The sequence below is a fragment of the Carya illinoinensis genome, chromosome 4 (genome assembly GCF_018687715.1).
Source record: "Carya illinoinensis cultivar Pawnee chromosome 4, C.illinoinensisPawnee_v1, whole genome shotgun sequence".
In the NCBI taxonomy this organism is placed as follows: Eukaryota; Viridiplantae; Streptophyta; class Magnoliopsida; order Fagales; family Juglandaceae; genus Carya; species Carya illinoinensis.
The window spans coordinates 32131692-32193870 of record NC_056755.1 but is presented as its reverse complement, the minus strand read 5'-3'; the positions used below and the strand labels follow the sequence as shown (position 1 = coordinate 32193870).

Below are 62179 nucleotides of genomic sequence, written 5' to 3'. Positions count from 1 at the left end.
GTGGTAATGTTGAGCAACTTTGAATCCTAAAAAGCTGTTAAAATACATCGATCTCATAATCGATGCCGCATGCAATTGCACAATGGGTAGCATCTAACATTGTAACTGAAAGCAAACCTTTAATTAGGAGGAGTTCGGTCCAGTCTCGGGAGGTTTTGTGGACCGGACAAGACCTATTCAGTCCAGGATTTTCTCAGCCTAGACCGGACCGAACAACCTAAGGATCGGTCCAGTCCCATTCAGAATGGTCTAGTCCGTTCGGTCCACCCTGGACCTGCTTCTTCTTCTTCTTCTTCTTCTTCTTCTTCTTCTTCTTCTTTTTTCTTTTTTTTCTTCTTTTTTTTTTTAATCCTAGGGCATTTTGTTTAATACTTATGTAATTATATTGTGATATATTAAATTATTTATAATTTAATATCTATAAATATAGTACACTATTATATATATTAATATATATGTATTAGTAATACGCTAGTACTATTAGTTTATTAGTATATAGTAAATTAGTAATAGTTATTAACTTATTTACTATAACTAATAATATACTAGTACTAATACTATAACTAATAACTATATGTAATATACTACTATTAACTATATTAAATAATAGTAATACTCTTATTACTAATATTCTATGTAGTTTATAGTTATAGTGATTTAATATTAACATATTACATATTAAGTTAACTATACTAATACTATTATAAATTTATACATATATGATATATTATAATTTATACTATAACTCTTATAATATGTTAATATATTAATATATACTAGTACTATATATTATAATTAATAGTTATACATTAAAGAATGTAATAATACATTCATACTAAATATATATAGTTATAGACTTATAATGATTTAATTATTATGAAATCATGATTAGTATAATTATATAATAGTATTAGTATTAGACTATTAGTAATTTAGTATAGCTATACTATATTAGTAATATTAGTTTTGTTGAATCAATCAGTCAGTATAACTATATTCTACATTATTCGTATTAATATAAATATTAGTATTAGTTATAACTATATAGCCTATATTAGAATTGGGAGTCTTAGACTATATAATAGACTAATAGTATTAGTACAACTATATGAGTATACTGTATAGTTATATATTAGTATTAATTATAGTGATTAGTATAACTATATAATAGTATTAATAGTAGACTATTAATATAGCTATATATTAGTATTAGTTATACTGTTATAGTGATTTAGTATATTATAATCTCTATATTATAATTTATACTATAACTCTTATAATATATTAATATATTAACATATACTAGTATTATATATTATAGTTATATATTAAAGAATATAATAATACATTCATACTAAATATATATAGTTATACTTATAGTAATTTAGTTATTAACTTATTATGATTAGTCTAACTATATAAATTATAGTGTAGTGATAATTATATTGATTAAATATAAGTATAGTGATAATTAAATTATATTAATTATAGTGATTAGTATAACTAAATAAATTATATAATAGTATATTAGTATCAATAGTAGACTATTAGTATAGCTATATATTAGTATTAGTTATAGTAATTTAGTATAACTATATTAGTATAAGTATAACTACAATCTATATTAGACTATTAATTTTTTTTTTTTGATACCATATATAATTATATAATTAATTATATACAACAATTATATAAATAATATATATAAATAATAATTTTTTTTAATTTCCTTTCGGTCTAGTTCAGGGTGAAAAATCTTTGGACTAAGACCAGATTGAAAACACTCAGTCCTATAAAATCTAGACTGAGACTGACCGAACTCAACCCCGAGTCGGTCTTGTCAGTTTATCCGATCCTGACGGGCCGATTCTCACCCCTACCCTTAATCAAAACTCAACTATGCTTACGAGATTTTCACAATAAAAAAGACCCACCATCATTTGCATAATTAGTACATTGTAGTAAGATTCTTATTACTAATGACTAGTTATTTTCTTGAAGAAAAAAAATGGACAGAAGTACATGTGGTTATGACCAAATTTTCCTATTTTTAAAGAGAATTTCCATCATTGATTGATGTGACATAAAATAATTTCTAGTTAAGAGAAAAGTAACAAATAGTTTTACAATCATTAGTATCAAGATAGGGGACAATAAAAAGATGATAGCTAAAGAGATGATAAATAGTAATTTTTATTTTCTTTAATGTGATGTTCTACTAAATTTACAACTAAATCCACATTTAAAAAAATGTAAAATAACTTGTGATTGTCTAGATTTGGTAATTTACTATATAAATTTTTGACAACTCATTTATTTGGATATCATACCGACAGGCATTAAATTGTGAACCTTTATGTACCAAACCTGCCATGATTATAGGAGGTACAACAACTGCTCTATATAAATATTAAAAGTAGGAAACTAAAATATGCAGAATTGACATGCTTACATGAGAGGGAGTGAGAAAAGGTATAAAATTATTCTACCAGCATTCTTCAACCAAAACAACATGACATTGTAGCTCATGTGGTGGCGAATATCAAAACCTTGGCTATTTACGGATTCCCTAGCCAAGAGGATGAGACAGTATAGGTAGAAGTTATCCACAAAGAAATATCAAGCAATAGTAAGCTTTTGCAGGCCAAGTTCATTTGAAAAGTGCACTACCTAGATTGGTAGTCAAGTGTGGTGCCGATAAGGTAGAGAAATTGGAAATTGAGAATGTCTGTAGACTTTATTAACCTTGACAAGGCATGCCTAAAAGATAACTTCCTTGACTTGATAGTAGACTACATTGTCAGACATAAGCTCAAAAGTTTCAAGGACATTTCTATTGGATATAATCAAACTAAGCTAAATAAAGATTGACCTAGAAAAGACTAAGTTCATAAATAATAGAGGGTTGTATAGCTACTATGTCATGCTGCTTTGGTTTAAGAATCTCTAGACAACCTACTAAATTGGTAAAAAAAAATGTTCAATAGGTAGATAGGGGCACGACGTTGAAGTGTATGTGGATGATCTACTAGTGAAGACAAAATAAAGGTTTCACCACTTAAGAATTTGTGAATGGCGTTCAAAGTCCTCCATGAATATGGGATGAAGCCAACTGATTGAGCTGAGATATTGCATATTTTTAGCTATTTAAAACCAATGTATTTTAAATTCTTCATGACATTATTATTGGTTTTAGATGGAAAAATGGTTAATAAGCATAAATATGAGTTGTGATTTTTAATAGATTAATATCATGTTTATGCTTAATTTTACAACCATGATGTAATTGGGCAATATTTCCTCACATATATAACATATTTGTGATAATCTATTTTTTTTATTATTTTAATTTATGTTTGAATGTTATTTTTATCTACTTATTTTCAGCTTGAATAAAAGAGACAGAAGGAAGAAAGAGACGTGTAAAAGAGTTTCCAGATTTCTTTGGGGATGAATGTGAAAAGAAGTTGATGTGGGGGCTGGAATTAGTTGAAGCAGGGAGTATAGACGTGTAGGAGCTGTGCTTGATTGAGGCATATGTATATATATATATAATGCTGGACGACAAAGAGATAGAAAAGGAGTGGAGTCAACCGGTGGGTGCAAGATTGGAGCAATTAAATAATTCCATTGGACGACACATTGAGAGAAGCACATGGGGAGAGAAGTGGGGGACACGGAAAGAAGGAAAAGAGAGGGAGAGTAATGAGTGGAAGTGTGTTAGCTGAGGAGAGGAATTTACGTGGGCCCTCATTGGAATAATTTGGTAGAGCTTGAAGCATGTGGTTCAGACAGCAGCCACTCAAACATGCAACCAGCTGGACAAAGACACCCACAACACCTCACTCGGACTGAACTCACACCACATCACACATCAAGAAAAAACACCAAGCAGCCATTCAGATCTTGTCCCTAACATGGACAAGCAAACAAACACATGCATGACAGGAAGAGACACGCTGTACAGCAGCAATAAACCTGCAGCACAGAAAGCACTCGGACAGAAAGATTCACACCAGCTCACATGCAGATGCAGCAGCTTTCGGACAGCTTCCAAAGTGCAGCAACCTGGACAGAAAACATACAAAAACAGAAGCACATGACACCATGCAACAACATCATTCGGACATGCAGCAGACAGCAGCTTTGACAAGCACATGCAGTGCAGAAAACATTAAAACATAACCTGCAGCAGAAGATCACCACGGATATAAAAGGAAGGTTTTTATTCAACAAAGAGGGGAGTCGGGCAGTAGCTTAGTTTAGGGGCTGAAATCTTTTCTTTTCTCTTTCATTCGGGTAGCTTAGCTTGAAGTTTCTTATCTTTCTTATTTCTTTCAGACTTTGAAGAGTTGTTCTCGAGCAGCAAGTTTCAGTTTTTGTTTTCTTAACTTATTTTCTGTTTAGTTTCAGTTTTTGTTTTCTTAATTTATTTTCTGTAATCTCAGTTTCTTTGAGTTCCTCTAGGGAATAATTTCTTTGAGTGTTTATTTTATTTCGAGTTGAATTTCAATTTGGTGTGTATTTTATTTGAAAGTTCAATTTATTTTAGGGTTCATTTTATTTGGAGAGTTCATTTTATTTGAGAAATCATTTTATCTGGAAGTTCAGATCTTTGGATTGGAGAACGCAGTCTCGATTTCCAAACATCAAGTTTATTCCTTACAATTCCTGTTTTTTATTTAATTTCAGTTTAATGTCTTTTATTTTTCCTTTCACCTTTAATTTCTGTCTATTTAAATTACTGTCATTTATTTCTCTTTGCACCTTTAATTCCTCTATTTAAATCAATGTCATTTATTTTTCTTTCTCCTTTAAATTTCAGTCTATTAATTTCAGCAATTTTAATTTACTTTCTTGCATTTTAATTCCTTACATTTCATCGCTGCACTTAAATCCAACAAACATGAATCTGGTTCACGACCAGTAAATTTTGATTTTCATTGCACTTTTCCATCCATTGTACATATCATCCTCTTATTTTCTCTTTGTGAAGTTTTTCACATTTTTTTTCAACAAGTTTAATTTTAAGCAACTTTCCCTGTGGATTCGATCCTGTAAGATACTACAACGCCTGTATACTTGCAGGTAAAACTGCACTAGATTTTTGATTCATTAATTTGAGTCAAAGTTTAGTCGCAACACCAACCCATTATCCAACAATTTCCTTTGTCTCATAGTCTCAAAGTGGGGAATAAAGGCCAACTTGGAAAAGACCAATGCCATTCTAGAGATGGAGAGCCCACAAACACTCAACGGTTTATAAGCTTGTCAAGCGGATTGACGCACTCAACAGATTCATCTCCCGAGCCACTAATAAGTGTTTCTCATTCTTCAAAAAGTTGTGAAAGATGCAGATCTAGGACAAAGAATATAAGGTTACCTTTGATAACTGAAAGGCTATCTCGCCAACCCTCCAATTACTTGTTAAACTCAAAATTGTGAGATCTTTTAATTGTGCCTATTAGTCCCACCCTATTGCGTCGGTGTAGTGTTGGTCAAAGAAGAGAGGATGGTTCAGAAGCACATATACTATATGTTGTTACAAGCTAGGGTCATGATTCAAGGAAGCACCCTACACGTGAGAGATGTTGACACAATTGTTGGACCAACCTTCAGTTGGGAAGAATGCTGCAATAATCATCCACTTGGAGATAGACTACAACCAATCAATAATTAACTACTTGGAGAACAACCAGTTACTAGAAAGCCATCTAGTTTACAATAGTCGGCAGTGTTATTTACAAAAGAAGCTTCACTATGCCACTAATGAGACTCATCTCCAAAGCCGAAGGGAAGTGTATTAGCCGAGATACATGGGAGGATATGGAGAACCATTTAGGAGCACATGCATTAGTTCAAAAAGTAAGGGGGGTGAGATACTATTGGCCAAATACCTAGAAAGATGCATAACCAATAATGAGAAGCTATTAATCTTGCTAGTGGTATGTCAACATTTCTAGAAATCCACTAGCGACAATAGCTCCTTGGCCGTTCTCACAATTGGGGGTGGAGATCATTGGGCCATTTCTCAAGAGAAATGAGGGGTTGAGTTCGAAATGATGACTATTAGCTACTTCACCAAGTGGTCTAAAGATGAGACATCAATGACCATAATGAGCACTAACGTCACCATATTTCTACGGAAGGAGGTAATATACCTACTAAGAGTTCCACATTCATTCATTACCAATAAAGGGAAGTAATTTGACAATGACGCATCCCATTCATGGTGTGATGAGCTAGATATCAAGAACTTCTATTTCTCTCCCAAACACCACTAGGTCAATAAGTAAGTCGAGACAACCAACAAGACTTTTATTCCAGATGATCAATAGGAGGTTGGGTAAATATAAGGGATAGTGGACCGCAAAACTATATGATGTACTATGAGCATAAAAAAAGACAATCCACACTTTGACTAAGGGGACTCTCTTCGCCCTTATGTTTGGTACTAAGATAGTCATACCAATGGAGATCAGTATGTAAAGCTTAAATGTGCACCACTATGAAATTGCGAGTACTACAATAAAAGAGTCGAACTCGATCCTTAAAGGTTGGTGACCAAAAGGCAAAACAACAAGAAGTTCTAACCAAGGTATGAAGGGACGTATACTGTAGTTGCCAGCAGCAAATTAAAAGCATGTAGGATATTAGAAATTATGGACAATGAGTCACTGCACCCTTGGAAAGCAAAACATCTAGGTGCAGTTTATGTATAAGCTGTTTAAATTCTGTCATCAATGAAAAAAGATCATCATGTTTCTATTTGAATATTGGTTCACTGTGTGTAGCTTGCGGCCATGTGGAGTGCCCATAGTGGTAAGACTTCTTGTGCTCTTTAACCTCAAAGCTCGACGATCCTACATCATTGTTTAGCTGTCTTCTTGAGCTTAAAACTCGGTGCAACTCATGGCCAAGTGAAATGTGAGCACTTCAACCTTAAAGCTCACATGACCTCCATCATCGCCCGAGAGGAATACCTATAATGGGGAAACTCCCTAAGCACTTCAACGTTGAAGCTTGTTGGGTCTGTGACTCTATATCAACACCTAGTTGTCTTTTTAAATTAAAAGTTTAGAGCATGCAACTTGTAATAAAGAAGAATGCCTATAATGCTAAGAATCCTTGAGTAGAGCAATGTCAAAGCTCAATGGGCTTGCATCATCACCTAGTTAACTTCTTGTGTCTAAAACTCAAAATAACTTGCAACAAGAAATTTTGTCAAGCCAAGAAAGTCCCACAGTCGTGAAATATGTAAGGGATTTCAAAGTCAAGATCTGAAAGCAACATGTAATTAAATTATACACATATAAGAACAATGAAGCTAATTAGAAAAAAGGCTACTTCATTAAATTTAGTGGGTTACAAAAAAAAAATGCAGCGCAACATCCACACCTCAAAGTACAAAAGAAAGAAAGGCAATACAAAAAAATAAGGAAAATGAGGGACGATTTGACAAGGCCAGTGATCATGAATTGCTCGAGAGATGAATCTCATCAGGAGGTTAAGTCAGAGAAAGTAGGCGATCATTGGATACATCAAGAATTCAATCTACTCAAATCTAATTAACTATCCCCATAAGATGAATAGTAAGTGCACTCAAAGAGGCAACATTCACATCAAGGTTTGCAACCACGTAGTCTCAGCACATGGCGAAGTTGAGGTTATAAACTATCAACCTAGTGTCATTGCAAATTCGTATGACATCTATCATTTGGGTGAGAAGATAATTAATGAGCACTTCAGATTTTTTGGTATTTGAATTCGGCCACAAGAATCTTTCCATTTTAGTCCTTGGGATTGTTCTGTAGCATCTCTATGCACTTGTTAGGGCTAAAGGCTACCTCTATCACCAGGCAAGAAGAAAGTTTTAGCATGGTTATACTCCCTCTCCTTGGCCCATAAGTTCTTGTTGCTTCTCCTTTAATTTGCGAGTCAAGATCAGGTTAAGTTCCTTTAGGATAGTTATAATGGACTAGAATTTAACCTCTTTCATGAGTAGAGCAGATATGGCATCCTCAACTTCTTTTCACGCTGCTTTCCCTTGCTAGCTAGCTTCCTCAGCTTTCTCTGCGCCTAAGTCAATATTCTTCCAAGGCATTAACTTGGCTCATCAGATGATCAGTGACATCCAATGTGACAGTCTTTCCTCTAGTAGTCTTTAATTGTACGACCTCGCCCTCGTGCCTGGTCAATGAACAATAGTTCTTATCGTAAACTACGCTATAGTTAGAGACTGAGAGTTGATAAATTTGTTATGCATGCAAGGTGTTTGACAGAAAGCAATAATGAAAATTTCTGTTTGTATTCATTGTATTATCTTGCATGAGTACTTTGCCGAGACTTTACAAACTTATATAGAGAAAAACCCAGACAAACTTTATTCTTAACACTCTGATCTTGTGCCATTTGTCCTACCAGATTGTGATTCTTTGTACTAGAACCTTCCTTTCGATGATGTTGTGCTTTACTGTGTTTTACTGAAGTGTCATTTGTATTACTGCATGTACTACTGCCATTGCATTCCTCCTTTTGTATTGTTGAATCATTTGTTCCTTTAACAAGAGTCATTTCGTGACTATGATACTCCAAGCCAAAGTGGGAACTTAGAATTTCGTTTATGGACCTTGGACTTGAGCGGATAGGCAAGGAAGTTGAACTTAGGCCCAAGAAAATCAAGGCAACCTATTAATTGGCCCAACTTTCCATTATTTTTTGAGGTATTAAGGAGTATGGTTTCACCAAAAAGATTGGCACCATCATCTTAGTTGGAATATCTAAGAATTCTCGGTGCGAAAAGAATTTTTGTGATTATATGGTGCCAACTGTCTCAATTCAGAGTTGACATGTGGAAGACCACTTTGCCACTTCATTTTGGGATCCCCTACCTTCCATGACCACGTGGATAAAATCCATTGGTTGTTTTAGCATATGGCTAAGTCATTCTAGATCCATTTGCATCATTTCACTTGACACATGACAAGAGAACTTTTCTCTAGGATACTTTTCAGATTTGTTCCCATGCTTAGTTATTAGAGATTAGATCTTATTATGAGCACAAGAAAGTTGGACAAACATCGAGAGGAAAAAGTACTAGGATTGCCCAAAAACCACAAGCAAAGCCTCACTTTTTTCAACTGTGCCATCCACCTCCACCAATGAGAATTTAATCTTTGGCCAATTTTTCTTTAATCATTATAGTTAGTCTATTAATAAGGATCTGGGTATTGAGTGTGTGGTTAGTAAAAAATTTAAGAGTTATAGGCCATAGCTGAAATCCACACTCCTTGTTTTAGCATTGTTGCAGCCCAGTCTCACCAATTGTAATCCAGCATTTGTGCTTTAGAGTCTTAATTAATATATGGTCAGAATATTTAATGAGGAGACAACATCATTTATTAAGAAAATTGTGAAAAAATTGCACATCATAATTAAGACACAATGACCTATGCTGAGCCACCTATAGGAGCCCTATGCATACACCTTGCTACCCAATAGGATTTCAGCATACAACATGCACAAGTCGGCTTGTACCCTTATAAGTCTTCTAAAAGTAGCCAGTCATGAGAGATTTGAGTTGGTACAATGAGCAATCAGCTGAAGCAAAGAAGAGAGAGTGTTGGGGGTATTTAAACCCATGCATTTTTTGTCATTCTCCACTATTTGTTGGAAAATCGAGAGCTACTTTGTGAGAAACCTTTGCCTCTCATTTTCTCTCTTCACGCACACACTCTAAGTTCCAGCCACTTATTTTTCTTTTTTGTAGAAATCCACCCTCCTCTGGTAAGAAATCAAGAGTTGTGATTTGGAGTAGAGTAGGCCAAGACTCAAGTGTGAGATTTTGGTGGGTAAAATTCTATTCTATAGGAATATTGTTCGGATGTGTATGAAAAAGATGGATTATTTGAGGGTGTTGACTTAAGATTTGGTCGTAAGTTAGTTGTTAGAACGTTATGTATATATATTATCAGTTGATAATGTTGGATTCTTTTGAGTTAAAGTTTATGTGTGTGTGTGTGTATTTTGTTTAAAGGATTAAGAGAAAACCATAAGAATACATATATGGTTAAATGTATATTTAGTTTCAAGTGCCATGATTCTTCCTTTAAGGGTTTTAGATTCTAAGTTTGTAAGCAATCTTTATGTTGGGAATATTATTAAATATGATGGTATTCAAAGCAATTTAAGGGTTTTTCCTCTTATGTTTTTGGTGTAATTTGAATGTGTGAAGATTCAGGTTGTGTTTTTAAGAATCGGTTTGAGGAAAAATAATTAATTAAATAGAAGCATTGGTTAAGAAGGTTCCATCATGACCAAGTAGGCCTAAGTACAAGTTAGATGTTTGTAATAAGAAGTATGTTTTAGGTCAAATGTATAGTTAGAAGATTTAATAGTTAATGAGTTAGCTTGTGCTTCTTTGTGTGTTATATGAAATAATTCTAACAATAAGAAACACTTTTTCAACCCGGCATCTTATTGTTAAACAAAAAGTTTTTAAATTAGCCTCTAATTTACTCTTCGATAATATATTTATACTTGTGTGTAAATGTTACATATGTTCTAATTATTTCAAGTTATGCTTACGATAAATGTTTTGATTATTTCAAGTTGTTCATATGTTATGCTCACTAAATATGTTCTAGTTCTTTCATTCTATTCATATGTCATGTCATCAGCCATATTCATGCAAAGAAGTGTATTATGCATTAAAACAAACTTTTTTTTACGAGTCCAATGCTAGGATGAGGAATTATCCTAGTGAAACTCTTCTATCCATTCTGGAGTGATTAAAGATGGAGTGCTATTCGTTGGATTAATGAAAAACAATCAACAACTTTGAATGGGATAGTAACGATCTTAGAGCAAAGCTAAGAGTATTCAAGTCGGTGGATGTGCGAGAGTATTTATGATGAAGGCGATTTGATCTGCTAGGGCATTCTTAAGACTCCAACAACATTACCCATAGCATGGTAATATACTAATGATACTAGTAGGTGCACATAGTTTATAGGGAACCATGAGGTATCCATATACAAGATCAAGAAAAGAATAAGCAAGAATAAGAAAAGTTTGTGAAAGAACAAGAAAAGAAGTCAAAAGTTTTATTCAAGTTATGTTATTACAAAGTTCTCATGATTTTTAAAGGAATCTGAATGGGAGAAAAATTTAGTTTCATGAATTGCACGCTCATATTCATACATACATGTTCATGTTTACTCTAATCATATTTATATTATCTCTATATATATTCGTGGTATAACTTATTGAGATTTCAAGAAATCTCACCATGGTAGTTCCAATATCATTCTCTATGGAATGGTAGAAGCTGTAACAGGTCTAGAAGAAGGTGAGAGATGGGGAAATGCAAGCCCTATCGGTTACCGATCTTTAAAGATATGCTTACCTTTGATGATCGACTTGAGTTGATCGACCTTTTTATTGAGATCATTCTGCAACTGATGGTTGAAATTAAGGAGATCTTAGACAATGATGAATGAAGTTTTTGACTATGTAGCATGAAACAATATGTTAGATTTTAGGGTTTTGATGATGGGTCAAGTTTGGGAACCGAACCTTGATGTATGGTTTTGTTAAAGACATGTCATTTTGGGATGAAATTGAAATTTTAAATTTGGTACATAATTATTGTTTAAGACCTTTATTTTTCTACTGCTATGTATTCATATTGTTAGAAAAATATTAGGTGCATTGTATGTTAATTGTCATGTATGAGAGGTACGTAACATAGTGTTGTACGTCTCGATGTTTCAATCACCATCAAATCACAAGCGGGTGTCGGGGGCATCATAGTGACTCTCACATGAGGTCTTCAATGAGGAGCATCATCGTCCTCTTGTACCAAATGTTGGTATGATCTCGTTCACCCGCTATGGAGACATCAACGTGAACCACAATTGTCTCCTTGTGCACATTTATGTGATGGATAATGGCAACAAAACCATTCCCACCATCCTTATTTGCCACCTTCTTCTCACACATAAAGACCATTTCCACAATGGTGTTTTATAGGTCCTCCCTTCCAAAATAGACATTAATGCCCTCAACATCTGCAACTTGTGCCTTTAGCAAGGATACCTCTTGGCTATCACACTGGGAAGAGACCCACGCAAAATAGTATCATGGAGTTCAAGTACTAAGAAGTTTGAAACTCACGAGGTGATATGTCCATCACCCAATGATGCCTAAGGTCAAGCGCCTTGCCCCAAATGATGTAGTAGCTTATTAGCATCTTCAAAGAATTGAGAACCAATTGTCCAAGTGCAAGGTGCAATTCGTTTAGGACCTCCTTACCATGCTAACAAAGGGAAACCCTAAGGCTTAGTTTGGATAACAAAAACCTCTCATCTCATTTCATTTCATTTCATCTTATCTTATCTTAATATCTAAACACCACAAACACAAACATTTTTCAATTTTAAATATTCCACTTTTTCATCTAATCATTACCTAATTATTACAACTTTCTTAAATTTCTAAACAAAATACAAAAAACAATTTAATTGTTTCAAATCTCAAAATAAAAATTATATTATAACATTATTTTAACTTTATAATATTTTTATTCAACTTTTTCTTTTTTTTCTTTTCCCAAAATTCAATTAAACAGCTCAACTCAAACAATTTTACTAGCTATTTACAAATTATTTTACTATTATTCACAAATCATCTTATTTCATCTCACAATATATACAAACAAAGCTTAAGTTACAAAAAAAGAATGTCCATATAAAGCCTAACCTCTTCATAGGCATCATTGTAGTCCACAATAACCTCTCATGAGATAGAGAACATGGAAGATAAGGAGCTGGTAATTTGATGCTTCTTGCAAAATCTCTTCTAAATCCCTTGTAAATAAAAGAAGTTGAGGTAGGGCTTGAGATAAGGGATGGGTTTGAAGCTGTTAATGGCCTTATTTCATTGGTTGAAGCTCCCTTCGTAGTTGTGGCATAATATGGTGCAATTTTACATTTAGCTATTCCATTCATAATATTTTTTCACATTGGATTATCTATCTATTAGTTAAAATAATAATAAAATATTATTAATTTAATAATATTATTATTTTTCTAATTTATTATTACTATTGACAAGAAAAATATTAATGTTCTACAATATGATTCTGGTCGTTCTTTACTTCTCAATTAACTGGGCTTGGTTGCATGGCTATTTGATGGAAGTCTCACTCTCACTCGCTTGTTTGTAACATGTTGGATGGCTAGATCTAGGGTTACCTCAAGGTAACACAAAGATTCAATTTGGTTTGATGGTGAAAATCAAGACTAAATCGGGTTAGCACTTAACTCTCTAAAGTTTTAAAGAGAAAATTCTCATTCGTTGAAAAAAAAAACATAATAATAATGAATAATAATGCAAGGGCCGAAACTTATATAATAGTCCTCTAGGGTTTTGGCCAACTAGATCTATATCTCAAACATCATTAACTCCTAAGTTTAAGGAAATAAAATCAAATGTCTAAAACAAAGGAAATAAACTAAATTGAAAATAAATATAACTTCTTAATTTAAAGGACATGGCCGGCCACCCTTATAGATGGCGCCCAAACCCCTAAATTTATGAGATTTGTCATTCAACCCTTAAAATCAAGGAATTGGCCACCACTTGAACCTCTTCTAACCAGTCTTGTCTTGGGTGCCCATCACCATATCACCCGAGTCATGCATGCACTCCAATGCAACCCTTATAGCCTTAGCACGCCTAGCCCTCCTAGTGGCATTATGAATGACTCTTTTTGCATCTCCGTCACTATTGTAAATCTACAATAATAGGTCATATAGTTGCGTTCACGATTATGCTTGTGGGGAGATACTTTTTGTTTGCTTCCCTTTCTGATAAGCTAAAAAAATTGATTTCAATATTAATTGCGCCAATCGGTAGCCAATTCCACATAAACAAAATTTCACAATTCAACAATTCACAATAGCATTCCACAAAATCGGCCCATCACCAAAAATTTCACAATTCACATCAGCATTCCACAATTCCACCAATGCAAATAGATCAACTAATGCAAAAATATCTACCACAAATAATCTGCAACAGATCAACCATATGTGTTTCACCATGGTCGGTAGCATGGTACTTGATACCAAGCTTTGACATCCCTGAATCCAAGATTCCATTCCTTGGAGACAAAGGGAATAAGTCACAGTGATTTAGAGCGTGGAGAATATGGGCAGCTGGTAATAGGGGCGAGGCACAGAATCTAGTTCCTACCTTTTACCATATGAGATGGTCGGTTTGCTAAGAAAGCTCTCTATTTAAAATATATATATTTAAAAAAAAAAAGATCTTGTGGATTAGACAATCCTGTAAAGGAGCGGCATGCAAACCTCCTCCTTTCCAGCTTCATAACCAATGGAAGACTCTTACCTTATCCCTGACATTGTTAATTTTTCCCTGACAATGATCGCTCCCACACTTGTAGTGCTCATGATTGGCCTATTCAACTATGTATCAATTGAAAGGCAAGGCGGCACAACCACAACCACAACTAAGGAAGGGGTTATGTCCAGTATTTCCTTCTTTTTTCCCTAACATGCTATGGTGCCCAAGGGTGGGTAGGAGCAGGTTGAATTTGTACAAATAGAGATGATAAAATAAAAAAAGAAAGAGTAACATTACTCTTTAAAAAAGTCAATATGTGGATATTATTTTTCAATCTTTTATAAAAATAATTAATAGCGAAACTGCTTATCCTAAGAATTTTTTTTAATTTCTCTTATTTCTAATTTTATCATTCTACTTATAGAGTTTTTTATTATTTTTTTAGCAATACTACGTATAGTCTCTATTTAGACAATTTCATCTTTAAGATTTTTTAAAAGTAAAAAAATATTCCTCTTAGAATAATATTTTTTTCTCATTTAATAAAAAGTTTGCACATCTGATAAATGCAAATATAATTTTTCCATTTTTTTTAACTAAGAACCCTTGATTAAACTTGTACCGTTAGTCTAAGGAAAACCGTAAATCATTTAAATTTTTTAAACTCAAAAATAAAAAGTTTAATAAAAGAAAGAGGAAAGATTGAAAAAGAAGATCTCAAAATAAAACTAAAAAGTAGAAAGAAACAAATTCTTTAAATGAATAAAAACAAAAAGCTATAGTTGCCTGTGCTAGGGTTGTGCATCCGGATCGAATTTTTTTCGGGTCCAGTGCAGAATCCGGAAATCCGAATGGATCCGGGCGGTTATCGCCCGGATTGAACCCGGGCGGATAAAATGATATAATGTAACCGCCCGGATACGGCTACGGATACGGATTCTAACCCGGTTATCCGTAAGTGGCTATGTTTTAAAATATTTCAACCGACAAGTTACGGATAGGTCTCTCGTTCACTGTGTGTTTTGAAAAGAAATTTACTCTCTTCTCTCTCGCTCACTCTCTCACTCGATCTGAACACTGAACCAAGAAAACCCTAGATCCCTCATCCCATCTCCCTCTCTCTCGCTGTCGCACTGAAACCTAACTCAAATTCTGAGTCAACGTCGTTGGCAGTTTCCATCACAAATAAACTCTCTGGTATGGCTCTTTCTCTCCCTCTCTCTCATTTTGAATATGCCTATGTGGTTTGGTTTTGTATAGGCCTTAGGATTTCGTTCATCCAGGACATATGCTCTTGTAATCAAGTCCATAATTTCGGTGGACTTGATAATTTCTCTACCCTAGAAGAAGTTCGTTTTTAAATGGTTGATAGAAATCTTGATGGCCATGTTTCCATTGGTTTTCACAGATCTGAGTTTTTTTGGGCTAGATTGTTTTGCACATATCTGGGTTTCTCTCAACTTTTTAATAGATTTGGGTTTTTTTGGCCAGCCTCTTTTCTTTGCTATTGCTTTCTTTTGGGGGGCTAACCATGTGTGAAGTTAATGGGTTTCTCTGAACTTTCTAATAGATCTGAGTTGTTTATGTTACGATTCTTTCTATTTTTGTACCTCGGCTTGGGAATTATTAGATGGGTTAATGGAGGAAAGCTCGAGGATGTGAAGGGCAAAAAGTATTTCTGCAATTATTACAGCCCCTGATTCTCTATCTTGTAACTAGGGTTTTGGATGTTTTGGATGTTTTGACAGCACCCTGATTCTCTATCTCATAAGCTCGCTATTTGTTTTGGATGTTTTGGATAATAGTTTTGTTCTTTTATTATGTCATGATTCAATTGGTTATAAATGTGTTATTGGTTTAGCTTGGTATTGTCCACTTGGGGGATGTCAACATGACAGGGGTCACCAAATCTCTGCATGAGATTTTGTTGTAAGAAACCCATGGGTAGGGCTGAGCAGAAATCCGAAAATCCGACTCCGGCTCCGGCTCCGCTCCAACTCCACTCCGACTTCAACGAATCGGAGTCGGAGTCGGAGGTGGAGGTGTCCCGACTCCGACTCCGCTCCGATCCGACTCCAACACACCGACTCCAACTCTGACTTGCCATCCGACTCCGACTCCGACTCTGACTCCGACTTCCACTCTAACTCCGACTCCGATATTGTGCATATTTTATAAAAATATGTGTTATCAATATATTAACATCTAATAAATAATAATGTATAAACATTATAATGAATAATATAAGTTAATATAGTTAGTATAAGTTCATTTACATTACTAATTTACTATAAGTTAATATAGTTATTAGTTACACTATAAGTTACTAATTACTATATCTTATATAGTTAATTTACATTACTAATTTACTATAAGTTATTATAAGTTAATATAGTTACTATATAAGTTATCATACCTAGTGCCTTAATTTACATTACTAATTTACTATAAGTTACTATATAAGTTACTATAAGTTACTATATAAGTTACTATAACTTATTTTATATTTTACATTACTAGTTTACTATAAATCAATATATAATATATAGTTATATATATACTATATATATTAAGGGCTTATATAGTATATAGTTACTATAATATGTATTTTTTATGCATTAATCATATATATTTATATGTTTTATATAACTATACCTTATATAGTTAATTGACATTACTAATTTACTATAAGTTACTATATAATAATATAGTTACTATATAAGTTACTATACCTTATTTAGTTAATTTACATTACTAATTTACTATAAGTTGCTATATAAGTTACTATAGCTTGTTTTATATTTTACAATTTACATTACTAGTTTACTATAAGTTAATATATAATATATAGTTATATTATATATAATTATAGATTATATATACTATATATATTAAGGGCTTATATAATATATAGTATATATAGTAACTTATATAGTATATATAATATATATAGTTATACTTATATAATATAATATATATAGTTATATATTAACTTACTAATTAACTATACTTATATAATATATAGTTATATTATATATAATAGTATAGTTAATATATATAGTATTAAAACAAAATTAATATTTGATTTAGAGTTAAAAAAAAGGGGGGGGGCTGAATATACCAAAACAGAGCCCAAACGGCATCGTTGGACTCTGTTTTGGTTGCCAAAACAAAGTAATTTTAGTAAAATGGCGCCGTTTAGGAGGTAAACGGCGCCGTTTACTTTGAAGAGTGGTCTGGCAGTTTATTCCCCCCCCCCCCCCCCCCCCCCGCGAATCCCCGAATCCCCGATACTGAAGTCTGGCTGTTTCGATAAGGACCTAGGGTTTATATTTAAACTCCACCACAGCCACTCAGCAGTCAGCCCTGAGCCCCCACGGAAGTTGAAACGGCGCAGCGGTAGCCCCAGCCTTCGACCCCCTCAGCCACCACGAAACGGCGTAGCCCTAGCCTTCGACGGCTTCTCCGGTATCTCCTCTCTCTCTCTAACAGAAATCGTTCGATTCGTTCTTGGGTTTGAAACTTTGAAATCTGTTTTAGTTGTTTTGAATCCTTGATTTCTCTTTTATGATTTCATCTGTTATGGTTTTGGACCTTTTGGTTGTTCATTTGATTTCTAGCCCTTTTTTTGAAGCTCTGTTTTCAGGTGCCCCAGTCGGGACTCGGGGCGACGACTCGGTAGCCCCCGTCGGCCGTCGCCCCGAGTCCCCACGCCTTCACAAATCTGGGTCATCGTACAGTGCCTACTGCCCTCCCATAGTCTCACCGACTTCATCCCAACTCCGCTCCAACAAGTCAGAATCAGAGCCGGAGCGGAGCATATAGCCTTCGGAGCTGGAGTCGGAGGTCGGACTCGGCCTCCGACAAAGTCGGAATCTGAGTCGAAGGACCTAGATACCTACTCCGGTTGCGTCGGTGCTCAGCCCTACCCATGGGATATGGGAACTGATGCGAAATCTTTTAATTCCTAACTGCTAACTGGTTACTACTTCTGAGATTTTTCAGAGATTTTTTTTTTGCAGTATTTTGATGTTACTTCTTCATCAAAATACTGTTTTCAACCTGTTTTGATCATTTGTTTTTGTTTGCTATGAGTGCCCTTCTTGATTATCTTCATCATTGCTCTCGGGTAGAGAATCAATTGCTGCTGCAGCAAGGTTGGCATGCTTTGTGGCTAGCTCCCTTGCTCTCTGTAGTCATATATATTTGCTAAACCAAAGTTTGCATAATATTTATTAAAGCTCTAAATTGCACAATATTTATTATAGCCGTGTGAGTATGTTAGCTGTGCTTTTTTCATTGCAGTTCTAAGTTTTCTTATGGCATGGCAGGTTTTCTGCATGGTCACAAGGATCAGTTCTAAGTTTAGTAAGGAGATTATTGTACCCTGCAACATTTATCTCCTACAACTTATGGTAGCTTGCTGGAGGTAAAAATGTGGCCTAGCCATCCATAATTCTCTCCTTTTAGTCTTTTGTTTCTTTCATTTCATTTTTTTCTTCAATTATTATTGTGATGTTTTACCAGACCGATGGGGTTTATTTTTTTGTTGCTTGCAAGCATCACATAGTTACAATAATGTTTTACCAGGCTGACTGGTCCGAGAGCAGATGGATTTAAATGAGTCTGATTCTCTTGTTCATTTCTTGACTTTTCTCTCTTTTTTTTATCCAAGCTCGTGTGTTGAGAAAAAAAGTACCCAACACTTGATATAGAGGAAATATTCACTAGAATGTTAAAATGATCCAGAAAATATTCAACAATGTTATTTATTTTGCATTGCTATGTAATAGTTTAATTAGTTGTGATGTATTATTATTTATTTTGTTTTATGTAATTTTATGTTTTGCATTGTGATGTAATAACAATATTATTTATTTTGTATTTTTAATTATTTTTTTCTTTAATTTATTTTTTTTAAAAATTCTTTTAAAAAGTGTTTAAATTATTTTTTAAAGAAATTTGGACAATTTAAGGATGATATTGGAATTTTTTTTTTGAAAAAAAAGCGCTATAAAACATTGTTTTAGGTTATAGTCTTGTTAAAAAAAAAAATTTATGTAAAAACCCGAATTCAATCCGGATTTAAGCCAAAAAAAAGAAGGAAAAAAAAAACTGGATATATCCGGATATCCAGATAGGATCCGGTTATCCACCCGAATTGGATTCGGATTAATCCGGACGGATAACCGCCCAATTTTTGAAATCCGGATCAGGATCCGGTTATGGCCGGATATCCGGATATCCGGATCCAGATGCACACCCTTAGCCTGTGCAGTCAACCCAGATTGCTTTGGGCAAACAAGACGTAACCTCTCCGGTGCACAATTTTAGCATCTCGACTGGATCTGCCACAACTGCACTATCTATGACATTATTTCAAACGTTAACATTGTCGGGATTGGATACATAAAATTAAAAATTTTATTTTATTTTAATTATTATTATAATTTTTTAAATTTTTATATAAAATATAATAAATAATTAATTTTTTTTAAATTTTAATAAAAAATTAATATTAAAAAATTATATTATAACAATATTTTATTTATTATTATTTAAAATATTTCATTTCATCTCATCTGTGTAACCAAACGGAATCTTAAAGTACTGAGCATTGCTCATTTGGTCCCTTAAACTACAATTATCCTTAAAATTAAGGAGTTAAGTTATTAAATAAACATTCTATCGAGTTATTTATTTTAAGGTATTGGTTTAATATATGAATAGTAACTCTCTATATTTACAGAATTATTATTCATCCCTAAATTAAATTTTATATATATTTGATAAAAAAAATAGTTAAATATATAGAAATTAAATAATAAAAATAATAATAAAGAAAGAATAGAAAATAATTAATTTAATAAAATAAAAAAAATGATAGAAAATTAGATATATGAGATTTTTTAAATATGAGTAAAATTTAAAAAAAATTATAAAAAATGTGATTTCTAATTAAAATTTTTAAAAAACTTATAAGAAACTGGTTGTGAATACTCTAATTCAGACATTATGACTCGATGAGCCACATTTTAAGCACCTTTTTCAGTTATTCATCTTTTTATTTTTTTTTTCAAATATTATTTTTTAACGATTCTCTTTTTATTATAAATGGAAATAATTTAACTCCCGATAAATCATTTCGATGGTATGTCATGATAAAATATTTTTATCTTTTTATTTAATAATTAAATAAAATATTTTTATATGAAATTGTGAGTTTTTTTTTTTTCAAAAACCCAAAGATGATTAAAAAATATACGAGTAAAAAGATTAAAAAAAGATTGTACCAATTGATAGATTATCTCTCGTAGTTGTAGTGCTTACTATTTTAAAATAAATAATATTATGTATAATTATTTTTGTGTATTTTTTATATATTTAATTAATATTATTAATTATATTAATTTTTTTAATATATAATTAATTATATTAATAAATTATATAAAAAAATATATAAAAATGAGTTAACGTGAAATTTTTGTTATAAAATATATTTTTAGCAACTTTTTCTGTCATATTTGTTCAAAATAATAAATTTTTGCAAGGAAAAAGATGGCATCAATGCAATCCCATCATAGTCGTTCAACTGATGGCGAACCGTACGGAAACGAAAGATATTTAATTCGGATAAACACGTGGGAAAAGAAGGGGAAAAAAACGATAAGGGAAGGTTTTTTTTTCAGAGCATTAACCAATCAAGTATTCGCACGTGGCAAACTCCGGATGACAGTTGTACACGTCAGCAAATTAAAATTTCACCATAGAAACGCAATTCCCTATCCTATTGAATATTGATCCGTTAGTGTTATCAAAGGAACAGGCTTTCAGACGCCCTCTCTGGACTCTGCTACCAGCTACCAACTCCATAACACCCATTTTCCTTTTTCTTCTGCCTCAACCGCACTGCAAAAACCAAAAAGCTTCTCAAATGTCGGGTTTGTGAAGAAGGAGGAGGAGGAAAACCTAACGAAAGTCAACAAGTTAAAGATGGAGTGCCTTGGGCTTGGAGGAGCTCGGAACCTTGCCGCAATGACGGTGACGTTTTTCCCCCTTCGGAGGTCTCCTGGAATTATGGTTTCGAGAAAGCAACATTCTTTTCGCCGTTTCCGTTTGTACCGACATTTCGTGCAAGTGAGGGCGGCGGCCCGCACCGGGAGCGAGAGTTGCGTGGCTGTGGATTTCGACGCCGACGAGGAAGATTATGTAAAGGCTGGTGGGTCTGAGGTTCTCTTTGTCCAAATGCAGCAGAACAAGCCCATGGAAATGCAGTCTAAACTCTCCGACAAGGTAGTTTATACGTTTGTTTTCGTTTCCGCGCGCTCGGAAAATGGGAAACTCTGTTGCGTTGGGGGATTTTTTATTGATAGATTAGACCGCTTTCTTTTCATGCATCATAGCTTAGCGTGCCAAGCCAAGTAATGCACTTGTCCTTTCTCATGTATTAGTGAAGTTCGATGAGTTTGGTTGTGCTGGACTGAAAGTTTCATGTGATGAAAGATTATAAGATCTTTGACCACTTCAGAATTGTTCAGGAAGTTCATATTGATGGAGTATATACATTGAATGCGAATACGGGTGGTAAATCCTGCATCGGATAGTAGTAGACTTTACATGAGAATTACTCCGTCATAGCTAACTTCCTTTTTTTTTATGAATTACATTTGTATTTTCCTGTTTTTATTTCTAAATGGATTAAATGTACGAAATGAATGTAGCAATATCTTGTATCTTTATGTCTTTCTGTGGAAACGTTGGAATTTCCCTCGTCAATTTATTACCATGAACTACTTATGCAGCTACCAGCTATATCAGTAGCGGAGAATGTACTGGATTTGGTGGTGATCGGTTGTGGTCCAGCTGGGCTTGCTCTGGCTGCGGAGTCAGCCAAGTTAGGGCTCAAAGTTGGACTTATTGGTCCAGATCTCCCTTTTACAAATAATTACGGCGTGTGGGAGGATGAATTTAAAGGTATCACTTTTTTATCTAACAAAGACGCATTTCAATGGGATTATTTGTACACTATTTCTTCTTCTTCTTATACTAGGGAACTGGTGTAATATGTTAAATGGATTCGATGATCCTTCTTCAGAGGATTTATTCCCACTTATATAGAACATATTTACATGGCTTGTGTACTGTAATTTTGAGCGGGAAGATCACCTAACTATGACCCCTTAGATTACGCCTGATATTCAGCAGCCCCATGTGCAGCCTGCCTCTATTTAGCGGCGCCGACTAGCCTACCTATATACAATCTAAAATACTACAGCTATATAGTATTACAAATATAATGTAGACTACTATTATACATTGACAGCCCCCCTCAAATTGATGCCCGTAGATCAACAAGCTTCAATTTGCTGCTTAGGAAGCAATGTCGATGACGAGTGAGAGCCTTGGTGAAGATATCTGCAATTTGTAGTTTAGTGGAAATATGTGGAAGAGTGATAACACGAGTTTCAAATGCTTCACGGATAGAATGACAATCGACTTCACTATGCTTTGTGCGCTCATGATAGACAGGATTGGCCGTTATCTGAATAGCACTCGTATTATCGGCATGTAGAGGTGTGGGATCGGTCTCAGAAAAATCGAGCTCAGCAAGCATACCCCAAGCCAAATAATTTCAGAACAAGCTAAAGACATCGCTCGGTATTCAGATTCTATAGATGATTTAGACACTCTGTCTTGCTTCTTACTCTTCCAAGAGATCAATGCATTACCTAAGAACACACACCAACCAGTGATGGAGCGACGTGTATCCGCACAACCAGCCCAATCAGCATCGCTATAAGCAGCAAGACGAGTAGAGTTGCTGGCCGGGAAGAATAAACCACGGGCAGAAGTGCCCTGAACATAGTGTATGATCCTACAGACAAGAGCCAAATGAAGATGACGAGGAGTCTGAAGAAACTGACTGACTTGCTGTACAGCAAAGGAAATGTCTGGTCTAATAATAGTGAGATAAACAAGGCTACCAACCAATTTTCGATATAAACTAGGATCAGCAAGTAAGTCACCCTCCTCTTTGAGAAGCTTGACATTTAATTCCATAGGAGTATCAACAGAAGTAGCCTCCTGTAGACCAACTGTAGCCACCAAGTCACTAGCATACTTATGTTGATTGAGTGAAATACTAGAAGAATTATGATGCACCTCAAGACCAAGAAAATATGTGAGAGATCCAAGATCTTTCATATGAAAGGACTCTAAGAGATGAGTCTTGAGCTGACCAAGTAAGACAGAATCGGAACTAGTGATCACAATATCATCAACATAAACCAAAAGAACAACAAGACCCATGTCTGATTTATGAAGAAACAATGAAGTATCATACTTGCTCTGCTTGAATGAAAATTGTAATAAAGTTGTGCGGAATTTATCAAACCAGGCCCTCGGTGCCTGTTTGAGACCATAAAGGAAGCGACGAAGCTTACACACTTGTGAAGTCGGAGAGGCGAACAATCCGGGGGGTGGCTTCATATAAATACACTCCTTAAGATCCCCATGAAGGAAAGCATTTTTAACATCCATCTGATATAGTGACCAATCACTGGAAGCAGCAAGAGCTAGAATCATACGAACAGTAGTCATCTTAGCCACCGGAGCAAAGGTCTCTTCATAATTGACACCATATTCTTGATTATTTCCAAGTGCAACAAGCCGAGCTTTGTAACTTTCCAAACTTCCATCAGATTGAACTTTGACTAAATAAACCCATTTGCAACCCAGAGGAACAATGGTGGGAGGACATGACTCAATGTCCCAGGTGTGATTGGCCTCTAAAGCGGCAATTTCTTCCTGCATAGCTTGTCACCAACAATCATGCTTGACAGCATGTGAGTAACATGTGGGAATATCAAAGTTGGATAATGTAGCAGTAAGAGCAGAAGCAAACCACCCATACCTATCCAGAGGTACTGACATTCGAGAAGAGCGACGTACCAAGTGCTCTGAAGATGTTGCAATTGACTAGTCCTGGAGCATGGTAGAATCAGATATCAGTTAAGCCGCCGGAAGAGACTGTGGGTGAGAGCATCTCATATATACGACACCCGGTTTAAAACGAGAGTTGACTGGATGAGGATCTGAGAATTGCTGTTCAAAAAAAGGAAGGACCACAGTAGAAGAAGAAGATATAGAGGACACAGGAAAGAAATGTTGATTTTAAAAAAAAACAACATTTTGAGAAATTCATGTACGATGTAAAGTAGGATCATAGCAAAGAAATCCCTTTTGACACACATTATATCCCAAGAATGCACATCTAACAGATTGAGCAGATAATTTATGTCGCTCATGAGGAGGTAAATGGACAAAGCATACACAACCAAAGATATGGAGATTATCATAATTAGGTTGTTTAGCAAACAAGCAGAAATAGGGAGACTCCATGTGTAAAACTTGGGAGGGTAAACGATTAATCAAGTGAGTGGCAGTTTTTAGAGCCTTGACCCAGAACTTTGATGGAACAGAGGATTCTAACAAGAGAGTACGTACCACGTCAAGAAGATGACGATTTTTGCGTTCGGCTACTCCATTTTGTTGGGGAGTAGTAGGACATGAACGTTGATGAATAATATCTCTAGAAGCCAAGAATGCCTGAAACTCAGTAGACAAATATTCACCACCAAAATCTGTGCGTAATGTCTTAATAGTTGCAGAGAATTGATTGTTAATGTACGCGAAAAACTTGGTGAAAGTACGAAAAACCTCAGATTTAGAGCGAAGAAAATAGACCCAAGTAAATCTGCTATAATCATCAATGAAAGTTACATAATATTTAAATTTTTCATGTGAACTAACCGGGAAAGGTCCCCAAACATCACTATGGATAAGATCAAAGCAGTGAGAAGCTTTACTAGCATGCAAAGGAAATGGAAGAGTTTTACTTTTACCAAGTTTACAAGAATCACACTGAAGAGATAAAGAAGAACGTTCTTCATTATCACGAAAATTTGAGTGCAATACATGAGATAAGATCTGAGCATTGGGATGACCTAAACAACGGTGCCACATCATACTCAGATCTGGAGCATTATGACAAGTAAAAGACTTTATAGACGAAATTGAAGAAAGTACTGGAACAGATAAAAATAGTGGAAATAAACGCCCCACTTTAGGTCCCTTCGCGATCGGCTCCCCCGTTACCTGGTCCTACACAACACAACCGTCACCGGAAAAATGAACAGCACAATTGTTATCAACTAATTAACCAATAGAAATAAGATTTGTGGAAAGTTGAGGAGCAAGAAACACATCAGTAAATTGAGAAGAGGCATCTCCGACAGCAACTATTGGCAAAGAACTACTATTGGCAGTCTGAATGGCAGATTGACCAGCATAGGGCTGAACATGACATAGAGCAGTAGGAGTATTCATCATGTGATTAGATGCACCCGAGTCTACAAACCAGAGTTTAGTTGTATGTTTACCTTGAAACCCTATTGCAGATAATGCTGAAATTAGCATCTGTTGCACCATTTCTGGTGTGCAGTAATTTGTTGCAGGAGGTGCAAGATCAGAGGAAGCACCTAAGGAAGAGCCATGTGCTATAGAAGTCTGAAATGCTTGAACCTGACGATTTTGAGGCCGTATACGACAGTCTTTGATAATATGACCCTTTTTCTTGCAATAAGAACAATGTTTCTTAGGACAATTAGCAGCAATATGCCAATATTCCTTGCAGTAAAAACACTGTAAGGTGCTAGAATGTACAGGCGGTCCTCATCGTTGAGAATAAGCCACAGGAATAAACCCTGAACTACCATGAGAGTGTTCCAGAGAAGCTTGAGTACTAAGTCTTTGTTCTTCACGAAGTAACTCACCAAAACAAACATCAAGAGAAGGAACGGGAGAGCGATTCAGCAGAGAAGAGCGAACAGATTCATACTCAGGGCGGAGTTTCATAAGAAACTGATCACGACGACGAGTTTCATGAAGGGTTTGAATGGTGGAAAGAGAGGTAACAGGAAGATCCACAATAACCAAATCAGAATATTCGTTCCAAAGAGTCAGAAAGGCCGAATAATAGTCTTGAATGGAACGACTGTCATGGGAAAACAAGGCAATCGTATGCTCTAACTGAAAACGATGAGCACCATTATCTTGATGATATACTTTTTTTAAATAAGTCCACATGAGTTGAGCGGTGCGATGAGGTCGAAAGTGAGTGACAATATGTGGCTCAACGGAGCTAAGAAGCCAAGACATAATCCGAGCATCAAGCATAGCCCAATCCTTGGATTTATCAGGATTAAGTGCACAATCAGTTCCATCAATATGATCCCAGAGATCTTTTCCCTTAAGAAAAAGTTAAACTGAAATGCCCACGTAGAATAATTGTTGTCCGTAAACTTGGTACAGACAGGTGCAGAATCCATAGAGAAAAAAAATTGAACCCGAGAGAAAAAAAATTGAACTCGGGAAAAAATAATAGAACAAAAATTATTAGACTGTACCGAGAGCAAAATAAAAGAGCCGAGAAATAATAGAAGAATCACACGCTGAGTCACGTGAAAATAAAAGAGCCGAAGTCAAACCACGGGAAATCAAGCCACGTGAAAGTGAGGTACCTCTCCTGTAACAGCACCGGAAATACCACCAGGAGCTGTTCCGACAGCTACCTTGGTTGCAGAGCACCGAGAGAAATGAGACCCAGCGCCGACACGCGAAACCGAGAGGAGAGGAAAAAAAATACACGGGCGACAACCAAATAATGGTGCCGAGAACCTGCCGAGCCTGCAGAACACGATGCCAACAAGATGATGGTTCTCGTGTGGTTTACCGAGAACCTACCGAGATGATGGTGCCGAGAGGGACAGATCAGTGTGCCGTGAACCACGAAGCCAACTCACAGAGTGCCGAAAGACATAGAATAGAACCGGGAAGAGAAGGAAAAAAAATAGACCGAAACTTTCTGAAGAGCTTGATTTCTGAAGAGGTTATGAAAAAATTCTAAAGAGCTTCAGTGGCAGCTCGGTGAGAATTTCTGTAAAAAAAAAAAATTCTGTAGGACCACAACACTAGAGATAGACCGAAACACAAAAAATTTCAAGAAAGCTCTGATACCATGTTAAATGGATTCGATGATCCTTCTTCAGAGGATTTATTCCCACTTATATAGAACATATTTACATGGCTTGTGTACTGTAATTTTGAGCGGGAAGATCACCTAACTATGACCCCTTAGATTACGCCTGATATTCAGCAGCACCATGTGCAGCCTGCCTCTATTTAGCGGCGTTGACTAGCCTACCTATATACAATCTAAAATACTACAGCTGTATAGTATTACAAATATAATGTAGACTACTGTTATACATTGACATAATATGGAGCTGACTTTGCCCTACAATCCTACGTCTACTTATGGCCAAATGTCTTGTCCACAAATGTTTTTCGTTAGTAGTGTGAATAGGAACACCAACTTTCTTTTACACATTTGCGCCGGAGCATACACCAGGGTGGCTGCTTTACTCTAAATGTTCTCTCAATTTCTTTTCCATATTAGTTACTCTCTCAAATTCATTTTATTTGTTGCTTCTTCAGCATAGGATGCAGATGTATTTCTCTTTTATTTCTAAATTAGCTTAATATATTTGATCATGCCTTTGCTGAACCAGTGAGCTATTTGTTCTTTTTTCGTTATCTATTTTCGAGGAATTTAAATTAGTCATCGTCATTTAGTCTAAAGCTAGGGAGCGAATTCACGTTACCGGTGAACTTTATAACAATGATGCAAATGCATCAAGCTCTGACAAAACTCCAAACCGTAGTTTCTTTGGCATCTAAGTTGAACCCACTTATTCTATTTTTCAGATCTTGGACTTGAAGGCTGTATCGAGCATGTTTGGCAGGATACCATCGTATATCTTGATGACCATGATCCAGTTCTTATTGGTCGTGCCTATGGACGTGTAAGTCGACATTTGCTCCATGAGGAGTTGTTAAGAAGGTAAGACAGGTCCTATTTTCTTGTCTCTATGATCTCTGTTATTAGTTATTCTTCTACTCATTGGTGGTTGTGGAAATGGTATTTTATAGATATATAATTTGTAATAATCTCTCCTAGGTGTGTCGAGTCAGGTGTTTCATATCTTAGTTCCAAAGTGGAAAGAATTGTTGAAGCTACTAATGGCCACAGTCTTGTAGCCTGTGAACACAATATTATTGTTCACTGCAGGTACAGTCTTACTTTCAAGCTCTCACTCTGGAGTAGATGAATATCTCTAATTTATCTATCACACCTTGTTTCAAACTTCTAACATGGTGTTATAGGCTTGCTACTGTTGCATCAGGAGCCGCTTCGGGAAAGTTGTTGCAGTATGAGGTGGGTGGTCCAAAGGTGTCTGTCCAAACGGCTTATGGTGTGGAGGTTGAGGTAGGAATTAGATTTTTCTGCATCTATCTGCTTGCTACAAATAGTTCCTCATATCCTTTATCTTGATTTTCTTAGCTCTGTTTTTCTCATCTCCTGCATTTCTTGAAAAAGTTGTTGAAAAACTATCATGGAATATCTGAAATGTTATAATATTTACATTGCTGGATGTTCTATTTGCTTGGTTACTTCCAGTATGGTGTTCACTGAGATAGATATTGTTGTATCATTATGATATAAAGAATCAACATCAATTCATTGTATCTTAAACTACGCCAACTGTAGGTATTTGTCTGCAAGCTGTGCAATTGTGTGAATACCCTTCTGTCAAAGAAGCAAGCATGTTCTACATCTATGTTTTCATGTTTACATGAAGTGGGGAAGGAAGAAAATCTGGAATATATGTGAATTGTTTCCATTTGCTGTATTCTGTGTTTTTCGTAATAGGACAATATGGCTGGTTTCTTGTTTTTGGTTGCCCTTACTCTTGTCAATTCTTACAATTTCAGGTGGAAAACAATCCATATGATCCCAGCCTGATGGTTTTCATGGACTACAGGGACTACATGAAACAAAAGGTTCCATGTTTAGAAGCAGAATATCCAACATTCTTATATGCCATGCCCATGTCACCAACAAGAGTATTCTTTGAGGTTTACTCGATGCTTGTTAGTTTTTTTTGGTCGATTACTTCTCAGAATTACGTGTAAATATTTAGGGAGTGAAATGCAGGAAACTTGTCTGGCTTCAAAAAACGCCATGCCTTTTGGTTTGTTGAAGGAAAAACTTTGGTCAAGGTTACAGACAATGGGGATCCAAATTACAAAAACTTATGAAGAGGTAACATTAGTTGGCCAAACAGTGATGCTCACAATTTTTATTAGAAGAATGGCCATCTATATATTTATATATATATTTCTTTCCTTGAAATAAAGATACATGTGTCAGTCCACAATATGGCATGAGCATGAAGCTCTGTACTGGCAATGTTCCTGTTGCATCTACTATCAACTCAGGCTTCCAAGATTTTGGGTTTTTTTACTACAATGGACCTTTTATGTAGGAATGGTCCTATATCCCAGTTGGTGGATCTTTACCAAATACAGAGCAGAAGAACCTTGCATTTGGTGCTGCTGCCAGCATGGTGCATCCAGCCACGGGTAAGGAAACACAGGTATTGGACAATGTCATTCTATTACCTTTTCAAATTAAATTTGCTTATATTTCTATCTATCTTTAATGCACAGGCTATTCAGTTGTGAGATCTTTGTCAGAAGCTCCAAATTATGCTTCTGTAATTGCTAAGATTTTGAAGCAGAGCCATTCCAAGGATGCTCTTACTAATGAACAGCTTAATGCCAATATCTCAATGCAAGGTATTTACATGGAGATTTTTTTTTTTTGGGGGGGTTGGGGGGGGGGGGGGGGGAGGGGGTGGTGGGGCAGATACTTATCTGAGTCATCATTATGTTATGTGCATATCACTTGCTATATTTTAAAGTAAAAATCATCCTTCCAGGAAAAACAACATCGATATTCCTTCATGGGTAGCATAGACGTGGCCACCTCTGCGTTTACCGATATAACATATTTGAAAACCTACTTTCAGCTCAATTCAATTACCTATCCGGATATTGTATAACATTTACCCCTCAAAATATGTTTGATACCATTATGGCGTCCAAATTATTTTGGGCCTTATTTCACCATACTTTCAGGGTTGTGGCAACAAGTTTTCTCTTTCTTGTTCACTGATAAAATAAATAAATTTCTCTTTCCTGCCTGTTTTAGCAACTATATATTTTGGCTCCTAACCCTTCAGTTGGGGCTTGGATAGGTTATTTATTGCATTATACCTTCTACATTTTAGTGTGATACCTATCATAAAAAAAATCTTAGTGAGATACCTCACAAGATTGGGGCATGACTAATCTCTCACATCCCTTGAAAAAGAACTTATTTTTATATGAGGTTCCGTGGCTGCGTGTATCATGCTTTTTTTGCTCAGAATTGCACTTCCGAAAAAGAAGCCCATCTCTCTCTCTCTCTCTCTCTCTCTCTCTCTCTCTCTCTCTCTCTCTCTCTCTCTCTCTCTCTCTCTCTCTCTCTCTGTGTGTGTGTATATATGTATATATATATATATGTTTCGGCTTCTCATGCTTTTGAAACTTGTGTCTGTTATATGAAGCTTATGAACTTGCACTCAATAATGGATGTTTTTTTATTCACACACACAAGGCAGCAAATGGGTTATCTACCAAGTAGTCAAAATCAAGTAATCAACAATTATTTACTGGATACTTGTAGTTGTATGATTTGATCTCATCCCATTTTATGCTTGGGTGGTATACTATCTTTTTTATAATTTTATGTTTTTTTGCGAGTATTAGCTGATATGCAGTATTTCAGGTGTATTATTGATTTTGGAAACATTGGCATGTAGTCATGAGCCTATTATTGTGGTTCTCATTTTCTTACCGGAAAATTCTGTGAGATTTTTTCCTGATCTAAAATTTACTCTTTATCTGTTAATTTTATTTCTGTTTCAGCATGGAACTCCCTCTGGCCACAAGAAAGAAAACGCCAGAGGGCATTCTTTCTCTTTGGACTAGCACTGATTCTTCAACTGGATATCGAGGGCATTAGGACATTCTTTCGTACTTTCTTTCGGTTACCCAGTTGGTATGATCATTTTTCTATCATTTATGTGGTAGATTTTTTTTGTCTATAATGATATTGGTTTCTCTCTTGATGTAATAATACTGACTAGCAATTCCCACAATGCACACTACATGTTGCATATGCATAGAACTCAACTTGACAAAATCTGTGACCCATGATATTGAGGTCCATCTATAAAGATCCTTTCCAAGGCTACAGAAAGGAGACAGAACTTCCTTCTTTCCACACTCTATTTCAGAGTTGTTACACATAATATAGTTTCGAAGGAGTACGGATGGCAAGGCAATAGACTGATTACTTTGAACATGAATTGATTCTTTGCGTTATGTGACTTCATAGAGGAACTTGAAGGGCTGTATTCATGTTATTGTGGACTAAAGGGTTGAGATGTGGAATGGATAAGCTTTGTTAGTGAGCTCTGACCAGCAATGCTTTGCTAGTGATGGAAAATCCATCATTTTCCATCAACTTCATTTTTTGAGACAAGCGGTAGTTTATCATGGTTATAGGAGCAAGTAGCCCTAGGTATGAACCATATCTTCATCTATACCTCCCATTTAAAAGTAATAAATATCACATGTTGGGTGCTACTCACCGAGGCAGTTTGGGCCAACATGTGAAGGAGGCTAATAGAATAAAGAATAATACACCGGATCCCATCAAAACTCCACAGTTAAGCATGCATGGGTGAGAATAGTATTAGGACTTGGGAAGTCCCAATGTTGAAACCACAAAAAATGTTGAAATTTTCATTAGTTTAAGCTTTTGGGCGAGTGGTAAAAGAGGTTGTATATGAAAATATAAGAAAATGTTGGCTACTGACTTAATGGGATATGAAATGGCAAATTGAGTCGGCGTATCTGAATGGTGAAAGTTACAATCAAAGACTGTTGTCAAAGATAAGCCAGTGAAGCTTGCTTCTTTTCTTTTTATTTTTTTCTCTCTTTAATCTAGGGTATGGAATAGTTGATGGTGTATTTTCCTTGCAGGATGTGGCAGGGATTTCTTGGCTCGACTCTCTCTTCAGCAGACCTCGTATTGTTTGCCTTCTATATGTTTGTGATAGCACCAAACGATTTGAGAAAGTGCCTTATTAGACATCTTCTTTCTGATCCCACAGGAGCAATCATGATAAGAACCTATCTTACAATATAGTATGTATCCTTGTGGTTTTCTCCCTTGCTAGATTCTATCAAAAGATATATTATTTAGACAAAACTAGGACCCCCAACCACTTTTTGACTATTGTTAGGTACTTGTATATACATATATATAGATGTGTGTCTATCCTATCTTATCTCCTGATCTAGTCTGGGCATGATGACATGGTTGTTTTGTTATTTTGCACCCAAATCTCAAGATGCGCATATAGACTTGGAATTTTTGGAAGCAGAATTCAGAAGGTCATACATTGATATATCTCTCCTTACATATGCCTCTCTCTCTCTCTCTCTCTCTCTCTCTCTCTCTCTCTCTCTCTCTCTCTGCGTGTGTGTGCTCGCACGCTCATCTAGCAATTTCAGGTATGTCCCACCACAGAAAAAATATATATGCAAATCGGCGCGTAGAACATGCTTTCCAATGTGCTTGATATGTCAGATTTAAACACTTTAAATTCACATTTTAAATTTTAAAAGTGACAGTCAATCACTCATGCCATGTTAAGTGGTGTATAATTAGGACTCCTTGCCACAACTCAAGAAATTCCATTTGCGAAATCAGTCAAAATTAAAGGATCTTACGTTAAATATAAGAAATTAAAAAAACTTATATGCACGATTCTTCTATATTTGGAGAGAGGCCACGAATAAAAAAGCAGCACTTGATGAAATGGAGAAACAAGAGGAATGAGGTTGTTAAGACTTATTTTGCAGGAATATGCTGGAAGGAGAGAAATAGTTATTTTCGGCCTCTGGTGATAGTTTGGGCTAGATCGGTGTCTCTTGAAATTTTTGATTGTGGTCCAAAACGGCTGTATGGTGTCTATACTTATGTATGACCATTAGTAAATAAAAAATAAATATAGTGAACATTAATGGAGAATGAGACGCGGAGATTTGCGTGGTTTGATACAAGACATACGTCTATGGATTGTTTGGAGGGTAAATTTACTATAAATGGTGTATTTTATAATCTCTCATAGCTTACTATACAAATGAAGCTTTCGTCTAAAAATTGAAGAAGCTTTCTCTCTCACCCACCTTCGAAGCCCTCAACTATCTGATCTCAAATTCCATTTTTTAAGCCACTGTCAATTCGTGGTGAGAAAATTGGTTTTATGTCACTTCGTTCCTTTTTCCTCCTTTCCTGCCTTTACTACACATCTATCATGTCCTCTCATGTTCCTCTCTTTCCCTCTAACATCTACTTTTTGTTGTTTCCTCGTCTCTTTTTACTTACTCACTTCCTACTACCTCTTGTGGTGGACTGGGCTTGGGATGCCATATAGGCTTAGGGATATTTCATCCCTTTCAAATGTGATCACATTGCGATGAGCAAAATGAGAGACTCAGGCTCCATTTGGCCGCATAATATATCTAAAATATTTTCATATATTTCATTTTCAAAAATCATTTAAATACGCAACACTTTTTAATTACAAATTTTCAACTTTTTTTATGTAATCATTTCCTAATCATTTCAATTTTTTCAAACTCCTAAGTAAAAAACAAAAAACAACACTAATGTTTCAAATTTCAAAATAAAAAAAAAAATATGAAAAAAATATATTCAAACAATTTTTTAACTTCATAATATTTTTATTCAATTTTTTCTCCATTCTTTCCCAAAACACAATAAAGTATCATAACTCAAATTATTTTACTATTATTGACAAATATATTTTAAAAAATTATAGTATCCAAACAGGTCCTCAAATATGAGTGATCAGTCTTGAAATTGTGTTACCCAAATGGAAAAGAAAAAAGAAAAAAGGACTTGGACAAGCTACATGCATGCAAACCATTATAATCTGTATATTTTAGCGTGTTGTATTAATATCTATCATATCATTTTTAGTTGGCAATTATTTATTTGTTATTGATCATCGATCGAATAACTCGTTGTAATACACGGCATGACTTCTTCTGTTTCCAAGATATATAACAAAGTGAATTCATGTAGTAATTGATAAGCTACACACCAGACTAGTAAATAACATAACTATAATATTGTAATTATATTTTCGTTATAGTAATACTAATTATATTATATAGTTTATAGTTATATTGTAATACGAAGTTGTCTGATGTATACCATATGTTAGGCACATATAGAAGTAGAATAATATATATATATATATATATATATAATTATGTTAAATTAATTTGTTCCTAACTTCTTATAAGATATAAAAAAGTATGTCACGCAAAGCCAAGTAAATAGTTATATTGTATAATATGCATATAGGGTACATGTATTATACACTAGAAATAATAAACTATATGGTAAAAGTATTATCGAATCTGGTGTTATGCAGGTATAGACTATAACTATAGGCCATAACTATATACCCTATTGTTATGCAAAACACATTCCAACGATTGCTAACAAATAAAGTAAGTACACGATCAAGCAAATGCAACACCCAATTTACTTGGTTCGACAATTTGCCTATATCTACAGGGCTGTAGAAATCTTATTATCTAAAAGAGATTACGATCACTCAATCTCAACTCACTTTCTCTAGGGCTTTTACTCTCTCACACAATATGTACTCACTTGACTATTGTTCTTTCTAAAAATATACTAAAAATCATACACAATAAATCAAATATTACATATTTATAATAAACGGCACTAAAAACCTTAACCTGACAAAAACTACGTCCTTTGTTATAGCAGCGTGTCAAGTCCGTCTTGAGCGAACAACCAATAATCATTGGCTCAAGCGGGGTGTTGAGCGTTACTCGAGCAAATACTAGGGTTTGTGTCTTGCTCAAGCCCACTATCATACGAGACTCGAGTGAACTCACGAGTCCCATGAGTTCACTCATCTCAAGCGAACTTACAGGTTGAGATTCGCTCAAGCGCTAGGTCGAGCGATAGTCAAGTAAATTCTTTGTTTCTCAATTTCTTGCTCACAAACCAGTCTCCACATGCAACCCAACAATCTACCACTTGGAGACTAGGTCTCCACATGTTAGCCACTATTTCTAGCCTAGCCTTATCATCTCTACATCTCACAACTCCTGTTTTCAAGCCAAAAAATGAACTGAAGTTCAACCCGACTTCAGTCTCCCATGTACATTGCCCTGAGTCAACTTATCCTCTGGACAATTCATAACTCCCATTGCACTAGGAGTATCCGGTCTCAAACTGATCTTAGCCACCTCAACCAATTTCTCCTGGCTTACATAAGGAACGTTAAAGCTAACTCCCTTTGGCTTCCTTATATGTTTCACACGATCAAGTTTGCCTTTTTGCACTCTTGTATTTTCCCTATGCATCACTGGAACCTGATGTTAAATACAAAAAGTTAGATCTCTTACCATGCACTAAGACCAGTACAACCTTAGTGATCTTCCAAACTCCTCCAAAGAACAATACTGCATAACCACTATCATCAAGTTGTCCCATAGAGATTAGGTTTTTCTTCAAATTTGGAACGTGACTGACTTGTAATAAAGTCCAGATGCCCCTGTTAGGAAGTGTGATGCGTATATCACCCACTCCTACTACATCCAGTGCCTCTCCACCAGCTGCGTACATCTTCTCAAAATCACCAACAACATAGTTTTGTATAATCTCTCGATATGGGGTGCTATGGAATGAAGCCCCTGAAACCCCAACACCCAATCATCAATTGGACTGTGCACTATAAGAGTTAGGGCACCATGTATTTCTTTAGCCACTACATTCACCGCATCATCCTCAATACTTATTGATTCTTGCAGTTTCTCTTAATGTGGCCCAGCTTGTGATAACTTTACCACGTGATCTGCTGCCCAAATCTTGCCTTGCTCTTCCCCCTGCTTTTGAAGTTTGACATGTCATGTCCTCTGCGCCAATTTTCAACATTCAGGGTCGATACGAAGCCCGAGAACTCACTCGAGTCTCTTCTACATACCTCTTCAACAAGGATCATGTCATTGTAATTCAGTTTCATCTTGCTAGCTGAACTACTCACAATCATCCCCATGGCCTCCCAACTATTTGGCAGCGATGCAAACAAAATCAATGTTCTGATCTCATCATCAAACTCAATCTCTACAAAATACAGTTAATTTGTAATCTTATTGAATTCATTCAAGTGTTTGGCTAGAGACATCTTCTAACATCCTTAGTTTGTGCAACTTCTTTATTAGGTGCACTTGACTGCTTTCCATACATACCTGACAAATCAACCATGAGATCTAACGTGGTTCTCTCCTTACTGACATTGCGTGCCACTGTTTTGGACAAGTTTAGCCAAACAATCCACAGAACCTGTCGATCTAACAAGTTCCACTCGGCATCATCCATGCTCTCTGGCTTCCTTCCCAATAGTGGAAGATGGAGCATCTTTCTATAGAGATAGTCCTCAATCAGCATCTTCCAATACCTAAAATCAATATTATCGAACTTCTCAATCCTAGATACTTTCACTTTGTCTCCACTCATTATTCTCCTTTAAATCCAACCCAGCTCTTAATACCAGTTGTGTGTGCAAAACACAAATCAAAGATGGCAAACAAATAAAGCAAGCACACAATCAAACAAACACAACACACAATTTACCTAGTTTGACAACTTGCCTACGTCTATAGAACTATAAAAATCTTATTAACCAGAGGAGATTACAATCACTCAATCTCAATTCACTCTCTAGGGCTTTTACTCTCTTACAAAATATGCACTCACTTGACTATTGGTCTCTCTAAAAATATGCTAAAAATTATACACAATAAGTTAATTATTACTATTTATAATAAATGGCGTTGGAAACCCTAACTTGGCAAAAAATACATCATTCGTTTGAGCGATGTGTCGAGCACACCTCGTGCTAACAACTAATGATCATTGGCTTAAATGAGGTGTCGAGCGTGGCTCGAGCAAACACTAGGGTTTGTGTCTCACTTGAGCCCACTTTTACGTGAGACTCTAGTGAACTCATGGGTTGACTTTCACTCAAGGCCACTGTCGAGCGTACTTCAAGCTAACTTACAGGTTGAGATTCGCTCGAATGCTAGGTTGAGTGACAGTCGAGTGAACTCTTTGTTTCTTGATTTCCTGCTCACAGACTAGTCTTCACATACAACCCAACACTTATAACCAATTCTATTTATAGTAGTGAAAATATCATCATAAATGAGATTAATAAAATCAATTGTTTCATTAGTTTTTACTAATAATTTTCGTACCTCTTGGGCAAAGTAACATGGAACTTTGTAAACCAATTTAATTTTATTTTAAGAAAAAGAAAAGGACAATGTTCTAATGTAAGAGGATAATTATTTTGGGATGAAATTTTTTTTAAAGTTTTCTTGAAGTGGTATGGGAAGGAAAGAGGATTTTGGGCCACAATGTTCCCACCAGAGTAAGAACCATCTTAAAAGTGTTTTAATCTCCTATAATTTGTCATAATGTCTTATACAATTTGGAGAGAGTTGCCCTCAAGTATCTATCACTCTTTTGAATCCCATATCTCGGCATAGACAAGTTGCATGTCAGCAGAGCAACCATGGCTTCTGCAGTGTTTACATCTGGCCTCATGGACTTGTTAGCCCGCAGCATCTCAATACTTACTTTCTATAGATCAGGGGCTGGAACTTCCCATTTCAAAACTGGAGTTGAAATAGTCTTGTTTGGTAAGAGTTGCTTTTATTTGGGATGGAAGACCATACTGCAAGGAGACCATACGTTAATGTATGATCCTGCAAGCTACTACTGCATGTACCATCATGTTCCATTTCTTCGTCATCCATGATAACAAAGAGGTCCTCTAGCAAACTCATAACAAAAGCTTGAGATAAAGAACACTTTTGAAGCCTTCTAGAGCACTGCCTCCATACATCTTTAGCATGTATGGTTGTGACAAGCAAATTGGACAATTAGCACATGACTCCACTATCTTCCTTTTAGAGATGTTCATCTTGGTAGGTAGAGTTTCCAACCAACCACACCATAGTAATAAATACATTTCCTGCATTAGAAATTTTGAGACTCCAAATTATGGACCAAGCCTCATTAATTAACCTCTATATCTATATTTATATATATATAGTTATAATAAGAGCATTCATTGAAAAAATTTATGGCCTAACTCATCTTATAAAACCAGTTCAACAAGAGAGGGTTGCTCATTCCTTATAAACATGTCCAAGGCCTTGGCGATAGGCAATGTGGGATAATTTCTCAACACTCTTCCTCACATGCAAATCAATATTTTTTATATTCCTTGTCACATGGTAAGTAATGCGGGCCCCTCCAAACGTATTGTGATAGGCTTTGATACCATAAATAAATTCATGAGCCTAGTTCATCTCATAAAACCGATCCAACAAGATATGGTAACTCATTATTTATAAATATGTTCAAGATTTTGTTCACGGGCAATGTGGGATAATTCCTCAACACTTACAATAGATATTGTAAAATACATCTAATTCTTAAATATATAAATTTTTGTTTAAAACCAAATCCAATGGATCACGTAAACTTCCTCTATTTTGCATTCATGAACAATAAACCTATTACATGTAGTGGATACTGTTTATCTTGTAAATAACTTTTTATTATTTGTATTTTATTTTCTTTTATATTACTTTTCATCGTTTAAGCAAATTCTTTTTATTGTTAATAATCTAAAACACCTCTATTTCATTCTCTTCCACAAAATATCTTAAAATTTTTTATAATATGATCCCATTTTTTTCATGTTTTGATTTTTTTTAAATTTTTATTTTGTGTATATGATGGAATTATATATCATTGTATATAAAAGTATATTCCAAATATCAAAAGATATAAGGATATTGTAAATTTATTGGTAGTTAGAGAAAATATTTGAAAAGAACAAAACAAATAAAAAATGACTATTTAAATGATGTAAAGAAAAAATAGATAAGCTGATATATAGAATACTGTAAAAGTCGCTATGTAAAATAGAAAAAGTGAATTTTAACAATGTATTTTAAAAGATAAGATAAATAAACTATTGTGAATGCTCTAACCACTTAACCATATTGTATCAATATTATTATATTATATTACCAAAGTATAAAATTTAAATTAAAAATAGAATTTCCAAAAATATTAAAAATTAGACTTATATTTTAAATTTATTTTTAAAAATAAAAGAGACTTCCACATTAATGTTATATATTATATTTTAAAGTTATACTAGAAGTCTAGATACAGTACTAAGATGTACAAAACCTGCATACTCCCTTTCAAGAAAAGTGGAACATATCATTAAAAAGTAGATTTTTTCTTATGAATTCAAAATTTGCCCACTTTTTCAACGGAAATATAGATGACTTATATATCTTAAAACTATATCTGATATTACTCCATATCATTAGGAATGAAATATAGATAGTTTTATTGGGCCTACATTAAGTTTAATGGGTCATTTTGGAATAGCCTACAAATTATTAAATTATTGATGTTAATATTCATGGGAAGCCCATTTGAGATTTAATGAGTAATTTTGACTAAGTCACACACCTAAAATAATTTATTATGATAGATTATTAAATGTTATTGGGCTTGATAATTAGGTTCAAGCCATTTAATATTTTATGGATGAAGTATAATCTATTTACTTGGTAATTGGCCCATAAGATGAATCCAAACCCATTAGGCCAATGCTGGTTTCTCTATAATTATAAACCATGCAGGTCTCCACTTTACACTAGAATTCATGCCCCAATAGAATTATCTCCCAATAGGGTTATAGCTCTATAAGTCTCTTCATGTTAAATTTCTTAAATCTACTCCATATATATATATATATGGATATACACACTAAGCTCCATGCACTATACGTGCATCACATTCTTCTTCAAGCCCTAATTTAGTTCCCTGGTTACCCTCAGCATATCGTAGCCTCCAAGTGACCTCACCCACACATAGTAGCCCTCCCCTTTCACAAAACACCTCCCTTCAACCCTTACAGCATGTCCATTAGCCCACCTACACGTCACTTCCTCTCCAACAAGCACAATAGCACGTTGCTGCTACCTCCTTCCCTCAAACCAACACATGCCCCAAGCTGTAAACCATCCACCCCCATGTGAAGTTTAGCAACCACAGCATTGCATGCTACTCACAAGTCCAACAACCAAGTATAGGACCACTACTAGAGCCCTGTTTTCCCTCTTGCAAGTAGACTAGCCCCAAGCATGCACTGCCCATGTCCCAGTTGTGTAGCCATCTCACTTTTGCACTCAGTACTAACTGGTAAAGTCCAACCAAGTTGTTGCAGAACCACTGAAAACCAACCCCTCTACTACAACAGATCTCCATTGTCTTCCTCCATGCATCAACCCCACACGGCAAGCCTTTATTTTTGCTCCTCAAAACAGAGCACTTGCTCCCTCACCATGACCCACAAAGTTGCTACCACCCTCCAAAGTTTCCCCTACACCAAACTAAAACCACCCAAAAGCAGACCTAGCACTTCCCAAGATCAACCTGTTAGCCTCCGTCGTTGCCTACCTCTCGGTAATCAGCTTCATCCCAAAAATATTGAATTAGTGCTATGAGGGGATGAAACTATAGGACAAGACTTAGCCCAGGGAGGCGAGGCAAAGGCCTAGATAGTTTATGTTATGCTCAATTTTATGATCTTTAGTTTAATAAGTTATTTTTATAAGCACATGAGAATTTATTGATTTTAAATAAGTATTTCCACAGACTCTCTTTTGGATTTTAAGTATTCAATAAAGACTGACTTGTTTATTTATGAAATCTTTTGTATCTGGCGCTTCGTTAAGAAGAAAAATATTTTTAAGTCAAGGTCAATAGTAGTTCTCCAAATAATTCTAAAATTGACTTTATTCTTAATTATAGAGAGTAGGGCATTACACCTTCGTATCGATATGTATTAAAATAATGATATAATACATGTCATTATTTATTAGGTAATATAAGATATAATTTAAAAGTATGTAAATCTTATATACTCTTTAAAAAAAAAATCCACCATTTTTCATATGATTATCATATTTATCCATTTTTTTCCTTAAGAATCTACCCAAAATCTGCACACCTACCAAACACATCAATCTACCATGTTTGCTTTCAACTCGGCTCTTGTTATGAAGTTTGCTTGGAACTTAATTAACGGAGCTTCCAATCTCTGGAAAGAAGGGATTTCAAAAATTTATCTCAGAACCAACTCATTCTTTGAGGCCATCTCCAAACCTTCATATTCTTTGTTCGAAAAAGCCTCCTCAAGCAAAAAGATTTCCTGAGAACTATTATTTGCTTTCAAATTAATAATGGGGCCAGCACAAACGTTTGAAATGATCCTTGGATCCCCTCCATAACTTCTGGCAAGCCTCTTCCTAATCCCTCATACGTTGGATATGAGCAAAACACCAAAGTGGCCGAGCTGACCCTTGAAAATCCGAGGAGATGGAATACACTCCTCCTGGGCACACTCTTCATGGAACATACATCCAGAGAAATCCAAAAAATTCCTTTGGAAATGTACAATTTCCATTCTTATCATGAAAAAATTAGATGGCTTCACCATTTCTCAAGATATTTCACTGTCAAATCAGCCTATGTTGAGTTGGTTAGTGAGGCCTTCCCTCCCACTCCCACTTTTAATTAGAAAGGCTTATGGAAAATTAAGCTGCAAGACCATCTTAAATTACTTCTTTGAAAAATTTGCCATAACCTCCTTCCTACCAAGGTTTTTATTGGTTCTGTCATTTCCCTTGAAGAAGAACTCATCAATGTCCTTTGTACAAAACTAAGCACGAAGATCTCACCCACCTTTTTCTCAAATGCCCATGATCTCGTATTCTGTGTAGGAATTCCAGTTAGCCTATAGACATCTCCCTATTTGCAAGTCAATATATCTCTAACTGGGTTAAAATCATCATCAACCCATCGGAAGTTAACATCCCAGAGGAAGATCATCATTCCTTCCAGATCTTTGCTAGCATTGCTATGGATAACCTTTGATTCAATAGGAACAAATTAGAGCACAAACAGTCTGTCCCCTCCCTAGGTCCTATATAGAGTCTGTTTAAAATTCTTTTCAATAGCACTCTAGAGCTTGGTCCTTAGAAAACAACCAGGTAGAAGAAAATGAAGATATGCATTCAGTGGGGTTTCACCTCATCTTCTTTAATGTTGCAATCAGGCAGCAGGGGAATATATTGGCAACAATATGTATGAAAGCCCGAACTTAGGAAAAGTATTAGTGGCATTAATGGGCATTAAAGATGCAGCTTTGCTAAACCTAGAAAGAATCATTCTGCTAGGAGATTCTAATGTAACCATCAAAGCTATCTCTCACTCCATTATCCAAGATTGAATCTTGAGCCCCATAGTTAGTGATATCAAATATATTTTAAATTTATTCTTGAAATGAAGAGGAAAATTTATTGATCTTAAAATCGATGCGTGCACAAAATTGTGCACTAGGCAGCAACAACATAAGCCTTTGACAATATTCCATTGATCAAACTTCCTCCATCTTTATTGTAATCTTACCATGGTAAAATTCATCTTTATCTGTATAAATTCGGATCTGAACTTTGTATCTTATTGTATTGGCTATATAAATATGAGTTTTGCTACGTACAAGCAGAATTACGTATTAATCTACATATCAATACTAATTTCTTTATATTTAAAATTTAAATTAATTTATTTTTAATAAAATTTACTTTTTAATTAATTATATTATATTAATATATATATTAATACATAATTATGTTTATAACTAAATTTTTCTTAACATAAAATATTTTCTGCCAAAGACAAAAAAGTCAATTTCCTTATTTATTGATTATCCACCTATCTCCTTCCATGCGCGAAATGTCGAAACAACCTTCTACAGTCAGTCAACGACCCCAACGGAAACATTCCCCAGTTTTGTAGAACAAAAGACTGCTACATTCCGCGTTGACAGAAAAATCGCGTTGACAGAAAAATCTATCTTCCGGCTTCCTAGCTTCAAAAGCCCCGAGCTCCACTCGCCGGTGGTTTTGATCAGGCGAAGATGACATCAGTGGCGGTTGCAGTGAACAGCAGCTCCGGCGGAGGTGGAGGCAGAGGAAGTCGACGCGCGGTTCGCTGGGCAGTGGAGAATCTCATGCTCAAGACCGATCATTTTGTCTTAGTCCATGTCATGCCCAGAATCGCTTCAATCCCGACTCCATGTACGTTCCTTTCTATCTGCTCCGTTTGTTTGATTTCGAGAAGTGGGGGGAAAAAACTGAATTCCTGGCGTCTTTATTTGGACCGCTTTATGTTCTAAGTTTCCAATTTTCTCTAATCTTCGACTCGTGGACACTCAAGCTGTCAAATCAGTTTTTCTCAGCTTGAGTGATTTCTGCGCTCGGCTACCTTTCCTGGGTTAATTTTTTATAAGGCTTTTGCTTGGCTGCTACAAATATGTGAGAACAGAACGATGTTGGGAGAGAAAAACAGAGTCTCCAACAGATATTGTTAGACCTCATTTAGCCAAATCAGTGGGTTGGGTTACAATAATATCATGCTGTCTATTTATTTTTTGTTGTTATTACACGATGTGTGATTTTACTCTTAAAACTCCAACAAACGGAAGCTAGATGTTCGTGTGTTATCGTGACAATTACCATTGATGGAATTATATCTGCGTGAGGTGAATTTTCGAAGATACTATTACGGACGATTTTGGCAATTGACTGAATTTCCCAACCAAAGAACGTAGTAAACAAGTAATCATGGGCCAACATTTGTTAGAAATTGGACATTGATTTTATAGCTGTTGAGTTGTGGGGTAGTGAGCTACAATGTCACGTTAGTCGGGCTGTTGTTTATTTATTTTAATTTTTTATAACAGCGGGAGAGCATATTCCTGTAGAAGAACTGGCTGAGAATGTGGTGGCAACATACGTGGAGGATGTGAAACTAGAGTTTGAAAAGGTGTTTTTTCCATATAAGGAACTATGCAAAACGAGAAAGGTGAGATTTTCTTCTTGCTCAAGCTAGGTTCTGCTCATGTTGAGGTTGTAGGGAAGTATGAATTTTATTGTGGTAACTTGTATAGATGGAAACCTTGCTTCTGGAGGATGATGATCCCGGGACTGCACTCCTTAGATATGTATCTGCAGCGGGAATTCAAAGTTTAGTTCTAGGATCTTGCTCTTCAAACTTTGTTATGAGGTATGTTATCATTCTTACTTTGAGTATCATCCTTTATTTTATTAAATGCTTATATGCTGTTAATCCATATGGTTAGAAAGATATCCATTTGTGATATGAAATCATCGAAACAGTGAGGTTATGACTAATTGGAACAACTTGTATCAACTTTATTGAGGACACCATGAAGGTCCAGCCTAAGACACCTGTACTACACTTGAGAAGACACTGATGTCTAAATGTCTTCTCATGTCTAAGGAAACTATGTTATTACAACCCATTTTTGTTGATATCTTATGTACAATCTGACGTTTTATCTCAGCTATTCTAGAACTTAGGCATTACTCTAGTATTTATGCTACTAAGCATTACTCTAGTATTCATGGGAACATAGCTGGAGGATTTTAATCATGGGAGTTTATTAAGTGTGTGCTTAGTAGAGCAAGTCTTGGCTACATGAAAAGATAATCTGATGACATCCCAGTCCTAAATATTTGGTAAGTATAATCTGATGAGGCCCTTCTTTGGCTGTATTTATGGTTAATTTGTGAAGCTCAAAACTGTAGTTCCTTAACTTTTCTTACAGTTTTACAGCTTGTTTTTGGGGGAGGGGTGTTTTGTTCGTACTCTGCATTTTTTATACTGCTTCTGAGATTTATTGCAATTTCTTTTAGGAAGCTAAAGGGACCCCGGGTACCAACAACTGTTCTGAGATGTGCAACTGGCAGTTGCAATATTTATATTGTATCTAGAGACAATATCCTCACAAAACCAGCTGATTCCTTATTCACTGTTGGTAAGTTGAGAGTGCATCATATTCATATATCAGGCAACAATTTGTCACTTCCTTAATTGTTTAATTATTCCTCTTACAGATAATAAAGAAGGTTCCAGTGACGTTACTAAACAACTATCTAGGCTTGATTTTCCCTCTGTAGAACCCAAGGTTTACAACAGCTTTGGAACATCATCAATGCTGCAGCTTAGTTACGTAAATTCTCAAGCATTCACAAATATGGATTCTTTTACAAATTCCAGTGTGAATCATGAAAGGAATCATCAAACATTTGAGGGTGACTTTGAAACGATTAAGCACTGCAATTCCTTTTCCTCTACAAAACCTGGGCAGGTAAAAATTTTTATGATGGTTATACAACTCTTCGATTTTTCTGTTGTTGTAGTATGCGAGTATAATATGAAGTACCTTTGTGCAGACAGGTATTCAGGCTGAAGTAGAACAACTGCAACTTGAAATTCAGAATACTGTTGCCATGTACAAACGGGCCTGTGAAGACTTGGTCCATTCTCAAAAAAAAGTAAGGGTTCATACTGCTGAGAAATAATATTATGGTGGATGTTTTATCATTAAGTGATGTTTCAAAGATCTGAAGGCATAAGATTTAAAAACTTAAATTAAACTTCTATTTATATCCAACCTTTCAGGGGAAAAAAATGATAAGAAATCAGTTTTTTAGGAGTTCTTTCAGTTTTGAACTAGGTTTGTGGTATATTTCAAGACAAAATTAACATATTTGCATCCAAAGTTTTTGTGTTATGTTGGCAAAATCACATGCTTATATCTAAACTATAAAAAGGATCTTGGAGAAGAATGTGTAATTTTGGTTGGCTAGGGAGAAAGAATGTGTTATATCTAAACTATCTAATATAACTCTGATATTTTGCCATTGGTTCTTCAATTTGCAGGTTGAGTTACTTTCCTCTGAATGCCTTGAAGAGGCTAGAAGAGTAAATGCTGCTCGAGATAGAGAAGAAACTCTGAGGAAAATTGCTGCTGAAGACAAAGCCAAGTATTTGGAAGCCATTAAGGAGGTTGAGGAGGCACGAAACTTACTTGCTAAAGAGGCTTATGAAAGGAAGATAGCTGAACTGAATGCCCTCAAGGAGTCCTTGGAGAAACAGAAAATTGTTGATGCACTATTCTCTGGTGACAAGAGGTACAGAAGGTATACTAGGGATGAAATAGAGACAGCAACAGAATTATTCTCAGAGAGTAATGTGATTGGTGAAGGTGGGTACGGGAAAGTTTACAAGTGCAGTCTTGATCACATTCCGGTAGCTGTTAAGGTTCTAAGTCATGATGCAATTGGCAAGAAAGAGGAGTTTCTGAAAGAGGTATTTTTCTTATTAGATCCTTTTCACTTTTCAGTTACAGTAATGTTTCTAAACTCAGTCGATCCCCCTGCTGTCTTCTACCAAATGTCCGTTGTTGAATTCTTGAATTTCTTTTAGAAATTCAGAAGTGTGACAATCATCTTTGTTTTAGTCCATGTCCATTATCCTCAATAATATCACGTGTATCAGTGAAAGCTACTAAATGTCCTTTGAACTCCCTTGAAGTCCATGTACTATGTTTGGTTGCAATAGGGTGGGAACTAATGGAAATGAAAGAGAGGAATGATATTTGCCCTCTAGAAGTTTGATTGTGGAGACAAAAGTTGGTGAGAGAGCAGATTGTGTTGTGGGCTTTGCAAGAGTTAAACATTGCAGCAGATTTTCTCTCTCTTTTTCCTTGCACTTGGGAGGAAACAAAATGGTGGCCAGGGAGGTAGAGGGGATCCCCTGATCTCCCTTCACTCCCTTCCCCACTCTCGTGTGCTTTTGGTAGGTTATTTCCCTCCCTTTTCAGCCTACCAACCTGCCCCCCCCCCCTCCCCCCCCCCCCCCAAAAAAAAAAAAACAGACATAACTGTAAAGCAGTTGGTTTTGCAGAAATGGGTTTGGTCTCCCTATGAACACTTGCAGGCAGACCTTCCTTTTGCAGGACTTTTTTTTTTCAGTTCTTCAAGCCCCTTATTTTTGACTTATTGTGCCAGCAATGGCACCACTCAAGCTGATTCTCAACTTACTACTTTGTAATAGAACTCTTCTTGAATTTGGTAACCTATGATTTTCTTATATTTTAAATGGCATCTTCCAATAAATCCTGATTGCGAATTACTTCAGTGCTGAATATCCTGAAGCCATGGTTTGTTGCTGCAAATATGATGCAAGTGTTTGCCTCTGTATTCTCCCAATCCTTTTTAGGTTGAAGTTTTAAGCCAGTTGCGCCATCCCAACGTGGTTTTGATGCTTGGAGCCTGTCCTGAGAATGCTTCCCTGGTCTATGAATACTTGGAAAATGGAAGCTTGGAGGAACATATTTTCCACCGAGATGGCCAAGCACCACTTCCTTGGTTTGTTCGATACCAGATAGTTTTTGAAATCGCTTGTGGACTTGCATTCTTACATAATTCAAAACCAGAGCCAATTGTTCACCGCGATCTAAAGCCAGGTAATATATTGCTAGACAGAAATTATGTGAGCAAAATTGGAGATGTTGGGCTTGCAAAGATGATTTCTGATGCTGTGCCTGACGACATTACGGAGTACAGAGACTCAATCCTTGCCGGTACACTCTGCTACATGGACCCAGAGTATCTGAGAACCGGCACGATCCGACCCAAATCAGATTTATATGCTTTTGCAGTCATAACCTTACAGTTGCTAACAGGTCGCAAACCAAATAGGCTTCTATCAACTGTTGAAAATGCCATGACAAAGGGCACCCTTCCTGACATCTTAGATAAGTCAGTCAGAGGTTGGCCATTGGCCGAAACAGAGGAACTAGCTCGAATTGCACTGAGGTGCTCAAAACTTAGATGCAGGGATAGACCAGATCTTGATACAGAAGTTCTGCCAGTCCTCAAAAGACTCAGTGATGTTGCAAATGCTAGTTCAAGCGTAGAAAGAGACAATATTAATGCACCAAAACACTACTTCTGTCCAATCCTACAGGTAAAATCTTGCACTTTATCAGATAGAATTGGTTAAATGAGCTTGAATTTCAAATGTTGCTTTCCTCTCATGTGTTGATTCGTTGGTAATGCAGGAAATCATGGATGACCCACACATTGCTGCTGATGGTTTTACATACGAGCATGAAGCAATTCAGGCATGGCTTAAGAAACATAATGTATCACCTGTTACAAAGCTTAGACTCCAGCATTTGACATTAACTCCAAACCAGACACTACGTTCTGCCATTCAGGACTGGAGGTCACGTGCGAAATTTTCACATGCCTAGATTATCAAGCTTTTCAATAAACAAAAAAAAAAAAAAAAAAAAACAAAGAACCACAGTATTTTATTCTTTATTTTCTACATGATCTAGTTTGGGTTTATTGCAGTTGTACCTCTCATTCTTGTTATATTTGAAAGATTTTTTAAGTTCAAGCCGGAAAGCGCACGCTCAAGTTCAGCTCGATCAAATAAAAGGGAAATGCTAGTTGTCAATTAGGGGAGAAAGCTGGTCGGACGATCGTTTCTCCCCTACTTTTGGTCTTTAGTCCGTTTCTGGGATGGGGTTTCCTCGGACCAGACCGACCAAATTAGGAAAATATATATTTTTAATTTTTAAATATATTATTTTATATAATTAATTATCTAATTTTTTATCTAATTTATTATCATTAAACATATAAAATATTTTTTTTTAACAAGTTAGTTGTATAATCCACGTTAATAATTTACTTAATTTAAATTTAGTAATTTAAATAATTTTTTTTATTAATCTATTTAAAAATAAATAAATAAATAAATTAAACCGGACTGAATGGACCGGATTGGACCTTATGGATGTTCAATAAAAAGGAATCCAAATGCCTTACCGAGACCCCTCCTCAGGCTACACCTTTGTGGGTGAATTTAGACTCATTGTTTGGCTCTTCGGTTCAGCATCCAAGTTCAAGTTCTAACAAAGTCAACATATTGAGCTCGGCTCGAAATTGATTCATTTTTCTAGGAAGGTTATATTATTTATATTAATTACTTAAAATAAAGCATAAATTAGCTCTGAAAACTTTAACAATAATTCAGTTTGTAACTTGCCTCTTAATAACGACCTCGTTTTGTGTTTGTACACTTTCAATTTAAAAACAGTTTCTTAAAAATTTGGGTATCCCGTTATAGTTTAGGTAACTGGATTTTTATAATTGGAAAGCTGAGTACACTCCTAAGTGATAACAAGATTAATCCGGACGGATACCCGGACCGTGTTATAAACTCGGATGTGGATTCGGATATAAACAAGTACTAGGATTTGCATCCATATTTCCAATCTATAATTAGAAAATTAATTGACTGGAAATATTACCCAAATTTGCTTTATATTACTGCATCCATTTTTATGTTATAAACAGTTTTTTCATTATATAATATCTATAATTTGCTTTATATTACCTTTACGGTCCGATCTTTTATTATTTTTTTTTTTTTTTCATTTAGTAAGTATATGGTATAAGAATGATAAGTATAAGAACTTAATCAATTTAATATGAATAAAATAAAAATAATTAAAAATATATATAATGGGTGATGTCTGGAATGTTGAGTAACAAAACTCTTATATAATATATTTGTAAACTATATCTATATTTACATCGGATGTATAGAACATATAGGTTTGCTTATATATAGTTATAATATAGTATATGTAGTTATATTTACAGTAACTCTAGTCTTAATTTCTGTTTAGATATTAAAAATATTTTATTTCATTTTATTATTATAATTTTTTAAATTTTTTATATAAAATATAATAAATAATTTAATTTTTCTAAATCTTAAAATAATATTTTATTCAACTTTTAACTTTTATAAAAAGCCTCTTCCCTCTTCATACTATCTAAAACATACCTTAATCATGTTGCGGAGGTCTTCACACGTGTGACACTTTATTGTTGTCTTATTTAAAAGGAAAAATATAGTTACAACTATAATTATATACTAATCTGTGCACTAATGTGATGTGATTGGTCAAAAAATAGATTTTATTAAAAATAATATTAATTTAAATTTTAAGTATGAGTAAATCAGTGTTGATATGCAGATTAGTACGTGATTATATTTACATGTAATAAAACTCTATTTAAAAGGGTGAGTTTCCTATCTCTTCTATATTCAATGACTCTCCTTTATTATCTCAACAAGACTGGTTTGATACGTTGACTTGTATAAGATTGCAACATGATTATCTTATTCAAGGCAATTCAAGGCAAGTATTTCAATATTTCTTACCTATTTAATATTGTTCAAAGATTCATTCGAATAATTATAAATAATATAAAAGTCATAATATTAAAAGTCTAATAATTTTTTTTTTTTAAGCAAAAGTCTAATAATTTGATAGTATATGGCTTGACTCTTCAAATAAAAAACACTTTAACATTTTAACTCGGTTTCTCTCTTTATTTTATATTTTTTGACTTGTGCTAATTGAGAAATCCTGACGATTTTTTCTTCAGGCCAATCACCAACTAATTTTTTATCTTATTAAAAAATATTTAAGATTATGTTCGAATGTTGAGTTGATTTTACAGTAACAAAAAAATAATAAATAATTTATAAATAATAATAGACTGTTTGTATGATAATAAATAGTAAATTATTCAAGAAAAAGAAAAAACATTTTTCCCACGTAGCTATGATGCAATGGATGACACAATCAGTTACTGGTACCAACAAAAGATCCGTCTGCATCGTTGACTTGGATAAACTATTCTTTATGGTGATTGGGATAACATTTTTCTCTGCCAGCCTGGCGTTCAATAGGTTGCCTTTAGTATAGTCGGTGCCTCTCGAAGTTGACCCAACGCTTTTCTTTTATACATATGTACTCTCAGGTGAGTTTGATTTTTTAATTCCGTTCGACTCATCCTAATTTATTTCATTTAATTATTATAATTTTTTAAAATTTTAATATAAAATATAATAAATAATTTTATTTTTTAAAATTTTAAAATAATAATAATATTAAAAAATAATATTTTATTCAACTTTCATCTTAACTCAACTTAACTTAATTCAATATCCAAATACAACCTTACAATTAAATCTCCAAACTTTCAAAAATATAAAATAAATAAATAAACTTCAAAATCCTAACTCATTCCGTACAAGTATCTCAGAATAGAAATAATATTTTTAATTTTAATGTATGTAGTTTTTGTAATTTTTTAAAAAAATAGATAAATCTAAAATTTATATAAAAATTATTTTTTTAATAATGATCTCTACTTTTTTTTAAAGAAATATGGAAAAGTTGCACACCCTGATACGGCATATAACATTACTCTATCTAGATATGTTGATTTGGACTTTTAAAAAAAAAAAAATCATTTGAAAAAATTCATTCTTTAATATTTAGGAGGGATATTGTTTTTTTAAAAAATATTATACAAAGATTTGCTTAAATTTATATGTAGCATTATATTTTAAAAATATAAAAAAATCATACAAAATGTGTAGGGAAATAAGTAAACAAAGGTTGACACGAGAAAAGGTACTAAAACAGACGTTTAGAATTAGCACGTGTGGTTATGTAAAATATTGTGGTTTTCAAAAATAATACCTAGGATTTAAAAAGTTTAGAATTAGCACGTGTGGTTATGGTCAAGTTTTAAAATAATCACTCCATTTAGATTTTGCAGGTCCTGACTAAAAATGTTGGCATGATAGCTTATACACATGATTAGATATGTGATAATTGCAGTAGTAAAAAAATAAATAAATATAAAATTTATATAAAAATTAATTTCTTAATAATAAATTTTATTTTTCTTTAAAAAATATACGCAGTTTGAACAATTCATTATTATATATAATATACTGATTTGGATATAATGATAGTTTCAACTCATCTTATTATTATAATTTTTTTAAATTTTTATATAAAATATAATATATAATTTAATTTTTTTATTATAAAATAATATTTTAATAATATTTTATTTAATTTTTAATTTTTATCTAAAACTGTCTTATTTTATTTCACTTCCCAAACCTTATCCTAGTCAAAAGAGCACTATGACATGGCACTAGGCTGCCTCACTGGCCTGATTGGGGCTACCCATGGGATGGCCACCGTTGACTACCACTTGGTATACCATCCATGGCCACCCTGGGGGCCCTTGGTGGCCATCTTCTTCAATTTTGTTTTCTTTGTAAATTTCTCTTAATTTATTTTTATTTTATTTAATATTTATTATATTCTTTAAATTTATTGATAATGTTTTAAACAATTTTTATAAATTTATCTATTTTAGAAATTTCAAATGTTATTGAAAATCTTAGTTTATACTTTTTCTTTAATTTATTTATAAAAAAAAAAAAGTTTAAGGTTTTCTAATTTCTTGTGTTTTAATTTTTGACTTTGTTGGTTTTCTAAAGTTTATGACTTGATTTTGTGTGAAACTTTTTTTTATTTTTTATTTTTTTATAATTCATGTTGACTATGCATTTTTTTTTTTCTAAGGATCATACCACTTAGGCACCATTTGAAAACCATTTTTTTTACAACTATCAACAAAAATTTAAAGAAAGTTGAAAACACATAGTTTTTTCTTCATGGTTTCAAGAAATGTTTTTTAAATGGGATGCTACTAAGTATCATGTTTAAAAAAAAAAAAAGAAAAAATCTTGAAATATTGACTATACATAATATTGACATGTGTCGTCTTCTGATTGGTCTGATTTAGCATGTAAATTTCTATGTTGCAAAAACGAGTTCTAAAAAAAATTAGATTTATATTGACCAAACTTTGGAAAGAGTTGCTTTGAAGAAAAAAATAAATAAATATCCAAAGACTTATATTCTTTCGCTTTATTAATATTAAAATAAAATATTTATTGACCAAACTTTGGGAATTTTCAAAGCCTTACGATATTATTTTATAGATATTATTTATCGTTATAATCCCAATTAATAGAGTATTAGTTTATTTTTTATTTTTTTAATTTACCTTCTTATTTTGACTGTTTATATATTTTAATTTTTTTAATTTATTATTATTTGTATTTAATGATTAAGGAAGTAAATATTAATATTTTATTTTATTTTTTAAAAATATTTAAATATGTTTAAATTTATTATTATTATTATTTTTTAAAAAGATAAAGAGAAAGGAAAAAAAGATAGGAAAGTTGCATTTAGCTCGTGGCGGCAGAGTAGGATGACTCGAACATATATATTCCTCTTTGTTTTGGCAGTTTCCCAACACCATCCTTTTGACCGCTCGCAAGGAAACTTCCCCACAACCTCTCGCTTTTTCCCAACGTGTATCTTCAAGATAAAGATCACAAAACTACCAAATCCTTTACATATCCATCAGCGTCCAACCGCGTAAAATCCCCCGATATGATTTTTTACAAGAAGTCTCGAGTCACCTTCAAAGCCTGCCACGCGGTGCAGCCTCCGCGTTCACACCTGATCGCAGGCTTGGCCCCCCGTATATATATCTTCGTTCTGACATTCTCTTCCCATAATCAGAAGTCTCTGGTGTTCACATTCTCACTCAGACGTTTCATCGAACAATTTCACACATATCTCTCTATCTTTTTCTCTCCATTCGTTCGATGGAAATTGGTTCGTTCCCATTTCTTAGTCAAGATGATCATTCGTACTTCTACAGTTTATTTCAGGAAATGGAAAATCCCAATGTGAACAACAATTCGATAAAGCGACGAAGGAAAGACGGCGATGGCGGCGATAAAGATGAAACGAATAAGAGCGCGTTGAAGGAGATACTTACTTCGTTAGTCTTGTTAGACGAGGAGGAGAAGCAAGATCAAGAGCTGTGGGTTTCGGAGGCTCAGCAAGATAAGGCCCTCTTCGAGGCCACCCACAAGCAGAAGACTCGAGTTATGAACGATTACCATTCCGAGCTCCAAAACCAGTACTCTGATTTGGAGCAATTGGATTCATCGAGAATTAAACGGACCCGACGCTCTGCTGTTTCCGCCGCCGCCGCGGTTTCAGCGGAAAATGCCGGGTCGAAAAGTCCGCCACAGCAGCCTGCGGCGACTGGAGCAGGGGCCCAGCAGCAGCATCGCAGGCTGTGGGTGAAGGACCGGTCCAAGGACTGGTGGGACCAGCACAACCACCCGGAATTTCCCGAGGAGGATTTCCGCCGCGCGTTTCGGATGAGCAAGGCCACGTTCAACATGATCTGCGATGAGCTCGAAGCCGTTGTTACTAAGAAAAACACGATGCTCCGCGATGCAATTCCGGTTCGCCAACGCGTTGCGGTGTGCATATGGAGATTGGCTACAGGTGAGCCTCTTCGACTTGTGTCGAAGCGGTTCGGGTTGGGTATATCCACTTGTCACAAGCTTGTTCTCGAGGTTTGCTCGGCGATTCGGAGTGTTCTAATGCCCAAGTTCCTCCAATGGCCTGACGAGAATAATTTGAAGATGATTAAGGATGAGTTTAAGTTACTTTCGGGGATACCCAACATTGGTGGTTCGATGTATACGACCCATGTTCCCATCAAAGCGCCAAAGGTTAACGTTGCTGCTTACTTTAACAAGCGGCACACAGATAGGAACCAGAAGACCTCGTACTCTATAACGGTTCAGGGGGTTGTCGATCCTAGGGGAGTTTTCACTGATGTTTGTATCGGTTGGCCTGGTTCGATGCCTGATGAGCAGGTGTTGGAGAAGTCTGCGCTCAGCCAGAGGGCCCAGATGGGGCTCTTGAAGGACGTATGGGTTGTTGGGAATTCTGGGTACCCTCTCACGGACTCTGTTTTAGTCCCCTACACGCACCAGAACCTCACATGGTGTCAGCACGCGTTCAACGAGAAGATCGGGGAGGTTCAAAGGATTGCCAAGGAGGCATTTGCGAGGTTTAAGGGGAGATGGACTTGCTTGCAGAAGAGAACAGAGGTGAAACTCGAAGAATTGCCAGTGGTTCTTGGGGCTTGCTGCGTCTTGCACAATATCTGTGAGTTGAGGAATGAAGAGATGGATCCGGTTCTGAAATTTGAGCTTTTTGATGATGAAATGATTTCTGAGAATGGCTTGAGGTCTGTGGGTTCAGTACAGGCTAGGGATCAAATTGCTCACGATCTGTTACACCATGGCCAAGCAGGCACTAGTTATAGTTAGTTGATCAGATTTTAGTTGGAATTCTTGTACTGTGATTTTTGTCATTCTTTTGGCTATAGCTCCTTATAGCTATTCATATTTGTACAGTAAGAGATGGTTTTTTTGTATACTTCTTCTTCTTCAACATGGCAATATCTTCATTTGATTTAGTAATGCGCTGTTAATTTTTTATTTATTTTTTATTTTTTGGGTCTATGCAAACATATCGTTGGTCTAATTGAAATCTTCCTCAATTGCTTGACCGAATTAGATGATCTAATACATAGAAATAGATAAGATTGAATGCTCACGTTCACGTAGAGTTCAAAATGGGCAGTCAAACCGTTTGTTCCTTTATCAATCACATAGATTTGCTCATGTCTACAGAACCACATCAGATATCTTTAATCCCATTTTTGGATGTCGCAGCCCCAGTTGCTTTTTGAATACATCACACTTAATTTTTTTTTTTATTTTTTTAGTTATATTCTTATTAAATTAATTGAGTTCTTCTACTCATTATCCCTACATAATATATTTGCTAAAAGAAAAAAATAAAAAGATAAAAAATTATATGTAATGTGTGATATAGAAATGATAAGTATAATTTATTTTGAATTTATCTAGAGTTTGTGTCCCATCTTTGTTTTCTATTGTATAACTTCCACCCGTTTCTTTTCCATGTTTGATTTGTTTAAGATGTCGTTCTTTTGTCCCACTAGGTTTGACCTAAATTTCAGCTGCTTGAGCTAAGAGAGCTACTGCTTTTTATGTTCTTCGACTTTAACCAACGCCTTTTCTGCCATTGATAGGGGTGCCTCGAAAGATTTGACTTCAACCACACCTTTCCTGGCATTGATAGTGGTGTAGCTTATATTTTATCTCATACCTGGGTCTATAACGTTATGGAAACAAATAGTTGTTATAAGAAGAAGAATAATGTGAAATTATGAGACTGTATGCCAGATCATTTGCGCCTTATGAAGTTTTATTGATCAAAACAACAGTAGGGTGTTAAGGGGGAAAGGAAGATGCTGAACTTAGGAGGTCTTGTATCTATCCACAAAAATATGGGTTGTATTGTTTATTTTCGGTGCTTTAGCACACAACACGTATTTATCATCCTTGGTCTAATTGCATTCTCACCTTAGTTTACATTATTACTGGATTACAACGACACATATCTTTGCCTAATGTTATGGTCGTTGATGACGTGTTTTGCACTCCAACGATTGCTCTGCCTCCTAGGCCACCCGATGACCTGAAATAAGAAAAATGGGTGCGGCTTGCGGTTTGGGATAAGGTATTGCCTTTGATGCCAGCATTGACAATAGATTCTTTATCTTCATATCTAAAATTACATATTTTGAAAATTGATTTTGAATATGAAGAAAAATTTTTATATTGGATTATGTATTTTTTGATCAAATAATAATAAAATAATAAAAAGAGAGAAGAGAAAAAAGAAAAGAGAGAAAAAGATAGAAAAAAGAGAGTTGGGAGGAGAGAGAAAAAATAATAAAATATAGTTTGAAGAATAAAAATGTGATCTTTATGTTTGAATAATAACTATAGCAAGTTATTTAAAATTTTATATATGAACAAGCCAATGCAGATTCTTCAAATTTAAAAATAAAAATGAAAATGAAGAATTCATTGCCAATGTTCTAAGTCAATTATCTTATAAGATATTTACTTTGATGCCAAGGGAGAGACTGAACATACCTCCATGTATTTCTCTTTTTCCTTTTTGAATCTCTCTCTGATGCTGGAGTCTCACCTATTGCTTTTGATAGTATGATTGTGGTACCTCATTTGAGGGAGCATGTCGTTGTATTTAGGGGTTTCAATTCAAACCCCTAAATAAAATTCAATTAGTTAATTAGTTATAAAGCTAGTAGGCTGTCCCTAACATCACCAAAATAATAATAAATAAAAAAAAAAAACAATTATATGCAACCATTGAGTGTAAAGTCGTTAGAACTTAGAAGAAATGTATTTTTTTTTTTATTCGCATCCATATTAAATAACAGTATAAATAGATTAATAATCTTAATAATATATAGAGAGAGATCAACAATCTTAATAGTCTGAAATCCTATGATTGAAACCCCTAAACCAATTTAAGATTTCCAATCCTAAACCCCTAAATCTATTTAGGGTTTAAATTGATTTAGGGGTTTTGGATTGGAACCCTAAACTAATTTAGGATTCTAATCTGAAACCCTAAAAACTAAAAAAAAAATCAAACAAATTCACAAATATATTATACAATACACATGCAAATCACAATCCAAGAATCCACAGTACACAGATTCACAAATTTCCATCCTCTAACTCTGATTCAATCCATCATTCCTCTAATCAAAACTAAAAAAAAAAACAAAAAAAGGAGAAACTTGATGAATGTGCCTTACCTTCAAAACAACAAAAGATGAGACTAGAATTGGTTTGTGATTCGTGCGTCGTGCGAGGCAGCGAGAGAGAGAGAGAGAGGAGAGAACCAGAGAGAGGAGTATGAGAGAGTAGAGATAGAGAGAGAAGAGTCTTCGAGAAGAATGGGGATGGGGGGGATGCGGGGGGGACTTAACTCACTAAATAAAATAGCGCCATTTCATTTATTAATGGATTTTAATATATGTAATTATATATATAAATATAACTATATATATTATATGTGGAGTGGGGCTTAGCCCCTTCCGTCCTCTGGCTTCGCTCCACTCTGCATCCTTTTGTGTAGGCGGGGGCCTTCGTCCCCCACCCATACGGTGCAGCAGGGTTTCGAATGGGTGAGGGTGGTGCGAACGGAATGATGCAGTAGGGTGCGGGGCCCCACTACCCACCCGAGCAGTATTCAGTACAGTAACTTCTCTAGACCTTGTGACCAACCCAACCTGACATGAGCATGTCTCTCAAATGGGTGCTTCAGTGCGTTTAATGCAACATCCCTCCCCTGAGGTTCATGATGAGCCATGCCTAACAAAAACAAGTTCCTCTTTTTGTATCTACCCATTGCTTTTTGTATCTGGACAGTGGAAAGGATCCACCCCCTCTTCTGTAATTCTCTTTAATATATATTATAAGCTTGATTAGAAAAAAAAAAAAAAAAAAAACAAGTTCCTCTTGTGGACTCGTTGGCATGCTCTACATGATAGGGCTTCTTACAAGTTAGAAGGGACATCACTCTTTCCATACAGGTTTGCCCCTACCCCCACGGGATGGGCCTTTGGGCCACTCGACTGGCTCCCTTACCTTGCACATAAACCCCAGTTCAGCGGGCTCAGTGAGGTTTACTAAGTTTCTTTCCTCCACTTGCATAGCTCTTATTGTTTATGTGGATGATATAGTGATTGCTTAAAATGATCTCACTATTGTCATTGCTTTAAATTATTTTCTACAATCTAGGTTTAAGCATAAAGATCTCGGCCATCTATTGATCTTGAAGTGGCCAAAACTGTGACTGGTATCTTTGTTTGTCAAAGGAAGTACCCTCTTGAAATATTGTCAGTCTGGTTTGTTAGTGACCAAGCATGCTGCTTTTCCAACAGATCCAAATTTAAAGCTTCCAAAGTTAGATGGTGTAATACACTTGGATCCCAAGTCTTATTGACGTCTCATTGACAAATTACTATATTTAACTACAACCAAACTAGATATAGCTTACTCAATGAAAACTTTAAGCCAATACCTTACCCAGCTGTAACAATCCCATTTGATAGTAGGTTATAGAGTCCTCAAATACCTTAAGTCTACTCCAGGGCAAGGTCTTTTCCTCCTTAGTTCCTCCTAGTTGCAATTATGGGCTTTTTGTGATTTGGATTGGGTTAGTTTTCTCGACAGATGCAAATCAATCACAAGATTTTACATATATACATTGGTGGTCCATTAGTCTCATGAAAGTCTAAAAGATAGATTAGAGTTTCCAGATCTTTCTCCAAGGCTGAATATCAATCAATGCTTCTACTTCTTGTGAATTTTTATGGCTAAGAGAATGGACAATGGACATGGAAATTGCCCCAAACATTTACCAGTGTAGGAAAATAGTGGTCAAACGGCATGGAAAATTGTCACTCTGCTAACGCAGGGATGGTGCTCGGGTGCTACCTCATAGTTAGGTAGGTAGCACACTTACCCTGGTTAATGTAAGCTCTTTTAGAATTGTTCTAGTTTGGCCTAGTTTGACTAGTAAAATCTTTCCAATTTATTTCATCACATCTCATCTTAATATTGAAACATCACAAATATAAATATTTTTCAATTTTAAATATTCAAATTTTTCGTCTAATCATTACAATTTTTCTAAACTTCTAAACAAAACACAAAAATCAATTCAACTTTTTCAAATCTTAAAACAAAAATAATATTTTAACTTTATAATATTTTTATTTAACTATTTATCTCTCATTTTTCAAAATCCTATAAAACATATTAACTTAAACAATTTTATTACTATTCACAAACCATTAGACTACTATTCACATATCATCTCTCATCTCACTATCCAAACGAGACCATGTAGTTGATGAGAGAGTTGCAAGAGTATGCCCTTGAGCTAAGTTAAAAAAAGAAGAAAACCAATATATATCACGAAGGATCATAGTAATCCCAAAAACCATGCAATATCCATGAACATATTTTCTATCTCCATTGCATACAATTGACTCCTCAACCCTCCTCGAAATATTACACCAACTTCACCCACCGCTAGCAATATAATGATCATGTCATTATTGTTTGTGTGGGGTTTTCTAAATTAAACTGAAACCTTTTTCTTCCATATATAGCATTGTTTGTTCAATTGATTCTAAATTGGTAAGAATCATTTTGTGAAAAAAGGGTGTGATTCTAGAGGATAAGAAGTACTGTTTCAATTGGGAAAGAAACTTCCTTGGGGAGTATGAAAGTATGAGAGTAACAATGACGTGGTTTGGTAGAATTTGACCATTAGAAACGTATGCGAAGAGTATTTTCTATTCACAATGAAAATATGACCGTTGAAATAAAGTGAACAATAAGAACAAAGAAAAATTAAAAAATAATATGTAAAAAGAGTAAAAAAATTAGCATTAGAATACATGGAAAGCTGATGTTTCTATGCACAAAGCTAGTAGTCAATATACTTCAATATACATGGCTTTTAAAAAGAAAAAAGCATTTTAACTAAAGTAGGGGTAACAATTACAGATAAAAAAGAATAATAATTCAACTATGAGACCTACTGTTTTTGTTTTAGTGTATTGAGGTATTGAAAGAAAAGTAATATTTACTATTTAATCGAGTAATGTTAGGTATAAATTTCAAATATATAAAAATTATGCAAGCTTTTTGTAAAAATGTGGATTTCATATAAAAAAAAAAAAGAAGGTCTTTCACACTTTTTTATAGTGAGGTCTGCTTTTTTATAAAGGTCTTGCACAAAACTTATGCATTTTGTATATATCTTTTCTCATTTAAGAAAATGTGAAGTTTAAGAATACAAATGTGTTGATTTTAATAACTTGAGATGTGAACTTCAAAGCATTTATAATTTGGAGGATGGAAAGTGCACTTTCTTTATATATATATATATATATATATATATATATATATATATATATATATATATATATATATATATATATATATATATATATATATATATAAATACATAAATATAATGCTACATACAGTTCTAGTTGCACTTTCTTCATATATATTTAATGCTACATATAGTTCTAATCTTATAAATTACTTCAATCCTAAATTTTATAATCAACTTATTATTATTATTATTATTATTATTGAAACCCATTTTTTCTTGCATTGGATTAATTGGGTTGAGAATTATTATATGTTTGCACTTACATGAAAAACCCTAAACTTATATATATTTTTTAAAAAAGAAAATCTCCAATGACTTTAAATTATATATCTTTATTTATATCGTCATTGTCCAAGTCACCACATCGCTCTTGTATTTGTATTTCCATTAGTATTACACAGCTTGAAACATAAAAATATATCTATATTTTTTGTAAACCTAATTACACTCAATTTTTTTGTTAATGTCAGAGCAATGACATCAGTTTATGCAATTTTCTAGCTATAAAAGTCATTTTTTGTAATCTACTTCCTATGCATCCCACGTCATATTTAGGACTTGAGTCATGCTAAGCAAACAGTCATCTGTGTGTACATGAACAGAGACATGAATAATAAAATAAATAAAAGTTATACTCAGTAGTGCTACACCACACACCTACTGAGGAGTAACAAAATTAAAAGAAAAAAATATAAAGACCCACATCAGCAGATGTTACTATAAGGCTATTGAATAGAAGAACTCTGAAATAAATAAATAGTAATTTTACTGTTTATGTCACTGTTTGTGCACATAGACGCTCGTGTATTTATCATTTTTGCTAGAACTTATTCGATACACATTAATGCTCAAATCCAAAGTAAAAATAGTATTTAAAAATTCCCAAGCACTTAAAACCAAATAAATACATTCCCAACATTTGTTTTAATTTGTCAATATATACG

The 62179-nt window shown here is 34.7% G+C and overlaps 3 protein-coding genes across 3 annotated transcripts; all 3 read left to right on the top strand.

Annotated features, from left to right (window-relative positions):
* Positions 1-21175: 21175 nt before the first annotated feature.
* LOC122307924 (lycopene epsilon cyclase, chloroplastic) lies at positions 21176-32867 on the top strand. The gene is made up of 11 exons (XM_043121056.1): positions 21176-21663; positions 22173-22344; positions 28198-28333; positions 28451-28561; positions 28657-28759; positions 29266-29409; positions 29489-29596; positions 29820-29916; positions 30004-30132; positions 31306-31438; positions 32428-32867. Exons 1-11 carry the CDS (start codon positions 21364-21366, stop codon positions 32591-32593), a joined length of 1599 nt encoding a protein of 532 aa, XP_042976990.1. The 5' UTR covers positions 21176-21363; the 3' UTR covers positions 32594-32867.
* Positions 32868-43426: 10559 nt separating this feature from the next.
* On the top strand, positions 43427-48858 carry LOC122308217 (U-box domain-containing protein 34-like). The gene is made up of 9 exons (XM_043121419.1): positions 43427-43764; positions 44430-44551; positions 44637-44752; positions 45406-45527; positions 45607-45860; positions 45946-46047; positions 46436-46864; positions 47777-48526; positions 48621-48858. Exons 1-9 carry the CDS (start codon positions 43605-43607, stop codon positions 48813-48815), a joined length of 2250 nt encoding a protein of 749 aa, XP_042977353.1. The 5' UTR covers positions 43427-43604; the 3' UTR covers positions 48816-48858.
* A 5162-nt stretch (positions 48859-54020) lies between these two features.
* Positions 54021-55828, top strand: LOC122308173 (protein ALP1-like). Its single transcript, XM_043121361.1, has one exon. It carries the CDS (start codon positions 54143-54145, stop codon positions 55673-55675), a length of 1533 nt encoding a protein of 510 aa, XP_042977295.1. The 5' UTR covers positions 54021-54142; the 3' UTR covers positions 55676-55828.
* The last annotated feature ends 6351 nt before the right edge of the window (positions 55829-62179 follow it).

What these genes read in the sequence shown, in the direction of transcription:
- LOC122307924 (XM_043121056.1), top strand. Translation starts at nt 21,364, where the DNA reads ATGGAGTGCCTTGGGCTTGGAGGAGCTCGGAACCTTGCCGCAATGACG. An exon ending in CTTATGGTGTGGAGGTTGAG is followed by an intron (nt 28,760 to 29,265) that starts GTAGGAATTAGA and finishes TTACAATTTCAG; the next exon opens with GTGGAAAACAATCCATATGA. An exon ending in TGCCAATATCTCAATGCAAG is followed by an intron (nt 30,133 to 31,305) that starts GTATTTACATGG and finishes TTTCTGTTTCAG; the next exon opens with CATGGAACTCCCTCTGGCCA.
- LOC122308217 (XM_043121419.1), top strand. Translation starts at nt 43,605, where the DNA reads ATGACATCAGTGGCGGTTGCAGTGAACAGCAGCTCCGGCGGAGGTGGA. An exon ending in TGATTCCTTATTCACTGTTG is followed by an intron (nt 45,528 to 45,606) that starts GTAAGTTGAGAG and finishes TTCCTCTTACAG; the next exon opens with ATAATAAAGAAGGTTCCAGT. An exon ending in TGGTCCATTCTCAAAAAAAA is followed by an intron (nt 46,048 to 46,435) that starts GTAAGGGTTCAT and finishes TTCAATTTGCAG; the next exon opens with GTTGAGTTACTTTCCTCTGA.
- LOC122308173 (XM_043121361.1), top strand. Translation starts at nt 54,143, where the DNA reads ATGGAAATTGGTTCGTTCCCATTTCTTAGTCAAGATGATCATTCGTAC.